The 72,089-nt window shown below is 38.3% G+C and overlaps 5 protein-coding genes across 7 annotated transcripts; all 5 read left to right on the plus strand.

The window, feature by feature from the left end:
* The first annotated feature begins 469 nt into the window (after positions 1 to 469).
* On the plus strand, positions 470 to 7,182 carry pex10 (peroxisomal biogenesis factor 10). Its single transcript, XM_053316855.1, has 6 exons — positions 470 to 931; positions 1,311 to 1,391; positions 2,200 to 2,609; positions 3,998 to 4,170; positions 5,440 to 5,575; positions 6,733 to 7,182. Exons 1-6 carry the CDS (start codon positions 820 to 822, stop codon positions 6,799 to 6,801), a joined length of 981 nt encoding a protein of 326 aa, XP_053172830.1. The 5' UTR covers positions 470 to 819; the 3' UTR covers positions 6,802 to 7,182.
* A 10,162-nt stretch (positions 7,183 to 17,344) lies between these two features.
* On the plus strand, positions 17,345 to 30,923 carry renbp (renin binding protein). The gene is made up of 11 exons (XM_053316851.1): positions 17,345 to 17,522; positions 19,239 to 19,338; positions 19,510 to 19,585; positions 19,674 to 19,749; positions 24,355 to 24,533; positions 26,113 to 26,340; positions 27,579 to 27,660; positions 27,785 to 27,960; positions 28,041 to 28,172; positions 28,448 to 28,535; positions 30,227 to 30,923. The coding sequence occupies exons 2-11, from the start codon at positions 19,244 to 19,246 to the stop codon at positions 30,298 to 30,300; spliced, it is 1,206 nt and encodes a 401-aa protein (XP_053172826.1). The 5' UTR covers positions 17,345 to 17,522; positions 19,239 to 19,243; the 3' UTR covers positions 30,301 to 30,923.
* A 2,588-nt stretch (positions 30,924 to 33,511) lies between these two features.
* On the plus strand, positions 33,512 to 40,085 carry lrif1 (ligand dependent nuclear receptor interacting factor 1). The gene is made up of 5 exons (XM_053317229.1): positions 33,512 to 33,762; positions 35,558 to 37,022; positions 37,084 to 37,220; positions 38,710 to 38,773; positions 38,897 to 40,085. The coding sequence occupies exons 1-5, from the start codon at positions 33,725 to 33,727 to the stop codon at positions 39,872 to 39,874; spliced, it is 2,682 nt and encodes an 893-aa protein (XP_053173204.1). The 5' UTR covers positions 33,512 to 33,724; the 3' UTR covers positions 39,875 to 40,085.
* A 4,342-nt stretch (positions 40,086 to 44,427) lies between these two features.
* Positions 44,428 to 51,847, plus strand: si:dkeyp-110g5.4 (uncharacterized protein LOC561637 homolog). 3 transcript variants are annotated; one of them, XM_053316852.1, is made up of 5 exons: positions 44,428 to 44,539; positions 45,292 to 45,363; positions 48,801 to 49,359; positions 50,421 to 50,558; positions 51,159 to 51,847. In XM_053316852.1, coding segments are annotated over exons 2-5 (1,056 nt in total). In that variant the 5' UTR covers positions 44,428 to 44,539; positions 45,292 to 45,361; the 3' UTR covers positions 51,516 to 51,847. The 3 variants fall into 3 exon arrangements, with proteins under 3 accessions (XP_053172827.1, XP_053172828.1, XP_053172829.1); XM_053316853.1 differs by having other exon boundaries at positions 50,424 to 50,558; XM_053316854.1 differs by lacking the exon at positions 45,292 to 45,363 and having other exon boundaries at positions 44,434 to 44,539.
* A 2,084-nt stretch (positions 51,848 to 53,931) lies between these two features.
* On the plus strand, positions 53,932 to 58,104 carry igf3 (insulin-like growth factor 3). Its single transcript, XM_053317230.1, has 4 exons — positions 53,932 to 53,985; positions 55,712 to 55,856; positions 57,185 to 57,372; positions 57,889 to 58,104. Exons 1-4 carry the CDS (start codon positions 53,941 to 53,943, stop codon positions 58,102 to 58,104), a joined length of 594 nt encoding a protein of 197 aa, XP_053173205.1. The 5' UTR covers positions 53,932 to 53,940.
* Positions 58,105 to 72,089: the final 13,985 nt, after the last annotated feature.

Below are 72,089 nucleotides of genomic sequence, written 5' to 3' on the forward strand. Positions count from 1 at the left end.
AGCACCCCTAAAAATAAATAAATTATATTGTATTTTTTTTAACACTTCATATTCTGATTTTTAACACAATTTTTATTAGACTACCAATGGTTTCATCTTTAACAATTTGTTGTATTTTAAAAGCTTGTTATATTATCCATTGTGTCAAATCTGCATCTGAAAAGTAACTAAAGCTGTCAGATAAATGTAGTGGAGTAGAAAGTACAATATTTCCCTCTGAGATGTAGTGCAGTGGAAACATGGAATGAAGAGTATAGCACAAGTACGTCTAAATTGTACTTAAGTACAGTTACGTAAATGTATTTAGTTACTCTCCACACAGGCTGGGCTTAACCTTGTTTATAAAACTCTGCTCTCATATATTATGTAGCAGAGTGTTGGCTTGTAATGCCTCCACCTGCCAGGAGGTGGCACTGTGTCAGTTCTGACCATAGACTGTACAGTCTGATCACACAACATCAACTTCCATGTTTCCTGGCTGTGGCTCCTGCTGTAGCTCCGTGAAGCTGTCAAACAACTGTCCACTACCAGGAGATATGAGCGTATATTCTTACCGTTCAGGATACAGAGAGTCAGGATAACACCGCGCAGTTACAGTTTCTCTGGTTATGTTTCACAGCATCGCGGCTAATTGAATGCTATCTGACCTAGCATTTAGCGTTAGCACTTTGTATGCTACAAGTCTAATGAGTGTTTTATTGGACTGACATGCTGTTTCGTGGATGCAGACATAAGTGATCGATCTAAACAGCTCTCAGTGGAGATAAACATGTCATCATGAAGTGTGTAACTTGATGTGTTCTCTGATATTAGCTTACAATGCCTCTTGCTCCTGCTAACCAGTCTCAGTTGATTCGGTCCAGTCAGAAGGATGAATATTATCAAACGTATCTGAGGAACAACGCCAACGAAGCTTTCCAGACACTTGCTGGTAAGTTTGTTCAGAATGAACACGCTTGTCTTCTTTAACTTCACTCCAGCATGTAGCTTAGTTTTAGGAGCACTTTCTTAATCTGATATTTACACAACTCATCCCAAATATTAACAATCGGGACCGCCTTCAGCCATCAGCAGAGAATCTGCCTTTTGAAAAAAGGAAAAATCCCTCAGTCATGTTCTATGCTTCATTGTTGTGCGCGTTGTTGCCCCCTGTGGCCAGAGGACAAGCTACACTTTGAAGCAGTAGATGAGTTTTGTTGTTTAAAAAAAGAAGCTCCTTTGTATGTTAAACTGGTAAAAGCAACCGTCTGTGTAGGAAATTCAGCACTTGTTCTATTTAAGTTTGTTGAACTTTTTTTTCTTTCTTGAAGGATCCAAAAGATGGTTGGACTGGAGGAAAGAGATAGAGCTGCTGTCAGACATTGCATACTATGGTTTAACCACATTCTCAGGTAGCTAACTAAACCAACATGAAATTTAACTTAACTTTTCATCTTATTATTAGAACATCTTGATTTATATTTGTACTGTTCTCTGTGTGTGTTATGTGCTTCATGTACGTTATCACAGTTTAACAGTCAGCCAAACTCAGGTATCACACTTGAGACAGGATCAGAGCGTCTTGCTCCCTTTATGTACTTATTTTTAGTAGAAATACCACGAGTGAAACTGCAAATAAAAGACAATACAAAACCTTAGCGACACGCTGTAAAGAAAACTAATAAACAGTAATAATATTTAAAGAATAGCTAAAAAACGACACGGCACAAATGAGCCGTTTACCTTAACAGTAGGCTGATACACATTGTTGCTAAGCAACACTTACTTTACATCAGCTCTCAAATTACTTTTAACACTTCTTATATGACTTCCTAGTTAATAAACATCAAACATTACAATACTAAACTTATCAAAGTAAACATACATATTATATATTACTTCAAATATCAGATTAACAAACTTACAGCCATTGCTTTCGTGAGTATGAGAAAAGACCATTCAGAGTGACCAGCCGTCTTTCTTACTGCTGGTTGCTACGTTACAGCAAGTATAAACTGTTATGTAGCCTTCAAAATAAAATTCCAGATCGCTGTACAACTATAACTGAGCGTGAGTGTGTGTGTGTGTGTGTGTGTGTGTTTCTTATGCAGAATTTCTTACCATAAATTGAATCTAATACATTCATTAAATCAAGTTATTCAAGTACCTTAAATCATAAAAATTATTCTGAGAGCAGAACAATATTGTTGTCCTCCTCAGGTTACCAAACTCTGGGTGAGGAGTATGTCAACATCATCCAGGTAGACCCCAGTCAACGTCATATCCCCTCCGTGGTCAGACGAGGCCTGTTTGTCCTCTGCCATGCCTTCCTGCCTTACCTGCTGGACAAGGTCCTGATCTGTCTGGAAAACGAGCTGGAAGGCGGACAGGAGCACCGCAGCATCAGACGGACACAGGTGGCGTCTGGACCATGGAGTCTGGAGTCTTGGCTGAGGAGGTGGATGCAGAAGGCAGTTGGGTTGTTGTCAGAGTCTCAGAGGAGAGCGTACCTGCCAGCTGTGTTTGTCCTCCAGCACAGCCTGACACTCCTGCACAGACTCCATGTGGCTCTGTTCTACATCAGCGGCTCCTTCTATCACCTTTCCAAGAGGACGGCTGGTATCAGCTATGTAGGTGATATTTACACATTTAAAATACATCTTTCTATCTACATAGTACTATATTAAAGTCATTTTGTGGTTGCAGCTTCTCTTATGTAAAACATGTTTCTTTTTAAATCATTGTAACCTGATTGTTTGGGTTTTGGGCTTTTGCTAGGACTAAACAAAGATAGTTGTTTTTTTGTTTATTTCGATATGAGTTGATTCCTCAGAAAATTGATCATTAATGAAAACAGTAGTTAATTGTTTCTCCAACATACATATGTAACAATAAAGGAGCAAAACATATTATAATGATTCACGTAAATATAACAACATAAAGATATATTTTATAAATAATAATTTAATGTAAATAAATTTAGATTTAATAAATACATCAAACTCAATTTGAATAATCTACAGGAAAGAAAAAACAGTTCATCAATAATGTAATTTCATAAAATATAAACTAACTAGAGCCTAAGCAATACTGGATTTTTTATGACCTGCTCTATATGAGCATGTCCGCAGTGTCAACAGAAACATGTCAGCATGCTCATATTACTGTATTACTGTGTAACTTGAGAATAACTGCAAGTTCAACTTCTCAAATAGAAGCTAAATGTTCCCCTAAATATAAATAGTTATTTTTTGTTTTTCTCAACTGTTACTCGAGCTGTTTCACCATCTATAATGTTTCCACTGCAGCTCCACCCATTTCCTTTGTGCATTGCATTGTGGGGTAGTAGTGAACATCAAGAACACATATTCTTTAGTATACATACTGATTTTATTGAGTATACTGGACTTTCCACTTGGATCAGATTGTATTATGTTGCACATGTATACATGCATACATGACTTGAGAGCCATCACAGAGATAAAGGAAAATATACTATAATGTGTAGAGATGCACCATTAACTGAACAACAATTAGTACACTTCACAAACAGTGTTAGAAAAGCTGTACATCCCTCCAGGTCCCAGCTAATTATATCCTGTTTTTGTTATTTCCATCTTTTTGACATTTTATGACATTCTTCCAGTTACCACCAGGAGGAAGTTAGTTCACCATTTGTTGAACAGGCAGTGTGTGTATGGGATACACAGCAATGATTCACTCTTTAGAAGAGATGTTGCTGCCCATCCTTCACTGTGTCCTTCAGGAATCATTTGATCTTCATGCAATCTCAGAATATATATCTGTGGCCACATCATATTTATGTTTCTGGATTATATCAATCACTGTTGTATTCTACTTACATTCTTATACTTCCAGGCTGCCAGCTCTGTTGCATTTAGTGCAGATGTGTAGATACATCTGATCGCTGTCTTAAGGATTTATTCCAGCAGGGATGTCTACATTGACTTTATACTGGTGTGTGTGTGTGTGTGTGTGTGTGTGTGTGTGTGTGTAGGTGCGTGTGTCGGGGCCGAGGAGTGACGACGGGACCATCAGGGGCAGCTACAGACTGCTGGGAGCCATGTCCCTCCTCCAGCTGATCATCACTGTGTGTCTGCAGCTGAACAACTTCAGACAGAGACAGAGAGCCAGGCAGGAGTGGAAGCACTACAGGAACCTCAGTGTCAGGTACACATCAGCATGAGCACAAACAGCTGACTGACACCTTATCACAACATGCTGCATAGATTATGTATTAATACCAGGTGGGAATGAGATGTTGTTAGTGAAGGAGAAAGTACAATATACAATGACATTATCTAGTCACAGGTATTGTGTGTGTGTGTGTGTGTGTGTAAAGACATCAATGAGTCACACTGTTGTAATGTGGAACATGCTCCTTCATTACTATCAACACACACACAAATACTCATTAGAGCACCACATGTATATTGATCTGCCACTGACAATAGTCTTAAAGCAGTTTTTTTTTAATGAAACTAAAGCTGCAGCTGAAAGCCACAGACAGGGAAGTGAAGTCAGAGTACTGAGAGCCAGTTAAACAAGTGTTAAAGTCTGTGTAAAGTAATAATAAATATGTGTTCTGAGTTTGACCACCCTGCCAAATTTGAATGATTAAAAAAATCGCCAAATATATGAAATTAGGCTTCAAAGTTGTGTAAAACTCAGCCTCTTTCTCTGCTCCCAAACACTGTGGGAGTGCCCACCGAGTTCATTGAAACCCCGCCCCCTACCAAGTGTCACCTGTCAATCAAAGTCACCACCTCTACCAGAAACATGGACGCTATGTCTAAGAGCTTTCTGCTGTTAACTCAGCTGCTTGCTCAGCGGCTAACTGGGCTGCTAACTCAGCTGCTAGCTCGACGGCTAACTCGGTGGCTAACTCGGCAGCTAGCTCAGCTAACTGGCTAATTGTAGACCAGGGGTCTCCAAACTATTCCACAAAGGGCCATGTGGCTGCAGGTTTTAGTTCCAACCAATCAAGAGCACACCATTTGACCAATCAGCTGTCTGAAGACTGAGATCAGCTGATTAAATGAATCAAGTCTGGTGTGCTCCTGCTTGGTTGGAATGAAAACCTGCTGCCACATGGCCGTTTGTGGAATAGTTTGGAGACCCCTGCTGTAGACTAGTAGTAGTAGTGTGTGCTGAATGTATTTATACCTCTACAGCAGCAGGGGCGGGTTTATGTTAATCACATTTTCAGACCCGCCCACTAAATCCTGAACACAGAAATGTTGAAACACAGTTTGTGAAGCCTAGCTCCACAATTCAAATCTAAATGGTTGAAATGCTTTTTACACATTTTTTAGAAATACATTTATGACCTATTTAATGTGTTTAGAAGAAAATGTCTGAATTCACTTTACACTGTCTTTAAGTTTTTATTAAAGCATTGCAGTAAAAGGCCTGTGGTTGAAGTATGTCTGTGTTCAGTCCTCAGCACACTCAGAGCTCAGGATCCAGAGCCAGCCGCTGTATCCTCTGCCTGGAGGAGAGGAGACACTCCACCTCCACTCCCTGTGGACACCTCTTCTGCTGGGAGTGTATCACAGAGTGGTGCAACACTAAGGTCAGGCTCACATCATGACTGACACATGAACCAGTGGCTCTAAAAAGCAGGCTCACTTAGAAAATAAAATCATTCTCATTAAAGGAATCAGGCTTTGAGCATCTCTGTTTCTTAGATGATTGACATGACATTCTGTCCACGTTAAAGCAGTGTATGCCTGTTATTACTCATCTCAGCAAATATATAGTTAAAGGACAGGTTCACTATTTTTCAGTCCTAACATTGAACACTGAAACATGCTAAAAAGACTGTAAATGTGTCAGATATCACTTGATATGACTAACTCACACTGATGAAGCTCAATAGAAGCTGATCATCTACTTTAAATGAGTGTGTGGACACACTGTGGATACAGTCCTCCATCACTGAAAACACATTTGAAGATCTTTTAATAGTCAGTCAGTATGAACAGGAGGAATGAAAACCTCTTTCACTGTTCATATGGAAACCTGGCTGCTGGTTTAACACACACTTTAAACTTGCAAACGTTTTCTTTAAAGGTGTAGGGCCCCCATACTTAAGTAGCGGCCTTTTGTGGCCCTCGAGCTGTTTTGAAAAGTTTTTTTAATTATTAAAAAAAAAAAAAAAATCGTGCTGGGTGCTCTTATTTTGAACCCGCGCGCCGCGATCTGTACCGGAGTCGCCTAACCAACGAGCACGTGCATCAGTGTGTCTCCCAGGCAATCACACCATATCAGCCCAGGTTTGAAGCATTGGCCAAAGAAAGCAGAGGCCAATTCTCCCATTAAAGGGGACATGTGAGAAATGTGAAATAGTTTGGTAAACAAAGCACAAAAATGGGTTGTCTGAAGGCTATTTGTTTTTTTTTGTTTTTTATCTTGAACAGGGTTATGTTTAGTTTTAGTTATTTATTTTAATATATGCCCAAATTAAAATTATATTTTTATTTTAGGAAATATTTTTGTTTTTAATAAAAAGGAAATGTTATGTTATAAAATGTTGTAAATGTTATACATACGTTAATGTTATGATACGTTATCGGACATACACGGTCCCAATAAATGGCCCCTTGAGTCACTGAAAAAAATGTTTGTGGCCCCTCATCATTTCTACTTGAGTACCCCTGGTGTAGGGGTTTGAATGTTCCCACAGTTACTGTAAGATTGTCATGTGTGCTTGTTGTTTACCTCCTGCAGGCAGAGTGTCCTCTGTGTCGGGAGAAGTTCCAGCCTCACAGACTAGTGTACCTGAGGAACTACAGCTGAAACCTCTGCTGGACTGCATCTGAATACAGGTGCAGGCAGGCTGAACATGTGAAGACAAACTATTTTCCAGCAGCCCCACTGAACTGAGCTTCTTTAATATATACACACAACCTTTGTGTGCTTCTGAGCCTTTCTTTAAAATGATTACTCTTTCTGCCTTTTTTAGGGGAAGTTATTAATTTTGTTAATTTATTTTGGATTGTATCAGTCCAATCATCAATACTGCAGCTCTGTTGATTGAATTACAACTTTAACATATGTTTAATAAATAAATGTGAACAAGGACAACAATGCTTCAGTTGTAACATTTACAGATTACTGTGCTTTTCTGTCATGAACAGTCTGTTGTATGAATGGCAGATTGAACTGATGAATGGACTGTAGCTGTTTCTCCTTGTATCCTGTGCATCTACAAGCAGTGGACTGTAGTAAATTCATGTTTTGATGATTGTGTGATTTTTGGGTCAGCTTTTTCATTTAGCTCCACTGATAATAGTTCATTACTAATTAGGAATATTTGGCCAAAAGCACATTTGCCTGCCATAAATTAGGTTACATCATCTTTCTGTATGATTATTTATTTTAGGGTTGTTGTTTTCTTCTTTTTTAAACTTTAGATAGTTAAAGCTACATACTGCTTTTTGAGATATGTGTAGTAGTCTTTTTCTTTTTTCTTTTTTTTTGTTCCAGAGAAATGTCAAAGATGCTGAGAAAAATCCTGTTTTTCAACAGTAATTTTCTAACAGTCAGAGTGCAATTACCTTAAACTTTCCATTTATTATTATTATTTTATTTCTAAAGCATCATCATTCTTTATGGTAAAACAAGTGGCAAAAAGTCAGATTCCCATTGTAAATTTGACCATATATATATATATATATATACATACAATACAATATATGTGTATATATGGTGTGTTTTCATGACAACACTCTTGTTCTCCTATAACTCCACTGCAGTATACTGTGCATCTTATCTTTACTGCCACTGAGCACACAAGAGACACTGTTAATGTTCCTGAGGGCATAAGGAACTTAAATATGCCATGTCCTATTCTACTGTGTACTCTGTCCCGACAAGATAAATTGATGTAAAAAATATAGGCCATGTGAGTCAGTAGAAGCTCCACTCAACAAGGTGAACTAAAGCAGAAGAACAAAGCTGATTGGTCAGATGCAGAAAAAGGTTTAGGAAGCAGAATAATGTCAACATTACATGAGATGCTGGTACATATCAGATAAAACACAGCTGATGATAGCAGCTATTCATCCACCAGGAAGAAGCTTCCTGTTGGATTGAAAGAGCAAAGAGATGGATGACAAGTATTACTGTAGAAATCCTAACAATGTCCTATGTTAGGTTAATGTGCCTTTCATTATTTCCCATGCTTTAATCATATAAATATGTTGTAAACCCAACAAAAAATAAAATGAAAAACACTAGTGGATAAATACACCAGGATACAGTATATCATCTACAAATATAAATCTAATCTGATAATTGTAGTATTGGCACTAGCTCTAACTCAACCTTAATGAGACACTTAAACCTTTAATTAATACCTCAGTAGAAAACAATAATGTCCTAATTAGCTTACTCAAATGAAAGGTTTAGTCCAGTGTTTGCATTCAGTTACCAACATTAAACAATACTTTAGTGTATGGCTGGAATAAGCCATTATTGGGCCCACTAACAACATTTAAGCACACTGCAAACAAAATCATTCAAGTGGTGCAAATTCCCTAAAAAAACAACTTTATGTGACTGCTGTTTGATGTTGAGCAGTTAGTGAACAGTGAGTTTTTTAGAGTTCTTTTCACTGTAATTGAGGCTGAGAACCAAAACAGTAAAGCTATGGACTAAAAAGAAGCTGAAAAGCTCCATAGAGCTGATGATGAGTGTGGGTTCATCTCTACCACCAACACCCATTTCACATTACACACAATCATTTGATTCATTGTTATTTTAATAATATTGATTAATGCGACTTTAATCTAATTACCACAGTGAATTTGGGCTTTTGGGGTCTGTTACCTGCTTTACCCAATTGGCCCTCCAGACTTGCTGTAGCATAATACAGTTTATCATTCCACATCTAATTCATCACATTCATGGACCAAAGCATTCAAATCTATTCCATATGATCAGGTTCTTCTAAATAGAATCATGCAGCAAATGTAGCACTAGATGTTTTTTCTGACCATGTTACTCTAAGTATTTAGACTAAAACCAGTTGAATCAGATCAAAATTCACAGATCTGTGTTGGTAAGCTGCTCAGCACACCCTGAACAATTTCAGTCTTTAACTATCATTGTGTGGTTGATATTTCCTTCACTTTTTCCTTCTTGAAAGAGTCGATCTGAACAGTTTGGCTTAACTGTAGAAGCCATACATTTCATCATGTCTTATCTGTGTATCATCAGTATGTTCTCATCTGTCATGCTACATGACAAGCCCTGAGGTGTTGGCTGAAATCTCCTGGGCCCATAGTCACACTGTCTACACTATTCTTTCTAACTCAAGCGATGCAGAGGCCCAAATTCAACATGATTATATGCAAGTAAATATATGGCTGACATGACTACTTTTATGACACTGTTAAAGGGATATTAAATGTATTTCAAACAAACCCAATGATTTCAGTTTTTTTTAATTGGTTTAAGGTTTAAGAAGATTTTAGCAGTAAACATTCCTTCATCCCTTCCTTCTTCCCTCCTTCCAAAAAAATACTGAAAAAAGTGGTGGAACTTAACTTTTATTTGCCTAAATAATGGCATTCAGTAAACAGTAAACATTCAATATTGGTGTAATTGTAGCTGCATTCACTGTGTTAACCTGTTGAGCAAACATAACAGAAAATACAAAGAAAGGAAATGTGTATGCCTACTGTTGTAATCTAACATTAGGGGCCCTATCTTGCGGTCGGCGCAAAGCGGATGGCGCATGTGTCTTTGTTAGTTTCCCCCGGCGCAGTTGTCATTTTCTCTTCCTGCACCCACGTTGTCTAAATAACAAATGCACTTGCACCAGTCTGTGCGCCTATGGGCATGTTGGTCTCAAAATGAAGTGTGGTCAGGCGCATTGGTGGCGCGTTGCTATTTTGAGGCAGAGGAAAGCGATTGCGCTACTGACAAAGGTCTAAAGTCACTGGTGCATATTTCACTGTTATTTAAGGGAGCATCATCAAGAGTCCAATATGCTCTAGGCGGGTATATAGGCGCGGACACTGTGCCCGTTACCACACGGACACGCAGCAGCACACATGCAAAACATTACAAATAAAAGGACCACAATGAGAATTCGTATTGGATGTACATCAACATATTAAAATGCATTAGTTAGTCATAATATTTATCAGATTTAATTAATTGTAAAATAAATGGAGAGCGCCGCTGCAGACAGTCCTAACAACCTATGCAGGTCTGTAGCCTCTGATGCTGCACAGAGCGCAGTGCCATTACGCACAGTCACTCACTGTTTATTAAATCAGCTGATGACACCAGGCTGCTGCACACCTCTACACTCATCAGACTGGTTGGTTATATGTCCATATTCTTCCTTTATATGAATTAAATGTGAGGTTAGCAACTCATCAGCCAACTTTCCTTTAAGCAAAAGTGGATTTGGATACGCCCCAAAGGCACTTGCGCCACGCTCTTCACGCCATGTGCTATAGATCGTTAAAATAGGGCCCTAGGTGTTACTTTAAAGTCTGTGTAAAGTAAGAATAAATATGTGTTCTGAGTTTGACATACCAGACAAAAGTGTGTTGTTAACCACCCTGCCAAATTTGAATGATTAAAAAAATCGCCAAATATTTGAAATTAGGCTTCAAAGTTGTGTAAAACTCAGCCTCTTTCTCTGCTACCAAACGCTGTGGGCGTGCCCGCCGAGTCCGCTGAAACCCCGCCCCCTAACAAGTGTCACCTGTCAATCAAAGTCACCACCTCTACCACAAACATGGACGCTACATCTGAGAGCTTTCTGCCGCTAACTCAGCTGTTAGCTGTAGACTGTAATAGTAGTGTGTGTGCTGAATGTATTTATACCTTTACAGCAGCAGGGGCGGGTTTATGCTAATCACAATTTTTCCGACCCACCCACTAAATCCTGAACACAGAAATCTTGAAACACAGTTTATGAAGCCTAGCTCCACAATTCAAATCTAAATGTCTAGTCTCTATGTCGAAGAGCTTTCTGCTGCTAACTCAGCCACTAGCTTGGCGGCTAACTGGGCTGCTAACTCAGCTGCTAGCTCGGCGGCTAACTCGGCAGCTAACTTGGTGGCTAACTCGGCAGCTAGCTCAGGTAACTGGCTGACTGTAGACTGTAGTAGTAGTGTAATATAGTGTTATAACCTATTTAATGTGTTTAGAAGAAAATGTCTGAATTCACTTTACACTGTCTTTAATGTCTGACTCACTATAGTTAATGCAGACAATAATAGACACTAGAAACTAGCTTACTTTGAATGCGCCACACTGGCTGCATGTTGCAGAAGGGAGGATTTTATTTCTCCAGTATATCATAATGCAACAGCTATACAACAGGCTGCTTTGTTTGATACATGTGTCTTTGACTGTTTCCTCAGGCAAGCTGTAAATAAAGCTCACACTTGGCACAGTTCTGCTCCAATCTTTAAGGAATGGAAAGAATTGGAAGTAAGTGGCTTTGTTCCAATCTGATGTTGTAGATGCTGAGTGATAGATTGTGATCTGAATACATATCTGGATGAAGAGTCTTTTCTCCTGGCAGCAAAAGACAGTATGTTGTGCTATCAGATTTAGCTCAGGGCTAAAGTCTCATCACTCATCCCATTTTCTAAAGAAGCTTATAAGTAGAAAAAAAATGCTGTGTATGTTAGTACATTTTCTTGGATACTGTGTTGGAGACCTAACCAAACCTTAACCAGAGTGTTGTCACCTCATCAATCGTCAACAGTGATTGGTAACAGTTTTGGAGGGCAAATACAAATGATGTTTTCCTGATATGAGTGTCTGATCCCAAATTGCCTTTATGTGTTATTCAAGAGTGTACAGAACCATGACATCTATTGTCATTTATTTTAAATGACTAGTTTGTTGTTTGGTGTCACAGGTATGAGTGCAAGGTGGTAGGAGGACACAACAGCAGACCCCAAGGCTCAAAAAGGCTTTGAAATCCAAGAAAAAGACAAACAAGTCTTGAGGAAAAAGCAGGCATGAAGTCAAACAGGTCAAAACAGACAAAAGGTCCAATCACAGGTGTAAGGAAATCAGGCAGGGAAAATCAAGAACAGGGGAAAGAGTTTCAGGATCAGGATCTTGTGAACAGGTAACAGAGCAGCAGGACAGCAAATACACAAGAAAGTAACATTAATGAACTGGCAGAGAATGGAGAGCAGACTAGGACTGATAGAGTTATGAGCAACAGATGGAGATAACTGGGGGAGAGGCAATTTAGGTGAGCAGGTGGATGTTAGAGCTAGGCAAGAAAGACTGTGGACATCTAGTGGACAGGTGTAGAATGACAAAACTAAGTGCAGACACTGTGGGGCTGGTAGGCGGGGACAGAGACAGGATGGGCATGGAAACCAAGGCAGGAATTGAGACAGTTCAGCACAATATGTCAACCAAGAATCAGTTCATTGTTGGTTGAGTATACAAAGCTTGTGGCTTTGTCAATGGAGACTGTGATGTGTGTTTCCATGTGGTTATTATTGTAATCATGGTGCTACAATGTATCCAAAACCTAACCTAGTTTTAACTTTAACCATACTCTGGTCAAATCATAAAATAGTTCAACAGTTATTTGTATGTTTTGTAAGGTACAGATCAATGATGTGGTCCTGCTGATAGGGGGGTCTGATCAGAAAACTCATTCTCATTTAATTTGGAGGACTTGGTTGACATCATTATGTATAGATTGATTTCAAGATGTAGTTATTTGTTGGTTGGGCATGTAAAGCTTGTGACTGGGGTGGGTTAGGGTTAGGGGCTTTGTGGTTTTAGTGGACAATAGATGGGTGATCTTTACAAAACCTTAACTCAGCTATTTTTTGAACCATAACCACAGCCTTTCCTTGCAGTTTTAGTTCCCTAAACCTAACCCAACATTAACCACATGGTTATGGTGGTGATAGAACAGAAATGTTTGGTAATATGATTTATTATGGACTACATTGACATATTATGTCATTTAAGCTGGAAAACTTTTTGAACTGCAAATATAAAGTAGTTTTTATTTTCCCTTCCTTGGTTACTTGGCATTTAATAATAATAATCACTATCATCATCATCATCATCATCATCATCATCATCATCATCATCATCATCATCATACATTAATACCTGTACTACACTTTTCATTCACATTGAAAGTGCTGCAGGTTGTATAAACATGAGTGAGCTTGTCCAGAAGAATGGAGGGAGGAGGGTGAGATGGAGTGTGGAATTATTTGGACACCAGGGTCTTTGAGACCAGTGTAAAAATTTAAAAAAATTAAAACAATCAACTATGTTGAAACTTTTTTTTTTTAAACCACTCACTGTACAACAAAAGAACACACAAGACATGAAACTGTGTTAACTTAAAGATGAATCTTAACTAAGATATGATGAGCCAGCTCACTCTACAGATGTTCTTTATCAACACAATAGCAGCAAAACTCAACATATTATTGCCTTCCTCATGGTCCACACCAACTGGCAGCACTCAAACGTGTTTAAATCCAAACATTTAGTCCCAACACACTCTGATAGCATACCCCCCTCTTGCTGACAGCTAGCCAATTCACTTACACTCCTGTCATCTTGGCTAATCAAGTTTTCCCTCCCATGGAGAGTATGGCTGACGGCTGGCAGCAGATGCTGCCAGTCTAGCACTGATCCCTGAGCTCCATTATGTCTATTAGGAACACAGTGATGATGGATGTCTACTGCTTTTCCTCTTCTCTCTTTTCATCATTAACAGCTAGGCAGTTGGCTGTGCAATATGTTCAATTGCAGCTTGAGAAGAATATTCATCTGAAAAGATGAAACTTTTCTTTCTGTTGTAATTGTCTGTTGGGAGGCAACAGAGGAAAGTTTGTTAGATTGAATAGATCTTTGTGTTTTGTAATGCTGCATTTACTGTAGAAAAGTCATTTAATATGTTTAGTATATGTTGATATAAATAACATCTCATTTAACTGATAGAACTGAACTGTTTAAAAATGTAAAACACATAAATTCAATGAATAGATACACTCACTGAGCACTTTATTAGCACTATGATCCTATCCATTTTCAGTTTTTATTGACATTTTGTCAGAAAGTTGATATGATTGTATTGGATTGTATTAGATTACACACTTCCTATTACAGTGCTCAGTGAGTGTGTATATACACATAACTTGAATATCTCAGTGTGAATTAGTCAGTGTAGTGTCCTTAAAAAAACCCATAATTGGACTTCTTTTGAGCTCAAAGTGACCATGACATCAGCTCTTTCTTTCTTTTATTTCCTTTCTTCAGAGCATCTTAACAGTGATTTACTCATCCTGTATGGCTTCTGAATGAGCCTGATGCTTTCTAACTCAAATTTCCCTTCATTAGTCGATAAGAGATTTGTACAAAGTATTTATTGACTTAACTCTGAACAGGACGTGTTACAAGTTCTCATTTCTTTTTATTTATCAAGATTTTTGATTTTTAATTGGCTTAATTTTCTTTTAATCCTGGTTTAACACTTTGTAACTTTGTTTTTTTGTAAATAAAATTAATCATAATTATTATCCCAATGACTATTAGTATTTTTATATGTATGTATGTATGTATACATGTAAGCTGAATACAGCATATCAAATAGGCACAGTTTACATTGTATCTACTTGTGTACTAACTTGAGTATCAACCCTTCAGCTGCACTCTTCTGCTTTATGGACCAAATCTTGCATCACCCATGTTGTTTATTGGATACTCCTCTTGCCTCCCCGCCTGTCTGAGATAATGATTGGCCTGAAGTCACATGACCATACCCAACCTATCATGGTAGATACCCCATTGGCTGATACATGTCTGGATACTGGTTTATTTTTTTTACCTTTTTGATTTGATCTATTTAAATACTGTTAGTAATGTGTTTTGTGATGTGTCAGTATAACAATAAAATCCCCATATTTCCTCATATTTATACAGACTTCATCAAAAATAAAAATAAAAATAAATCCTAATTTTGTATAATTTCTTGGAGATTTGTGAAATTTTTGTTAAGAATGTGGAAACATATGGGCTGGGAGGGGTTTAAAACACATGAATCACATTACTACAGCTACCAGATGTGATTCCATTACAAGTGAAAATATGAGAAGATCACTACCTACCTATAGTGATCTGGGCAAGTGGAAGAGCTGTCACGAGGACAATGTTGAGGCCTAGAGGAAGATGTAGACACTGAATGAATTAAAACATGTTGTTAATACATTGTAAATATAACAGATCACAGTGATCTGATGTCAAAGAGAAGAGTAGACACAGCTAGAAATTCAAATACATATTCATGTGATCGAATGAAGTAAACGTTAAAATTGTCTAACCGTCTGTCTGGTCCTGGTTTTATTGGATTGTTGGCCAACTCGACATGTTCAACGTGTCACTTTTGAAAATAAATTCATTACAACACTTCAATAGTGAACATGTTAGCAAGCATTTTCCTTTATTGAGTCAATAGCATCCTATTACTGCAATACTATTAGGCCTACCTCAACTACAGCAAGCACTACAACAGATGATAATAATAATAATAATAATAGTAATCCATTATCAGGGGGTTAATGGTCACAACCACTGGAGCCCCCATCACTTACTTGAAAAGTTTATGGAAAGATCTACAGATGAGATGAACTATCAGAGTTACCTGACTGTAAACCTGACCATGTACACAGAGACCTAAACTCAGTCCCAAATAAGGCATGATGTAGTTCTTTTTCATTAGACACTATGTTCTTAATCTTAAGAATCAATCATACACAATAAAGATTTTCCAAATCAATGAATCTGCTCATTAGTTTTTCAGGTAATCATTTGGGTTATTTAACACCAAAAACTGTGAAAACACCTGACTATAAATTCCAAGAATGTCATCACATTCAGGTTTTGCCCAACAGTCCTAAACCAGAAGTATTCAGCTTACTATGCACACTCGACATGCCAGAATGCTCAAATGCTTGGCATTTCTGCTTAAAAAATGACATAAACAATTAATCAATTATCAAAATAGTTGCAGATTAATAACTAATATTTGCTGCTTTACCAGGGATGCATGTCCTGTGCACCAAAAGCAAACATATAGTCAGAAACATAACATAACATATACTATAAACTGATCACAGGCAAATTAAATCTGATTACATATAATCAGTTCCTCATCCTAGACCAGTTATTCCACTCTGTGCTGCTATTTTTATAACTTATGGTAATATGTTAGGTTATTCTACACTGTCTTTGCTGAATAAATTCAAGTAAGATTGTAAAGGAGTTTTGGATGCTGTTGTGAACTAGATGTTGCTGCCATCTTCTGGTCACTAACAGGATCTCTCCACATTTCTGCCCATCAGTCACCTGTTCACAAAATATCATCTGATTACATCTTCTCTTCATTTTACTACATTATGATTGCTTATTGTCTATTTCTGGGATTTCTAAAATTTGAAATAAAATATCTTAAATACTTTATAAATTCAGTCAGTCCACTGCTGGTTCTTGTTGTAATACATCTGGCACAAACAAGTACACAACACAATACTACATTACACTACACTACGCTACACAACACAACACTACACAACACTACATTACACTACACTACACAACACTACACAACACAACACTACACTACACTACACTACACAACACTACATTACACTACACTACACTACACTACACTACACTACACAACACAACACAACACTACACAACACTACATTACACTACACAACACTACATTACACTACACAACACTACACTACACTACACTACACTACACAACACTACACTACACTGCACAACACTACATTACACTACACTACACACCACTACATTACACTACACACCACTACATTACACTACACAACACTACACAACACAAACACAACACAACACTACACTACACAACACAACACTACACAACACTACATTACACTACACAACACTACACTACACTACATTACACTACACTACACTACACAACACTACACTACACTGCACAACACTACATTACACTACACTACACACCACTACATTACACTACACACCACTACATTACACTACACAACACAACACAAACACAAACACAACACAACACTACACTACACAACACAACACTACACAACACAGGAATGCTGATAACAAAAACAAAAAAAAACGCAGACTAAAAATATTCAAAATAAGTTAAAAATAATAATAATAATAATATTAACAATAATAATAATAATAGAGAAAGCTATGAGGGCAGTCCATTTGACCTTTTAAACATTATTGCTCAAACTCCTCCCGGTTCACTTTATCACATGACTATGTTCCACTTCCTGATTACTGTGTGTTGTAAATGCTGGATCAGAGGAGCATCTATAAAGTCATCTTCAGTTAGTGCTTCATCAGCACATCAGTGTGAGGAGAGCAGAGCTGTTTCCTGCTGTCTGTCACACTGCTGCTCACATGACAACAGCTGCACAGCTTTTTATTATCTGTCTGCTGGACTGCAGGTAAGAACAAGCTTCATTCTCTTTACACAACACATGCACCGTTACACCGAGCTTTACCAACTATAACACTCTACTATTCTCTTTGTTTGTTTCACGTGACTAAACAGCAAGAACAGAAATCATTGGTCGGATTAGATCCTAACATCCAAAGCTTGCTAATTTGACTATTGTTTTGTGATAAACAGAGATGCGCAAAGCTAACACAAATAAGATCCGGTTTGAGCGTTTAGCTTTCAACATTAAAGTTTAACACATACAAAGAGAACAACTGGTTTGTTTTCACCACTGCTGGAAGAAGTAGTCCCATCCTTTGCTTCAGCTATAGTACTGATAAAGCAATGTCAAAATACTCCATTACTAGTAAACATCCTGCATGAAAAATCCTACTACAGTAAAAGTATTAGCATTATAAGTATTACAGTAAAGCTACATAAGTAGCCTATTATGAGCTTGATATTTAAAGTAGCCTATTGCAGAAGTTTAGAGGGAAAAATCACTATTTGGTGGAGCTGTTAACAACTCATAGACATCTGAAATGTGAGCTGACTACACACTATTTTTTGTAAGAAACCAATGGTTTCATCTTTAACAATGTGTTGTATTTTAAAAGCTTGTTATATTATCCATTGTGTCAAATCTTCATGTGAAAGGTAACTAAAGAGGTAGAAAGTACAATATTTCCCTCTGAGATGTAGTGCAGTGGAAGTATAAAGTAACATCACATTTAAATATTACAGTCTGATATTAAAAACATATAGAACAGCTGACACATGTTGCCAGAGAATAAGAGTATTCTGAGAAATCAACTCAGATTATTGTTTTAGATGAGATGCAACCATAAAAAAAAACAAGTTTACCTTCAGAGTGAATCAATGACAAAGACAAACAGTGAGAACAGTGAGCTGTTATGTTTGTCTTACTCTGTCAGACAGTCAATGTTTAATGAGCAGTAGTAGAATTTCAATGACTTGATATGATACAGTAGCAGCCTTTGTTTTAGGCAGTCAGAATGTATGATGACAAGACATGACCAAGACTATAGTCAATAGTTTGCTCTCTAATCAGCAGAAACACATGACAGGTTCTTCACAAGAAAAGTGACGTGAAACAGCATAGTGTGTGTGGTCAGTTGTTCATGGATCAGACCAGAGGAACATCTGCACTGTTTGTGAAGGGGAAAAGCACATTCTTAGAATTTCTTCAGGGTTTCTGCTGGGTCTTAAAAAGTCTAAAATTTGATCATCTCAATTTTAGGCCTTAAAAAGTCTTAAATACGTCCATATGTTGCATACTAGGTCTTAAATTACATTTAGTTAAGTCTTAAATATGTACGTTCATTTATCACTTCCTCCGTCGCCTTTTTTTTTGACTTGTTTAAACCTGAAGAAACCCTGTACACCTTCCCAAATCTTAGTGCACACATACAGAGTGAAATATATTTTCACAGCTCTCCATGCACATTTGTAAATCATACAGGTAATATTAAACACCCTGAACAAAAAAGAATTTCAGTGATGTGCATTGGTGTGAAACTTCTTCCCTTATTGTTTTACCAAAATACACAGCTGAGGATGACAGTGAGCCTTGTCAACCCATTTTTCCATTTATTCTTTTGAAGAGATCTTTTGGTGTATTTATGCCAAATTAACCAGAGAACGTCTTTCACCACAAACTGATTTCCTTTTTTTTCTTCTCCTTTTTGTTTTCCCCTCAAAGGAACAATGTTGAAGCTGGAGGAGTGTCGACAGGGGATCCGCACAGAGCTGGATAAAGTAGTGGACTTCTGGCTGAAATACTCCCATGACACTGTACATGGGTACTGGAGTTACTTTGCATGCATTCTTTAGAAATGGATGTAATATTGTGTACTCATAGCTACATGAAGTTATAATAAATAGTAATAAATAGTAATGTCTACTTACATGTCCAGTCCATAACTGTTTATTGTGTGCATGTGATGAATGTGAACCTGTGCTTCCTGTTTCAGAGGCTTCTTCACTTGTATTGGGAGGGATGGGAAGGTTTATGATGAGCTGAAGTATGTGTGGTTGCAGGGTAGACAGGTGAGTGTCTGTAATGTGTGTGTGAAGCAGGACATGAGTAATCCACTCTGATATGTTTGTTTCATATGTTGGCCTGCTTCTTTCACAGGTGTGGATGTACTGCCGCCTGTACCGAACCATGGATCGCTTCCACAAGCCTGAAATTCTTGAAGCAGCAAAAGCTGGTATGTGTGAATATACAGCTTCATTCTGCAGGTTTAACTTATTGAGTTAGAGCAAGTCTGTTGTTTGGATGCATCACTTTCACCAAGAGCAAGATTAGTCATTTCCCTGCCAGATGACATTTGCTGTTGAATTTCATAGTCTCTAGAGGACTTTGGAGATGAACCGAAGCATTAGAGTAACATTTTTATTGGAGGATAATAAATGATGACTATGGAAGCTTGTTTGGGAACCATGAATGTCACAGCAAGCGAACATGTTGGAGCAACCACACAGCTATAGCATCTCTACAGCAATGTTTAATGATGGATATTTTGAAAGAAACATGCAGAATCCAGCTTGTCATGCAAATATTATCAAGAATAAAAAAATCAATGAAGTTAAAACAGCAACATCATCACCATTAAACACGTAAAATACAAAGCACTGACAAAATCATTAAGGCACAGAACACAGCAGAACTTTTTTAAGAGTCACCTCTAAGCCATTCCTTCAGGCTGAGCTTGAATTTATTTGCATTTCATATTATTTTCAAGGTGAGTCAACCTGCTGGGAGCCTTAATAAAATCCTGACTAAATCCTGACAGTTTGTTCTTTAAAGCTTCAGGGGAACTGCTAAACCAGGAAGAAACAAAGGTAGTCAAAAAGGCTCTCTACATAACTGCTTGCTCAAGAAATCTGAAGATCCTGTCAAGAAATGTGATTCTATTTTTTTTTTAATTAAAGAGCTTTCTGTGCCATGCTCTCTTCAGACAAGTTATGAAGCACACATCCATGGTAATTCATAGATACCGTCTCTGTAATCACAGTGTCTCCTACACTACTGTAAAACCAGGGGGTTTCCTTAGTATGGTCTTGTTCCCAAAAACAGTTGACTCATTTTTTCTTGATGTAGAGATCACCTTACCAATTAGTGACTTTTTGAAGTTCTGTGCTCAGTGTTTGTTCACCACAAGCAGGGCAGAATCATAAGCATACAAGAAGAGGTCACTGATGTATAGAAGGAAGAAGAGCAGACTCAGAATAGAATCCTGTGGAACACCACAGTCCACTATGCTTGGTTTGGACAGTGCTCCATTTACATCAGCCATCTGCTGTCTGCCTTTAGGATTGGCCCAGATGGGGCTTCAATGATGTAGTCTTTGACAAACAGTGATGTAGTCAGTGGAGTGTGACCTCCTGAAGCATGACTTGAATTCAAACATAAGATTGTGTGAAGAGATATACTTGTCAGTTTGTTTATATATAAATATTATCTAGACCCATTGCTCTGGAGATGTCAAGTTCTTTGAGTCTCTTCAGCACCAAAGTCTCAGTCACCTCATTAAAAGAAAAAGCATCTGCTTGAACTCCTTTTTCTTGACAGACCTGCTTGACTTTTCTCTCTCCTAAACAGCATGTTCCAGTTTGCAACTTATTAACTAAGGTCTTGGCAATACTTGAGAAATATGTGTTCAAGCGGTCAGCAACATCTGCCTTGTCTGCAGAAATATTACCTCCAATACCTCAGCTAAGGTTCATTGTTTTAGTCTTTTATTGTACTCTACCAGAGGTGGACAGAGTACACAACTTCACTACTTGAGTAAACGTACAAATACTCATTGTCAAATATTACTCCAATACAAGTAAAAGTAGCTTAGTCAAAATATTACTTAAGTAAAAGTACTAAAGTATTTGCTTAAAAATCACTTAAGTAAAAGTATTTTTTAAATATCTCAGAAAATACAGGAAAGTAGCTTTATTGTCATTATACAATACACTGATGTGATTCTGCTCCAGACATGTTTATAGCTCAAAAATAAACACATAAAGTCAAGAAGCCTCAGAACACAGTTACATTTCAACACACCTAACCCCTACCTTGGACTCTTTGATATGAATTGTATAAAAAACATGAACAGAAAGTCAACTTAATCATTCAACTGCACTGCAACAGTTGCCATATGTTTAAACCGTTTAAAAATGGCAACTATGATACTACAAGCCCATACACTTATGTTTAAAATGTTCATCTGCAATTTAACGAACATTAAGCTAGCTAACGTTAGTAGCTACTTTACCGCAACATACTTCAGGTTGGAAGACGAGTTTTTGTAGGCTGTGATCAGTTTTTGTGACAACAATCTCAATCATGGGTTTGAGATAAGACCTGCTCGGTGGGAGTTTCTTCATTTCTTTGTATGGCACGACGTAATACAGGTACAGCAATACGACTAAGACAATCCATATGCAAATCAGCAGAACGTTTATTTTTCTCCGAATTTTGCAAAAAAATAATAATAATAATAATCAGCTGATGTAAGCTCAAAAGTAGCAAGTAACGAGAGCATCAATAGAAATGTAGTGGAGTAAAAAGTACAATATTTGTCCTTCAAATGTAATGGAGTGAAAGTAAAAGTATCCCCCAAAAATAATACTCAAGTAAAGTACAGATACTCAAAAACTGTACTTAAGTACAGTACTCAAGTAAATGTACTTTGTTACTGTCCACCACTGTACTCTACCTGCATTAGTGTCTTCTGTAGTTCCTGTGGAGTGTTCCTGCTTTATGGTCATACAGATATAGGAAAACAGAAAGAAAGGATGGATTGACATTAAACTTACTTAGCACATTCATGCTCCTCACAAGTAGAACTCTGTGGTTTTCAGATCATTTTTAGTCCCACTACTGGTGAGCTGCTGGAAGAGCTAAGTCATGACTGTTGTTGGTTTGGTCACCTTTCATTTTGAAATACATTACTCAGGATAAACTAAGGATAGTTTCACAAGTTTTGTCTTATAACAGCAGTCAGGTGTCCATAAGAACTGTTCATACTGACTATTAAAAGATCTCCTTCAAATGTGGTTTCAATGGAAGTGATGGAGGACTGTATCCACAGTGTGTCCACACAGTTACTTAAAAGTAGATGATCAGCTTCTATTGAGCTTCATCAGTGTGAGTTAGTCATATCAAGTGATATCTGACACATTTACAGTCTTTTTACCATCAGATTCCCTCTTAGTGTTTCCTGTTGAGCTGTGGTGGAAGTATAGTAACAAAAAGACTGTAACGTTGAAACATAGAAGATGAAGATTTGACTCATTTGGATGCTGAAGCTTCATATTAGCTTCAGATCAACTTTTAAATCCATGTTTACACAGAAGGAGGACTGTGGATTTAGTCCTCCATCACTTCCATTGTAAGTGCAGGAAACAGCTTTCAATGTTCATATGGACACCTGACTGTTGTTTTATGACAGACTTGAAAAACTGTGCATCTATCCTTAAATATATTCATACATTTATCTCCCACCAGTCATCAGAATGTATCCTTTGAAAAGGCACAGTCAGGGTTAGAGACACAAAGAAGTTCATGCAGTCAAGTGTCAAGTGAATCTTTGCAGCAGATGGTTCAACCTAGTGTTCTTTTCTAGGTGATTAATGACATGATAGTGTTTGCTCTGTACTCTCTGCTAATAATCCTTGAGCTGCACAACATGTTACCACTGCTAGTGGAAAATGTCACCTTTCCAAGAAAAGAAAACAGCAATGCTTTTAGCTTGACCACCGTTTGTTTGTGCTTTAACAGGGTTTTTACAGCACACGCTTAACAACAGTAGGATCTGCATGAGTTCCTTTTTAAATGAAGTCAAAACATGAACTTTACTAAGATTTGGAGATAAATAGTTTCATGTGACAACAACAATATAGTTAAAGACAGTGTAAAGTGAATTCAGACATTTTCTTCTAAACACATTAAATAGGTTATAAATGTATTTCTAAAAAAGGTGTAAAAAGCATTTCAACCATTTACGTAGATTTGAACTGTGGAGCTAGGCTTCACAAACTGTGTTTCAATCACCGCCGCGTTATGCCCCTGTTGCTGTAGGTATAAATACATTCAGCGCACACTACTACTACTACTATGTAGTCTACAGTTAGCCAGTTAGCTGAGTTAGCCGACGAGCTAGCCGCTGAGCTAGTAACTGAGTTAGCAGCTGAGCTAGTAACTGAGTTAGCAGCTGAGCTAGCCGCTGGGCTAGCAGCTGAGTTACAGAAAGCTCTCAAAAGTGTCCATGTTTCTGGTAGAGGTGGTCACTTTGATTGACAGGTGACACTTGGTAGGGGGCGGAGTTTCAGCGAACTCGGCGGGGACGCCCACAGTGTTTTGGAGCAGAGAAAGAGACTGAATTTTACACAACTTTGAAGCCTAATTTCATATATTTGGCGATTTTTTTTTTAAATCATTCAAATTTGGCAGGGTGGTTAACAACACACTTTTCTGTGGTATGTCAAACTCAGAACACATATTTATTCTTACTTTACACGGACTTTAAGAAAAGTTCCCTCATTTAGTGCAACTGTTGGTGAAGTTTGTATTTCTGTTTGCAGTTGGTGATGTTTTTTTGTTTTTTGTTTTTTGAATTCATATTATTACTCTTCCAACTGATAATTGTTCTCCAGCAGCACAAATGTGTCAGCGGCTGTTTCTGTGACCATGAAATCAACATTTATGTTACACATATATCTGAATGACAACTACTGTAAGAGATAGAGGAAGCCTCAGTGTTATGTACTCATGTGTGATAAAGCTTAGCTAACACTCTCTGGTTGTGTTTACGTTTCAGGAGGAGCATTCCTGAGAAAGTTTGCTCGTGTTTCCAACAGCAGTGGCCAATGGAAGTGTGCCTTCTGCTTAACAAGAGACGGTAAAACAGTCAAAATTCAGAGGACCATATTCAGTGAGTGTTTCTACATCATGGCCATGGATGAACTGAGCAGGGTCACTGGTGACAAGGACATGCAGGTATGAACACACTGTATGAAACTTTAGATTGTGTATTATAAAACAGGATAGGTATTGACATTAAGCACTTATGCCCTGCTAGTTTTGGGCAATGTTTGTCAAACATTTAAATAGGAAAATATTCCGACAACTTCCACCCAGATTGCATTGAAATATGATATCAGTGTTGATGACACTCCCGACCTTTGCTCCAGCACCACAGTCAAGCCAACTTTTCCTCTTTCACCAAGATCCACGATAATGTTCTTTGAAAACAAATTGTTGGGTTTCTGTGAAATTCATGATCCCCAGAGGAAGGAAACTAGTGTTATTATTATTATCTAACTGCACCATCAGGCCAAAATAAGGAGAATGGGTTCATTTCCATGAAACTTAATAAGTACATCCTGATCCCAAGACATATTTCTTTACATCATGGGCTTCATGCAAGATCTCTTATTTTTTTCTGAAAGCTTTACTCATAGTGTTCTAAGTAATCAACAAACCCTCTAAACGTATGATAAGGACGGGGTCACATATGACGTTACCATTTTTGACAACCTGTGAATGATTGGACAGATAACTGTGGAACCATTGTGAAGCTTTTCTGCCTACACCGGCAGACAGCAAGGTATTGATAAGAAGTGAGCGCTCCATGGTGTCAAAAGCCTTGGAGAGGTCAATACACAAAGAGACACAGGTGTGCTTCTTGTCAAAAGCCTCTTTGATGTCATCCAAGACTTTCAAAGTGGCTGAAACTGTGCTGTATCCAGAAGGAAAACTGGATTGCATGTCGTTTAGAATGTTGTGGGAGTTCATGTATGATTTCAGTTGGGTGGCAGTGAGACCAATGATTCCAAGATTTTTGAGGATACAAGGTGGATAGAAATAGGACTGTAGCTGTTCATGTCACAGCAGTCGCCAGCTTTGAATAAAGGTGAGACAAAAGCTTCCATTTGGTAGGAACCTGATTAAAACCTATTGACATGTTAAACATTTGTGTGATGGGCTCCACTATGATGGATGTAGCAGTTTTTAGCAGATAAGGATCATGGCCATCAGGGCCTGGTGCTTTTTTGGGGTCTAGTTGAGCACATGCAAAACTTCCGAAGCTTGGACTTCAAAGTGAAATGAAGCCTTCCAAGCTGTGGTGAAAAACCATATGTCCTTCCTGCCTGCTGCTCTACCTGTCTACACCTCTGTGTCACAGCTGCCCAGTGCCCTTCAAAACAAGATAGAAAACAAAACAAACAGCAACAAAAAATACATAAATTAACATTTAATTATTACTTTTACAAAAATAACAAATAGCTCCACCACTGCTGCAAAGCTGTCGTATTAAATTATTTAATTTCAGGTCTTTTACTACTGACCTTCTGCACCAAAATGCATTTAAAAGTTTCATAGTAATTATTATAGTAGTAATTTCAAAGTAAAGCTAATGTGAAGCAGTTCACCAGTATTTAAGTTTATGTCCAGCTGAGTAATGCAGGAAGTTTCATTTGTGAGTAAACCCTTCTTACCTGAACAGGCTTCACTTCACCTCTCTTCACAACACAGTCTCAGTGATAGGCTGACCTCTTTCCTGTTCTATTACCAGCTGGAGGCTGAACAGATGATGGAGCAGCTCATCTACTGGGTGCGGGAGGACTCGTCAGGTTTGGGTCGGCCCCAACTTCCTGGAGACATTCCCACCAATAGCATGGCAGTTCCCATGATGCTGCTGTGTCTGGTGCAACAACTTTCTGAAGGCCGAGGGCAGGAAGTGGTTCACAAGTACAGAGAGCTGGGCAGCTGGTGTGTACAGCAGATTCTACAACATGTCCAGGTATGAACACATACAGTACAACATGGCTGACACTGTGGAACTAAATTTACCAGAGCTCTATTATTACAAGTAGGGTCAATTCTGTTCAGCAAAAGTTGAGATGTGGTAAGGTCACATCATAATGTAATATCAGAATCTGCACAAAAAAATGAAAAAGTACTTACACACTCCAGATTTTTAATTCCACATGAACACAACACAGAAACATTGTGCGAGTACTTCCTTGTTATGTTTTTAGGATAATTACTAACTTATACTGTATGTCTGTCAGGTGCGGTGATTTTAGCATTACCTGGCCTGGTTAGTCATTTTAGTTGAGTCCAGAGTTCAGTCCATTTTCAGCCCCACACCAGTAATACTTACAGCAGAAATGATCTACTGTTTGCTGTGAACTCCGTGCTCCTGCTGTCATTTCAATCCTGTCAGGAGTGTCGTCCTTTTATTTTAAGGTGGATCTTTGAGTTTGATTCAGATTAACTTTTTTATGTTCTACTTTTTTATGCTCAGTGTGAAAATTGACTTTTGAAAAATTGAAACACTTCAACACAAACATAGAGGCCTATATGAAAACGCTATCAGGGGAGTAGGAGCACATTAAAGGTCTCAGCTACAGATGGTGTTCTCTTCAGACACAATATTTGTTTGCATTTTGGCAAATTGACACCACTAATAGCTAAATCAGATATTTCCACTTCCTGTTGGCAGTGCAGTCTTGCTACACACTACTACACAACTATCAATGGATTACTTTGATACTGAAGAAAACAGAAAAACATGATGATTCTCAGGCAGGTTCTGACATCAAAGTGGATTAATGGAGGTTTATTGGTGATCAATTGTCCTGTAGAATGTAAATGTTTATCACAGACCACATTCTGTCATTCCCCCATGATTTAATGTCATCCAGAACCATGAGTCCAGTTACAGAGGAGCACAGAGAATATAAATCCTCCCTGTGATGTTACTCTCGTCTGAATGTAGCTTTAATTGTCAACTAAAATACAGAAGTTCCTGTTTCACTTTGGCCCTCTTTACTGTTATTATTACTGTTATTATTGTTAATAATTGTCCAATTATAGTCAGTCATCATCATTTTATTACAAGATGCTTTTGTGTCAATTTTGAATTTCCCCCTAGGGGTTTCAATAAAGTTTACCAGGACCCTTACCTTACCCTTATGAGTGTGAACTTCCTACTTTGTGAAATATTCTACTTCATTTGTATTTTTCTTGGTACAGAGAGACGGTGCAGCTATCTTAGAGAATGTGTCATTGGGGGGAGCAGAGCTGCCCGGTTGCCAGGGCCGACTGCAGAACCCAGGTAAACACTCCACTGTAACATCATGGAGAAGCACAGCTGCAACTCTTCTCCTGTTCTTAGTTGCCTACCTCAGCATTTTCCATTTGATTTTGTCTTCCCTGCATGATGACCCATGCTGAGTCAGGCCATGCCCTGGAAGCAGGCTGGTTCCTGCTTCAGTACAGTGCAGAGTGGGGGGACAAAGAGCTCCAGGAAACAGCCATACAAAAATTTGTGGAGCTCCCCTATCAGCGTGGCTGGGATACAGAGCATGGTGGCCTCTTCTACTTCCTGGATGTGGATGGTCACTGCCCCACACAGGTCAATCAGTCATCTCAGGCAGTGGATACTGTTGAGTATTGTTTGCATGTGGTTGATCTACAAAGTTTTGTGTGATACAGTTGGAGTGGAGTATGAAACTATGGTGGCCTCACTGTGAAGCTCTCATTGCCTTCCTGATGGCCTACAGCCAAACCAAGAAGCCCGAGCTGCTGGAGAGATTCTCTCAAGTTTATGAATACACCATGAGCAATGTGAGTTTACACTGCTGTGTCAGCAAGGCAGAGTAGAACATTTTTGATGATTAAGTAGTAATTCACCAATTTGTCAAACATACTTTTGCTTTCATTCTGAGCACAGCTAAGTGACTCTATCCAACATTCACATTTACACCTGCCAACTCCTCTGAAGATCATTGATAAATGTGTTGTGTCTCATTTGTATATGTGAATACTCGATGTGGCTAAGATTAGTCAATATACATAATACATATATACTGTATGTATGCTAATATACCAATTCTATCCAGTTTTCTGATGCTGAGAATGGAGAGTGGTTTGGCTATTTGACACAAGAAGGAAGAGTGTCCCTGGACTTTAAGGGAGGCCCTTTTAAAGGTATGAACACAGCTGAGACATAGAATTGACTGTATGCTAAAAAACAGTCAAACCTGTTAAATGGCCTTAATGAAATGCTGGTGGAATACAGCCTACCATAAAGAACAAGTTCACAATTTTTCAACTGTGTCTTCAAACAGCAGTCAGGTGTCCATATGAACGGTAAAGAGATTTTCCTCTCTGTAATCATTCCTTCTTTTCATACGGACTATAAAAAGATCTTCAAATGTTCTTTCAATGTTCAGTGATGGTCCACACAGTTATTTAAAAGTAGATGATCAGCTTCTATTGAGCTTCATCAGTGTGAGTTAGTCATATCAAGTGATATCTGACTCATTTACAGTCTTTTTAGCATCAAATTCCCTCTTAGTGTTTCCTGTTGAGCTGTGGTGGAAGTATAGTAACAAAAAGACTTTGCTACTAAAAACACTGTAACGCTGAAACATAGAAGATTAAGATTTGACTCATTTGGACGCTGAAGATTCATATTAGCTTCAGATCAACTTTTAAATCCATGTTAGAGATCTCGTGCAGCGAGATGTAACGATATTTCTCGTTGAGGCGAATGTTGTCTCGCGAAGCAGTGGGCATGCACCAAAATGTCACGTCGCACCAAATTTTATAATGTTACGTGTGGATGATTAGCCTTGGCCCAGCTTCTACCTGCTGAGAAGATCTCACAGTAGTATGAGATAAGGAGGAGCAGGGTTAGGTTGACCTCAGGTCTACACTGAGAGCCTGAAGTAGGAGCAGCAGAGAAATCTAGCTGAGCTATGGAAGCCTAATAATGCAAAAAGTCACACGACCAAATTATAACACAATTTATATGTTGTTCTACTTGTGTATGTGTGTGATGTAGGATTTGTGCAATTTACGTTTATTTCTGTTTTTTGCTAGTAATATGTTATAATTTGTGATCATTTGATTCTTTATTTCATTTGTATTTATATTCTAGGATTGTTTCTATTCTTTATAATTCACATTTTGGTATTTGTGATCATTTTGGTATTTATGGTTATTTCCATAAATACCAAAATGATCTATCTATAAAATATCTATCTATATGGGCAAACTTTTTACAGTGCTTGCATATTGCATGCTGCGTATGATAATTCATACTTAGAAAGTAGAACTAGTGACATTCATTACAAGATGATTAATTAAAACATTTCAAAATGCACCTGCATTATTTTGTGAATTTCAAATAAAAGACCGGTCATATATTTCCTCATTTAAGTTTTCTTTAAAATAGTGTTAAAATCTCGTCTTGTCTTGATCTTGTGAAGCTAATATTGTATCTCGTCTCGTCTTGAGAACTGAGTGTATCATCACTCCCCTAATGTTTACATAGAAGGAGGACTGTGGATTTAGTCCTCCATCACTTCCATTGTACAGTAAGTTTATTATGAAGGGATCTTCTGATGGTCAGTATGAACAGGAGGAATCATTACAGCAAGAAAACCTTTAAAACAGATGTGCGCTGTAGTTTTTTTAATTTGCATTTCTTGACCAACAGCTGAGCTACAGTGAAGTCTTGTACTCTGTAAAGATTTGAACTTAGTTTATATAGTGTTTCAGTGGTGCATACAGTATCACCAAATCTTCAGGGTCACTGAAGATCTTGGCAGATCTCGGTAGAGTGTCCTGTTCTTCTCAGGCTACAATGATTCTGTTTCTCTTCTCTTCTTCAGGGTTCTTCCATGTGCCTCGCTGCCTGTATATGTGTGAGCGTATCCTGGATGATCTGCTGGCAAACAAGGACTGAGTGCTCAGACATGACTTGTGAAGTCTGTTGGCCTAATCAAACTGTAATCAGGTTATAAATCAAAATGACACTCATCTTGAATGTGCATTGCTACAATGTCATTTGCTCCACCTCATCACAAGTCCAGTTACTTAGCGGTTCACATGATTAGTTGGGAAGCAATATTAGAGCACTACTACTACGTAAGATAGTAGTGTTCTTTATACATCGTCCAGCTCCAGTGGCTTTTGTTGAGGTAACCTTTCTTGCTCAGATAAATCATGTTTTTTGTCACATTTAAGAAACAATTCCCCCTGCAGGACTGTTCCAACTCAGGACCTTTCTTGCTGTAATGCGACATTGTTAGCCACTGAGGCACTGTACCGCCCCCTCCTCAAAAAGTGCCTTCTACATTTACACTGACCTTTTAAAGAGTATCTATCTTTACATTATTTTCATTCCAGTTTATATTATATTATAATGTTTTTTTCCAAGCATACCAATTGCTTTTTCAACATACCGATGAATCATAATGTATGTCAGAAAAAACATTAAAGCTGCAGTAGTTTAGTGATTGTAACATGCTTGGCATCTGTGGGCTTTCTGGACAGTAAATGGATTTCACATTGAAATATTAAATGATGATTAAATATATATGTGATATCATTTTATTGAATTCATTTGTAATGAGACAGTTAAAGATGTTGAAGTTACAGATATGAAAGGTGAGTGAAGTGTGTTTTGAAGCCAATGGTCATAGAACGTGAAATGTGACTATAAGGAGCCAATCTACCACATTATACAGTATAATTCAGTGAGTGATGAGTCATTATTATTATTACTAATGAGAAAAAAATTTAATTGCATCTGATGCTTATGTCCACCATTCTTCACCAACTCCAGAGAAAAATATCTGCCTATTTAGCTGCTAAATTCTACATTACGTTCACCAGCCAGTCTTTAACTTTGTCTGCTGTTTAGTGCTGGGCAGGTACTGTACAGTGGGTTTATCATTAAAATAAGCAGTGCCTGCTGCTGTTAATACCGCTGATGAGTGATGAAACTGAACCATTTTGGGCTGTCAAACTAAAACTATGAGCTGAAACCACTACAAAACTGTGTAGAGCTGATGTTTACTTTTACATCACACATAATCATTTTAACCATTGTACACATTTGTTGCATTTTTAAATCTATGCATATATCAATGGACTCTGGTAAATGATTTCTTTTTCCTGATGTTACACTATGTACTTTCAATACATACAGAAATGTAAATAATAAGCCTAACAGAAGAGCTTTTGGAGTGCTAATAATCATACATATGTTTCACAGTGAAATATATTTGCAAATAATGCGTGCTGTATCATTGATGTTATTTCATCCTTGATGAAAACATGTCTAATTCATTCAGTGTTAATATACTGTAGTGCTTCACACCATATTCAAGCACTGATGGGTCAGTTCACTCACAGTAACTATATCAATATCACTGCATGGTGTTAATACTAGGGACAAATGACAATACAATGCTTTTTATTCAATCAATCAATCTTTATTTATATAGCAGCTTTTATACAAGTTAATGTGTAGTTCAAAGTGCTTCACAGTTAGTGATCGCAATCCCATTAGCCATTTAGTAAAGTTAGTGCAATTTATAATGAATTGATTTCTTCAATCCAAATGAAGAATGTGTAAAATGAGTACTTTGTTAAAATGTCAGGGCAAGATTAGTATTTTCAACACCAGACAAAGTGCTTTACATAAAATAACTACATAACAAACATAAAAGACAAAACTATACAATCTATAAAGATCATTTAAAACACCTAAACTATTAAATTGTCTGCTTCCACTGGGCTGAAAACTACGACGGAGAATTAGGGCCAGGCAAAAAAAAAAGAAGTCCGGCACAAGAAAAAAAGAAGAAGTCTGGTACAAGAAAAAAAAAAGAAGTCTGGTACAAGAAAAAAAAAAAGAAGTCTGGTACAAGAAAAAAAAAAAGAAGTCTGGTACAAGGAAAAAAAAGAAGTCCGGCACAAGAAAAAAAAAAGAAGTCTGGTACAAGGAAAAAAAAAGAAGTCTGGTACAAGAAAAAATTAGAATGAATAGGCTTTACGTTATTGATATGATACATTCATCAGTTACGAATACAGTTGCACCAAGGAAGGTACTCTTGACCACTTCAGAAAATCACCTTCACACTCCAAAGCAGTGTTGCCAACTCCTCAGTAAGGAAAGTAGCTATTGGCTGTCCTAAAAGTCGCTAGAAGTCGCTAAATGACGTCATCGTCTAATTTGCATAATTATCATGTGCATGTTATTGTAATGGACGATGTAGGAGAGAGGAATAACGTCTTGGGAGAGACAAAAAGTGAGTTAAAAAACCATAAATATGTTAAAAACTACAATTGAGCTTTCTTATTTTGATTCTTGGTTTGTTTGTTTTTTAAAATGTAAATACATTTTGATATTTATTATTAAATGTTAGAATATCAAATTGAATCAAAAGACTGTTATGCAGGGTGGATGTGGAGTGGTGTGGGTCTCCTCTCTGCTCTGACTGCAGCTGTGTGAGGCTACTGTGAACCTGACCGCCTGTGAGTGCTTTGGGACAGGGGAGGGGCTCAGGGCAGCACCCACTACTCGTTGAGGACAGTAACGATACATGCTTTCACTTCAAAGTCTCCAATAACACCAGAAAAAGTCGCTAGATTTGTCGCTAGTCGCTTTTGAGGAAAAAAGTCGCTATGAGGGTTTGGAAAGTCGCCAGATTTAGCGAGAAAGTCGCCAAGTTGGCAACACTGCTCCAAAGACGTTCACACTCCAGCTGCTGTCAGTCAGTCGCTCTACTAACCTGGTTTGATCCTGCGGTACTGTGGTCAAGCCTCCGCAGTGAGTTGATTTCATTCTCTTTTTCTTTTTTTTTCTTTTTTTGGCCTGTTTTTCTTTTCTTTTTTCTTGTGCCTGACTCTTTTTTTTTTTTTTTTTTTGCCTGGCTCTAATACTCCGTCGTAAAAAACAGACATTCGTCAAAACACATTATCTATTTTTCCACTTCAAATATGTGGTTAAAACTGTTAGTGAAGTTTACACATTAAATAAATGTGGAATAGTTGATTCTGCATTAAATGTCTTCAGCCTAACAGACCGGAAGTTTGATGCAACAAACGGTGAACAGAAACGGAAGCCGAGAGGGGAAGCAAACATGAAGGCAGATGTGGAGTAAACATGTTAATAGTAGGAATAACAGCGTTGTGTCTGCTCTGTAACCAGCCTCAGTTTATAGTCTGAGGATGGAAGGAAGGAAGAAATGACATAGTAAACATTAACGTTACAGGCTTAAAATGGACGTGACTCGTCTGGAAACACAATCATCCTGAATCACAGACGCTAAAAGACCGACTGGAATATTCTAATCCTGGTTCCACGTGTTTAATCCGTCATGTATCCTGCAAAGAGAGAAGCGGACAGCGTGCATAGGTACAGTAATGATCAGTTAATTACATGTGACATATTCCAGCAAACGGTGACACATTGAATGATGTTGTGTCATCATATCATGATTCATGATGTCCTGTTATAGTTCAGAACATTACCTGGACACCAGCAGGACGTCTTCCTGTGCATCCCTGCACACAACATATTGTTATCATCATCATCATCATCATCATCATCATCATCATCGACAGGCAAATTGGAACTATTTGACTTAAATTGGTGTATGGAGTCTTCTACTGTACAGCCTGCATGTCTACATGAACTACTGAATATGACTGCATGTCACTTTCATGTGTGGTGTTGTTGTTTTGGTGTGGAGGCATGGTTACCATCCCAACAATGCTGGGATCATACAGACATATGATAATATCACATTAGCATACAAGAAAATTGTTCAACCTTCTAAGTCCTCAGTGGTTCTAAAAGCACGTCAGTATAATAACTGTCATGCTCAGCTATCATGATACAACTGAGTAATATTAACTATCATGACCAGGTTAAACTGCTCTGGGGACACAGAACAGTGAGGGACTAAAACCTGTGGCACCAGCTGACTAGCTTTGAGGACTGTTTATGAATATGCAGCAAAACATAAAGCTCCTTCACTACAAGTCTGTGTTCTTATTTATCTGCTGCAAGTGGAAAGTTTCTCTGAGCTCACTGAGAATGTGATTTTAAGGAGAAGGCTTATGAGCAGGAAATGTGGAAACTTGAAGCTTTCCTCAGAATATACACTGAGAATGGACTTTATACTGAAGTAGAGACATTTAGAGATCATCAAACTATTATCACAAAATATAGTTTTTTTACGTGTCATTTCAAAGATTTTAACAAGGTTTTTTGTGAAAGAACACATCTTGTGTCCAGCACCTCAACTTTCAAAATGAACAATTATTAACCTGCATATTATCTGCCTGATATCAGACAGAGTTTTCAGTCAGCTTGACTTGGTGGAGACGATGGACCTAGACAACCATACTCATTGATTCTAGATTTACATACACAACAATGTTGATATATCAGTGTTACACTTAATTATACTTATGCCATATGTTTACAATAAAATCTGTTTTATGTGCTAAGTATTATTAGCTGCTGAATCATAGCTTAGAATAAAGGATTGAGTTTTTGTAATGAATTAAATTAATTTATAAATGGAAATAACAGTTTGACATTCTGGGAAATACATTCATTGTTTATTCAAGCTGGAGCTAGGACATGGTTAGCTTATCTTAGCAGGCTAGCGGTTTCCCCTTACTTCCAGTCTCCATAGTAACCTAAGCTAACCACATCCTGACTGACACAGGGCCAGAAGACAGCTTCTTCCACTGTAGACATGTTGTAGCAGGAAAGACAATCAGCAAGCAAGAAAACATGAAGCGCCACAGGAAGCTGTGACAGTAAGCTAGCATGTACAATAGCAGGACTCTGGAACTGAAGCCACTTTAAATAACTCAGCTCATGTTCATTTTATAATTTACACCTGAGCTTTTAGAAATGTCAAAATGTCCTATTCCTTTAAGGACTTGTATTGTCCAGTATTGCAAAGATCTTGGCCTGTATTTTGTGGGAAGGTAACCATTTTACATAATAACAGACATGATTTAAATATGGAATATGTATGTCTTTATTGTCATTGTACAAATACAACAAAATTGAAATGCAGTCCTTACAAGTACAAGAAAAACAATGATAAATAAATAATTCCTTCTAAAAAGAAAATTGAAGTCTAATCTTTACTGTCACTAACAGGTGTTTCTGTGCTGTTTTTTCTCAGTGGGACTGGTGTGTTCTACCAGGCAATGCCTGCTGTTGGAGCTGATGGAAAGAACATTATGAAACTGATTCCTGTACAAATGGTTAACGGGAAGTTTGTCCAAACTCAAATAAGCCAACCCAAAATGGACCCTAAACCACAGAATGCCATAACCATAAAGGATACCTGTGAGCATCGTCACATGGGGAAAACGGCTGCTTTAAATTCTTCAGCCACACAGCCAATCATCAGGAAGCCGGTTTACCTTGTGGATGCCTCGTCTAATCAAGTAGGTGTAACAGAACAATGTTTGGCTCTTAGTAATTCATTAAATAAGTATCCACTACAACAACAGACTCTTAACTTAATGGCAAAAAAATCTTTGATGGCAACACTTGGCACAAACTGTGAGAAGTCAACAAGACTCCCAGTCACTATAAAATCTCCAGCACTCCCAAGAGGACAGTACCTTCAGATTCCCTCCAATGCACAAGTCCAAACAGTCCCAGCGTCTGAACTCCCGCCAGGTATCAAGAAACAGATTTTTACTTCATCAGCCAACTCTTCTTCCAGTGCGGTCTATGTGTCACCTGTGACAACCGTAAATCAATGCACCACTCCACCAAGCAATTCAGCACCTGGGACACTTTCAAATACATCAAATATGACCTCACCTTCAAACAGGCCACATTTGAAATTAATTCCAAAGGTTTCACAAAGGCCCAACAGCCCCATAAAGTGGGTGATCGAAGAAGAAGAAGACAGCTTCAGAGGGTCAACTCTTGACCCTCTTATTTCTCCTTCCATTACTTCAGAGATTCTTCGACCTGTTGCAGCGAGAGATGTTATCAACAAGCATTGTGAAATAACAAACGAGAAGCCCGTTTTTCCATTGAGTCTGGCCAAAAGTGAAAAACGACATGAAAACGCCTTGGTCGTGTGCAATGGGAAGGTGTTTTTTGTGGCTAAAAAGTGTAGGCAACCATTTAAATTAAACAGCAAGGGAGCTGATCCCCCCAAAGCAGCAACAAAAAGTTACCAAATCAAGAAAACCAGCATACCGCCATCCCAAAATTCACTCAGACAAGACTTCAGGATTATTATTCCTGATGAATCAGATGATGTCATTGACCTTTGCAATGACGATTGTCCAGATGACTCATCTCAAGAAGAATCATCAGGTTGTATGTCGACCATGACTCACGTGGATGAGGACAATGTAATATTTGTATCGTATATTCCACCCAAATCTGACTCTGGGCCAACACAAACTGTGATACAAAACACACTTGAGAAGGAAACTGACCAGGCAAGCACACGGAATGTACACTGTGTGAAGGAACAAAAGAGCCTGACGGACCCAACTAGTTCAGTCAGTGAACTCTTGACTGACGGTGGAACTCTCGTGGATCATCTAGCAACAAATGACAAAGATGGAAGAGCCTTTTTGAAACAGGGAAAACCTGGACAGAGTGAAGTCAAAAATGTAACACATGTCTGTGATACAGCAGTGGTGACAACAAATAACAGTAACACCTTAAACATGAACACTCTGCAGAGCAACTACAACCAACACCTGGAGAGCATGGAAGTGGATCCAGAAACAGAGAGTTCAGCAGATACCAGCACTCCTGACAGCAGCATTGGAATATGTTCTCAAAAGGAGGACACCTTCGAAATGGAGGTGAGGAGACTACTATTGAGTTGGGAAGTGGGACAGGCTACTGGTTTAGGAAGTTTTTTTCTCCGTTGTGTATTTCCAACCCAAAATAATCATCAGCAATATCAGTTAAGTGTAACTGAACAAAGGAATAAGGGACTCTCCCTGAAAATGTAACAATCTTAGAAGTTCATGTTATGGAGGTTAGCAGCACATGTGGCAGAACATTGAGATCTATGATTGGATGTTTCTTGCTTCAGTTTTTATGTCCATAGTCTTGTACCTGAAGTTCCAGATGTTTTCTAACACATTTATCTTTAGTTCTGAAAGTTTCATGTTGATCCAAGCCATAGAAACTGTGAGTAACATAACAAAGAAGGATATGTTAAATTTCAGAACCAGTGGCACCCGAAATATTAACTCCTTCTTAATAAGAAGAACTTCATTACTTTGGAATACTCAATAGTGTTGTTGATGGAAATGTTTAGGAGCAGGAAACTATGTGAGAACAGGATATTGACAGTGCATTTAACGGAATGGTTATTGTGGAGCAAGCAGAGGCATTTGGTTGTTTCTCGTGTATCTCACCACAGAAGGATGTTGTGGATGTACATTTTTACATGCTAAATTGTGATATCTTAAAAAGTAAACATCTGGTGAATCTTATTATTAAAAATGTGACTGGTGGTTCCATGCCATGTAAGCCCTGCCTAATTTGTTGATTACAGACTCCAATATTGGTGCGTGGAAGTGTTTATGCTTGACTACCTGCAGTTATAGTCATCATGTGTAGTCACATCTCCCTACTGGTTTGAATATGGAAACTAAACAATTGAAATATCTGCCTGTTTAGCTACTTAAAGTTGAAGTATGTAACTCTGACACCAAGCGTTTAGAAATGGTACTGTGGCCCACGTTCAAAACACTGGAGAGAGCTGTTACTCCTCGCCCCCTCCCTGCCAGAGTCTACTTCACGCGGGTTGCCAGTTGTTGGACGTGATCCTGCATATCCTCCTCCGATCAGCGGGTGCAGCTGAGTGCTGTATGACGCTGTAACCGTCTCCATGTTTCAAAGGCATCTCCTATACATACCCTGGTTTTGTTTCTCAAATTGTCACAACGTATTTGAGAGTCATAATGAGGTTTTTTTGGTTTTGTAACATCAGACATTATCTGCAGTGTTCCTAGCTGCAGCTCAGTGGCAACTGGCAACCTGGCTGCTGAAACGCTACTGACTTGGTGATTGGTAGATAGGTGGTGGGTGGCGTATCAGGCCAAAACACAGAATGACAACATAAACATTACTTGAGGGCTGCAACTGAGCTTTTCAAATGTGAATATTCTGGCTGGACTACTACTGTCAGTGATATCAGTGTTTGAAATTAACATGATTCCTTAATGTCTGGTGATATTTAGGGCTATTTTATGATTACTTGGAATATATTTGTTACATACAGCTACTTTAATGGATAGTTTCACAATTTTTACAAGTCTGTCTTTGCATAATCCTCAGATTCCCATTGGATATTGAAACTGTTTTTGCTTGCTGTCATCATTCCTCCTGTTCATACCGGCCAGTAAGAGATCACTTTCTAATGTACCTCCAATGAAAGTGATCAGCGACAAACTCCACAATCCTCATTTTGTGCAAAAAATAACAATTTTAGCCACTTCAAACTGTTATTTTGTCTTCCTTGCAGAGCTCTACAGATGAGACATTTTCACCGGCACCAAAACCATTTCACATGACCGATGACCAGCTGAGGCAAATATTTGGGATTACAGCTGCTGTGAACATTTGCCTGAAGAGGATTGACGAATGTTCAACTGGGGCTGTACCTGAAGCGGCTCTGGAGAACAAGTCCATGAGCAAACAGTCAGCAGATGACATTCAGACAACAAACAGATTAAAAGAGAAAGCGCTCTTCTTACAAGACCTTTATGATCCACAAGAAACTGAAAGTGACAGTGGTTTTATCAGTGTGAAAAGAGTGAACCTACTGACTGACCAGGAGTTTTCAGAAGACATCATCACATCAGGCCTTCACACAGATATCAGACCAATCAAATGTTCTCTTTTCAAACAGACAACAAAAGCTGCCACTGCTTTGAAGAGTAAATACACTTCAGGTCAAAGTTTAGACAAGGACCTGTTGTGTGATGTTGAAACTGAGCCAGTGATTGACTACGTGGAACCAATAGATGATGATCTCCCCAGCGCAGATGAAAACAACATCCTCAACTCAACTGCTCATTCACAGATTCAGACTTGTGTTAATCCAAATGCAAACAGGAGAAGAATGGGTCGGGCAAGAAAGCGCACAATGTGTCCATGTTGCATTCCTGGTGCTCTGGATCCTGCAGTGAAGTCCAGCGTGAGGTTAGAAGAACTAGAGAGATGGTCATGGACAACAGAGCAGTCGAGTAAAAAAGGAAGGCGAAGGCCGACAAAGGCTCCAAAACAAGATGGGAAAACACCTAGAAGGATCAATTGCATTATGGCCAAGAACAAGCAGAACTGTAAAGCTTACAAGGTTCCAGACAGTGACAGCTTATCTGCAACATCCATGGTCTCTGATGAGCTAAAACGACACAAACAAATCAGAAGACTCAAAGAGCTTCTGAAAGAAAACGAGGCCACTTTAGAAATAATGAGAAACAGCTCGATTTCAGACTAGAAAGCCAACATCTCAAACTCTAATGATCTAATGGTTGTGATAATGTGATTCATGTTTCATATATAGGTTATTGCTATTATTTCCTGTTGTTGGAATTAACAAAGAAACTAATACAACAAACCTTTTTTGATATTATTACAGTATATCACCCATAATGATCCACAGGTCAAAACGTGTTTGAGTGACTCTACTGGTGTCTGCTTGAGTTGAAACGATACAGAAAGAGATTTGACTGCCTGTAGGGAGTTAGCCAGGGACACATAGACTGAATTTAACAATGGGGGTCTTGATAAATGTGTGACAGGATCTCCTCGTTTTAGTCAGATTGAGACTTTAGTGGAAAAACAGTAAAAGCATCAAGTTTTAAGAGGGTTAGGGTTAGGGTTAGACTAAATACTTGTGGATTGATCCTTGTCACCAACAAGTGTGTTATGTTCTATTTTAACATCTGTATGTTTTATGCTTATATGTATTTATTTAATGAAAATGTTCTGATATTCAGAGATACACTTTCATGTTAGTCATGCTTATTAAATACTAATCTAATATTTTCTAATATTTTATTAGGGTTCACTGGTTAAAATGATTGTTATGAGCACATCTTTTATGAGCTGTAAACAGCAAAACAGATTGAGTTCCATTATGCCAACACATTCACCTGACATTTAAAATGTCTGTTTTCTGTCATAGTGGACACTACTGACCAGCGCATCATTACATCCACACTCAGTCTTAATGCTTGGCAAGATGTTATTTTATTCAAATGAACAACCTGACATGTATCAAAACAAGATAAGGTATTTGAGGGTCCTTCATGGTTAATAGAGAATATAGCTTTACAAATTGCACTATCAGACTTTTAATATGAAGATCAGGCTCTTCCTGTGAGGTTTTTTTGCACATTTGTGCAATGTTTTGTTGTCATAAATGCAGACTCACTGTTCAGTGGTTCCAATAGACTGTATTTGTTCGTTTGAAGATAAACAGGCCTGGAATTTTGATAGAGGTCCTGCGCAATTTTGCTATATCACCGTTGTACTGTATGGGCAAATGTGAGGGCTCGTGTTTCTAATGTTATTGACTGTCTGAATGATATTGTTTGTATGAAGTTCAGGCCTGTGCATGCAATTTTTTGTCACTTGATTTGTTAAATGATGCTGATTGTGTTGACAAAGTGAAAATGCCAAAAAAACAAAAGTGACTACCAGAAAAGCAGATGTGACTACCAGAAAAGCAGAATACATACATATATATTTTTCATTGAAGACATTTGAATAAAGTTGAGAACATAAGACCAGACGTCCCCAGTGTGGATGGAAGAGCAATGCCTAGATGTTGAACATTTTAAAATCAAATAGACCTTCTTCCTACATACAGAATCAAGAAACATTTTTATAATGTATTCATATGTATATCTAGAGAGGGTGCTGCATACATAAGCCTAGAAAGGTGTTTGGCTTTTGGGAACAGAATGATGCCCTCTCTCTCTTTGTAGACATGAAATGAACTTCTCTTTAGTTTTATAAATGATAGGAGTAACTAACATCAGAGGGAGATCCTGGATTACAATCTTTGGTTATGACTTTTTAGTGGAGATCAGTTTTCTGTATCACCATGAGGCAATTGTGTTTAAAATGGATTTTTGTTTTTTGATGCAAACTGGCAACACCTGCTGGACATCTCTTGCTATTACATGTATGTGTGTGTATGTATCTATAAATGTGAGAATGGGATGTAGTGCTTTTACACACAGACACATTTTACTTCATCACTTCATCACTGCAGGCAAAAACTTTCAGAGCGACTCAAGACATAATTTAAAGAAGAAGCAGATCATCAGTGACAGCAGGGCTAAGCCCATTATTATTGTATACATGTCATTAAGATAACATTATCTATATGTACGTTAAACTAACTCAGCAGGGGCCACATAGGCAATAGGCACATAGGCAATCAGTATTTACTGACAAGTGTATTTGTATGCAGCTTTTGGAAATACACATGTTCTCTATTCTCTGTATTTTCCTCTCTTTGTTCACCAGTGATGTGTCTGGATTTTCAATGTTCTGAAGTAGTCAGTTTTCCAACAGCCACCAAACTTCATGTGCTATCTCAGGTCATGCCAACTTGCCTTTTTGTCTGGAGGACTGGGAGGACTTTGTCTGGGCTGGAGGTATCAATATTGGGGCCTCAAATCTAAATCTATGGCAGACATATTTGTGTTGTAAAAATCCTGTCAGCAGCAGACACACAGAGCTGCAGCCAATTCAATTCAAATTTCAATTCAGTATGTTTTATTGGCATGAATGTGTCAAAGGTAATACAAGTAAAATATATGAATAAATAAAAAGAACAAGAAAATGGCAGAAAACATTGAACGTGTTTTGTGTGTGTACTTTGTTTGTGTACTTTGTTTGTGTGTGATTGTGAGAGATTGTTGTATGACTGAAGATTGGCTAGGCTGATCTAACTTCCTGATAAGTGACCAGTGTGTGTCTAATATGGGAGGCTATGGGAGGCCGTTTAGGGTGAAAACATTGAAATATGTGCACATACACATTGAAAACGTGCACACACATTGAAAACGTGCACACACGCACATTGACAATGTGCACACACATTGAAAACGTGCACACACACATTGACATGATGTGCAGACACGAACTGAAAATTTCCACTCTCTACCACCTTCTCACACAGCGGGATATAGGCTACTTGTGTGTGTGTGTGTGTGTGTGTATCTGAGTGTGCGTGTAAAATGTCAGTGCGCCCGGAAGTTGTTTCAATGTAACAGGAAGGCACCGCCATCTTTTCAAAATAAAATCAGGGCGAATGATCAATAAGGTTTATGAGCAGGTGATGTGCCTTGTGTGTGTGTGTGTGTTAGTGTGTGTGTGTGTGTGTGTGTGTGTGTGTGTGTGTGTGTGTGTGTGTGTAAAATGTCAGTGCGCCCGGAAGTTGTTTCAATATAACCAGAAGGCACGGCCATCTTGGACAGCTACTTCTGGTTTTGCCACGGTGTCTAAATACACATAAATCATTGCATATTGTAGATTATAAAGCAAAGTATAGAAGGTTTCATGTGACATGTGCAATAAATATCTCTCTCCACAGGTTTAGGGATGTCGAACTAAATATTATTAAGTGTGCATATGGTTGCCTAGATCACAATCACACAATCTGTCACTACAAGGCACATCACCTGCTCATATTTCTTATTAATCATTCGCCCTGATCTTATTTTGAAAGGATGGCGTGATAAGTAGCCTATATCCCGCTGTGTGAGAAGGTGGTAGAGTGTGGAAATTTTCAGTGCGTGTCTGCACATCATGTCAATATGTGTGCATGTTTTCAATGTGTGTGTGCACGTTTTCAATGTGTGTGCACATTGTCAATGTGTGTGTGTGTGCACGTTTTCAATGTGTGTGCACGTTTTCAATGTGTGTGCACGTTTTCAATGTGTGTGTGCACGTTTTCAATGCGTATGTGCACATATTTCAATGTTTTCACCCTAAACGGCCTCCCATAGTAAAGCTGGAAATTAGTGCCACGGGGTGCCAGCTACGAGGCATCTTTTATTCTTCTCCATACTTATTATTTTACTTCTTCCGCCATATTGCGTAACTCCTCGACAGCCAGGGTGTGCATTTATAGCGGAGGAGACACGGGTAAATTCAAATGTCGTCTCCTCAATATTGAGAAAAAACATCCCTAGTCTGCCTAATTTTATTTTGATCAGCATGGTAGATATATTAAACAATAAAAACTTGTTAAACTAGAAAAAAATATATTCTTAGACACCTAAGAGGCCTACCAAATCAATAAGAGACATACAAAGGTTAAGTAATAAATTGTGTTTAATCGTTTCATAAAAATATGTACAAAAAAAAATCTAGGGCTTTCCATTTAACAGTGAACTCCCAGTGGGGAAAAACTGCTAGTAACATGTGCCACAACTCCCTCTGCCAGGGTGTACAGACATTTACATTTGTTCATTTATTTTTTGTGATTTTGGAGCACTTCTAGGGCCTTACGTCTAGCAGCATTTATTTGCTTAGCTGCATGTCTCTGCTGTGCTTCCTTCTCCTCTTCCTGTGCAGTCCTCTTGCTTTCTTGTGCACTTGCACAGGTTTTCTTGCAGCCATACTCCACCTGGAATTCAAATATTACATGATGATATTACATGATATTGACATGACTAGGCTATACAAGCAAAGTGCTGTAGTGCATGTTGCTACTTCCTTGTGCTCTGTGTGCTAATCTCTGCTTACATCTACTGTTACACTTGATACTGACCAGTAAGATGTACTTAATACTGCCACAGTAAAAGTTACTTAGTGTTATATGATCAGGGTGTCTTTTGAACACTGGAAATAAATCGCGTACTCGTCCCGGCAGTAGCCATACTCAAACTTTCCCTGGAATTTTCTAGTTATTATCATCATACCAGACACACGCAGCGCCGCGCGTATGACGTCACAACACCGCGGTCGGAGTGATCACGTGATTAGTGTGTGTGAGAGAGAGAGAGAGAGAGAGAGAGAGAGAGAGAGAGAGTGTAGTGAGCGGAGCATGTGTGTTTTTACCCTCAGCTCTGTACTATCTACTGAAACTACATACAACGACGGGAAGGGATTTAAAGTTGACGTCTGATAATTGACTGAGGTATGAACGGTAGTATAGTTAGAGTGTTCATCATTGTTATTAAACATTTTAATGAAGTGTTTAGGTATTACGGTAACCTAAGATTCGTTTTACGGAAATCGAAACCTTAGTGTAGAGTTGTGTTGTTGGCTTCAGGTCAGTGTGTTAATTCACACGCTACCCGTTAATGACTGTTTTGATAGAGAATGTGAAAAGACACGAATTAATTTAGTTACTTTCAGTCTAGTCTTCCTAGCTATTGGTTGCATTCATGTTACCGTAAAGCTAAAATGAGTGACGATAATAAAGCTAACATTAGCAGTACATTGAACAAAAATATTAGAATTTGCTCCGACAATATCAAATTATTATTTAATATTCGTCAAGTCATCAATATCAGGGCTCAAGCGGGGCAACATGAAGCAATATGAGGCTTTATATTAAACACAAACAATAAAAGTTAGATGGTGAGCAGACGAGTGTCATTCAGGTAGAAAACGTGTTCTTCCGCCACAGAAATGTATCCAAAAGATGTTCTAGAATATAGGCCCTCTCACAGCAGAGACTGGGACTGGAAATGCAAGGAAAAGTAATATTTGTTTTAAAAGGTTTAGCCAGCTAATGCAGTAGGAGAGTATAAGAAATACAGATGCTCTGGTTGCATGTGGGTGAATGTCTGGATGTGATAATACTGGTTGTTGATGAAGTACTTAAACTACATTTTATACTGTTTCCAGTGTCAAAACAATAACAACTTTTCTGTTTTTATGCAGCACATATCTGAAAGTAACTCTCAGAAAACTTGAGCTCTGCTTCAACTCTGTTTAAAACTACAAGACTTTAATGTAAGTGTGCTTCCACACAGTAGATCTCCAGAGGCCTGTACTACGAAGCTGGATTTTCTCTTATCGAGGTAACTTCAGGGTTAACCCTGGGTTTTCCGTACTACGAAGCTGGTTCACTTCTTACCGGGGTAAATCACCATGGTAACTTATGCTGAACGGCTAACCTGCTCCGGAGCAGGTTAATGTTCTGGATAAGAGATCAGCGAGTACAAAAGCACCACCTCCTGACCAATCAGCTCTCTTAGAAAATGACCTGCCCATTCTTAAAAGATCCTGGCTGTCAACATTGGTGCGCGGATCGCGAGAGGAGCGCTTAGGAGAGAATGAGCTTTTAGGGATAGATGCAATTTTTTAATTGGCCAAAATATATATTTAAAAAATAATCATTGAGGCACGTGGGGGATATTATTCTGTATGTTATACAGTTGGTTTGAAATCATTCACTCAAATGGTTGAAGCGCATAATAGGTTTGTATTTTGAATGTTGAATATTAAACTAACTTAATGTCTCTTATGAAAGGAAGGGCACTGAGGAAGCGCTCTGCCCCAAACGTCTGTGCCGTAATAAAGTGGCATTGTGTGATCAGAGTGCTGTCCGTTTATATTGTCTGATAAATTAATATTGTATGATCTCATGAATTTACACATTAACAGAGTCGGCAATTTTCTGCCAGCATTCCTTCCTGGCTTTTGCTGCAGCAACAGTGTTGCTTTTGGCCTGGATGATGTTTGAATTCTTCATATTTATGAAGAATAATTGTCTGCTCCTCCATGGTAAAGTAGGCTGCTTTGCAGGGTTTCTGCATGTTTGTGATTGGTCAGACGCTGCAAACACCTCCCCTTTATGTGAACGCGCAGAGATCCAGATGGGAAAACCCTGGGTTGACTTACCGAGTTGATAACCAGCTTCGTAGTACCGCTTATCCTGGACTGCGAAGATCTGGTTAAGTCAATCCAGGTAACGGAGAGAGATCCTGGATAGGTTAATCCAGCTTCGTAGTACAGGCCTCTGGAGTGGGGCTCATCACCACTGCTCTGCATGTTTTAGGTATCTCCACCACTCTAACACACCTGGGGCCTGTTTCAGGAAGCAGGTTTAACTAACTCTGAGCTAAAACCTTAACTCTAGGTTGACCAACTCTGAGCTGTCAAACTCAGAGTTTTGGGTTTCAGAACAAGTGTTAACAGTTAGTTCAATCAACTCTGAGTCAAAGTAACTCTGAGTGAAGCTTCTGCATGAGGAGATACCAAGCCCTCATCAATGGAGCACAGATAACATGATTCACCATGACAACAGGAGAAACAAAGGGCTCAGTCCTCCCACTTCTCCCCAAAGGATTTAGAAATATTAATGAATACATGCAGATGATGAGTATATTTAAGAAAAGTATTAATGAAAAAAAGAGAAACATTTTGTCTCGAGTGGTCGACTTATTCAACATTTATATTCTGTGTATGTGTGTGTGTGTGTGGCACATTTAACATTCATGCAGACCCCAACAGGTACAAAACATAGGCCTACTTGGCAGCAACTGAATATGAAATATAAAAATATAGCTCAAACAAGTAAGGTATTGATTACAAACATTTGTGGTGTTGTTTAGCCTGCCCTCATTAAACAGCATTTAAATGCTACATTCAACATGTTATATATATTTCAGTAGTTGATGAAATCTTCTAAGGAAAGAAGAAAGTCAATTTTTCAGCCATCCCAACACTGCCAGTATTTAATATTGTCTATTTGAAAGCAACACCTACATGCCTTTATACATACAACACTAAAAAAGTAAACGTTTAAGTGTAATTGTCAAATTTAGTTTTATGTTTGGGCACTTGCACCATAATTTAACAGTAGCTGGTATGGAGAGAGAAAGTTCGTCACTGGTAGCGAACCAGCGACATTGCCACTGTGAAGCATGAGCAGTAACCACTTGGCTATCAATCACCTTCAAATATTGCCTTTGTGACAGCCCGACAGACGGTTGCCTTGGAAACATGAACTTGAACAGAGAACATATTCTGAACTGAGAGCATGTCCATGTGGTGTCGTACAGACGATACGAGGGCTGAGAATATTGTTCAGATAAATTATTGATTGTACAAAAAAATGGAAACACTCAAACAGAACATCATCAGAGAATGATAAAACATTCTAGCAGGGTTTGATCACCCTGACGGAGATTTATGCTTCGTATTTGTGCTTCAATATTAACTCTTTAAGAAAAGGACACACCATGTCTGACATCTCCTTCAGTCTGCGGGCTTCAACTAAAAAGGAGGAGAAACTCAGGGTTAGTTGAAGAAAACCTGCCAGCGAGCAGGTTAGGTTCACGGAGTAAGTTGCCAGAGTAACTGACTCAGAGTTAAGCTGAACTGGCTTTGTGAAACCGAAAAACCAGAGTTTCCCTCATCTCAGGGTTAACTAACTCAGAGTTCTCACTAAACCTGCTTTCTGAAACGGGCCCCTGATGCTAATTATTAACTTGTTATCAAACCCCTAGACAAGCTTCATCAACCTAAAACATGCAGGGCAGTAGCTTTCCATAAATGAACTAATTCACCATACAAGCACAGCCAGCTTGTTTTATATTTTAACCGATGAGGAGCCAGAGTTTACTGCAGTTATTATGGGTCCTAGTTTAATGCGCTGCAATTAAACCATAGAGCTGCTTATCTGTAGAAAATTAAAATACTGCAGAATAAAAAGTAAAAGCAGAGTAGGGCCCAACCCATGCTGGATTTTAGGGGCAAATGACTGAAATTAAGGAGCAAAAAAAAAAAATCCTATATCGATATATGGGCCTATAATGTTATGTACACAATATATACATAAACACACTTTTCTTTTCTTTTTTCTTTGCTGTGATCCCTCAAATGTGGTTATAAATCACTCTTGACAAATATATACATTGGATATTAATGTATTGCCCTGAAACAGTAAAAACACAGCTGGCAATTTAACAATAATATTTAGCTAAGAATGGTTTAAAAACAGTCAACAAAAAACATGCATGTATTAAACTTGAATTAAGAAAAAATATCAAATGTACATAAAATGCTGCTTATATAACTTCAACAAATTAAAAACAACATACTCGGACAACATACTCACTAATACTGATATATCTGTGATAGGCCGATATTAGTCATTAATATCGACTGACCGTTATATCGGTGGGGCTCCAGTGTAGAGTGTTCACACTGTTCTCACACAACACGATACGCAAGGGGAACAGAGGAGCAGCTTGCGATTAATACAGTTCAGACTAATTGTAGATGATGGTCAGTTAACTTAAAATATGATTCAATCTTATGTTAAATGAGATGTTTTAAAGTCAATATTGTTAATATTTGTCATGGTGTATGGACTGTCTGGCTTTAAAGACACCTGTGATGAAGCCAGCAGTCTAACTAGTGAAGTCTTTATGTGTCCACAGGAATATACACACCATGGATCTTCTTCAACTTGAGCTCTACATCCCAGAGGAGGCTGAGGTGAAAAACATCCCCATTCAGAGCTTACCAAACTCAGTGCTCAGAAGAATGGGCCTGCCCCCGCTTACATCTGAGGACTCCAACGCTCCTGCAGACTCTCAAGAAGTCATATGGATTTGTCCAACAGTCATACGGAAGAAAGACCAGACCCCAGCCACCCAAACAGGAAACAGTGAGACAGAAAACATGTCATTAAAAGTCTCCAGAGAGTTTCGGGATGCACAGGGTCCTCTCCAAATGTCTGTTGTTTCTTCCAACTGCACAGCTTATAAGCTGCTGCAGAACATGATGCCTGGAAAGAAGGTCTCCAAACGCGCCTCTAATACACCCCTCCTAAGTCAAGGCCCACCGATCAAAATCCAACAAGATGTTATTGTCATCTACCACAAACGCATTTACCTGATTGTCAAGAACCCCAAACGACAGAGATGTGAACCACAGTCCGAGGCCCGGTCCTCCCGCTATTCAGCATCAGCTGTGTCATGTGACAGCCAGGAGAAGGTACTGATGATTACTGTAGCATCACTCTGTAAGTGTGTGGGGACTGAGCTCAGTTGGATTTCTGTTAAAGCGATGGTTCGGCGTAATTTCAACCTAGCATCATATGCACCATTACGTCTATCTAAACACCGCCTCAGACCTGTTTTAAAATTTTGGACGCCGAATCTCTTAGTATAGGCGCTAACGGGACCACCAGTGTATCTGGTAAATTACCCCACTAATAATGCCTGGATTGTTATCAAACTTCTACAGTAGTACAAATAAATCGATGCATTGGAAAGCTTGTAAGTACATCAGGAGTTTAGTAAAATAAACACTTACCTGATGACTTTTACTCTGCTGCTCCTGCTAAAGCTGTAAACATTGTCGAAATCTCGCGTGATGACTGAAATACTGTGTAGTCGCGCGAGATCCCAAACAGAGCACCTTCGAAATTGAGCCACTCATCTTCACGCTCGATGTGCATCATTACGTCTATCTGAAGCAGTGTTTAGATAGACGCAATGGTGCATATGACGCTAGGTCGAAATTATGCCGAACCATCGCTTTAAGTATCCAGCCTCACAGTGATTTCATATAGTTGACCAACCAGCATTACTATGCACACACACACGTTGAGCCAAGCCACTGGCATAGTAATGTTGGTCTCTGTCCGCAGACGGGATATTAAAGGGACTGAAGACCTCTTTAGCTTTGCTTTTTGAAAACAGTAACCATGGCTAAAAACCCACTTTTTTTAGGATGGCTTTTAACACCTAGTAGTATGACACTTTTATTTTATCTTATTTTATTTTATTTTATCTTATTCTATCTTATTCAATTTTGTTGTATTTTATTGCTTTCACTGTTATTTTATTGTTTTTAATTGTTTTTATTTTTCTCTTTATTTATTTATTACCTACTGTAAAGCACTTTGGTACACCGCAAGGACTGTTATAAAGGGCTGTATAAATAAACTACATTACATTACATTTACATTACATGTTAAACTTTTAAATCCGATGTTTAACAGTTCCTCTTTCAGTAACAACGTCTCTGTGCCTGTTCTCTTCTTGCATCAGCAGGCTTCTCTTGAACCTGAAGACAAAGAACTACAAAGGAAGAGAATGCGTGTCACTTCTCCCAAAGCATCCCCAAAACACGATCTACTCACCAAACCAGAAAAGCCCTCCACCAATAAGAGGCTGCACACTGATCAGGTGAATATTGTAATACTAGTTTTATAATCTAGCTACCAAAACTAAGAAAACGAGAGACTGTTATAACATGACACATTGAAAAGTAAAATGAGTAGCGCATGCTATTGGGTCCAGGAAGTCTAGATTAAAAAGTGTGTTTGTAGCTGACATTTAGAGGAAATACAGAAGCAGTGCAGATAATCACCACTGACCTCTCCATTCCATTTCAACTCATACAGTCCAGAATCAATTGGATTTCAATAAAATTATTGATTAAGTTACATCAGATAAATAATAACATTGCACAAAGCTTTCTTCTACTTGATTCCCACACATCCTGTTAGCATGTCCTGCACTCTAGTGGTCAGAGAGGTGCACAACACCCAGAACTAGAAAACTCCAAATAGTCCTTACTTTATAAAAGTACCTGGGTCAAACACTGGAAGCTCCCAGCACTTAGCTCTCTGCTTTAATTAACCTTTGCTTTGGTTCACTGGCAATAATGTGTCTACTGGATTTCGGATTTATCATGTAGCATCAGTATGAATCCCACATGATCTGTGAGTCTTGTTTATTTGAGGACTCTGGTTTGTGACACAGTGTCCTTTATATTTCCTTCAGGAGCTGCTAAATGACAACAAGTCAAACAATAGGCGTGCTAGAAGAAGGCAGACTATTGGCTTGCCTACTCCAGTGGACCAGGAGGAGGAGGCCAACAATGTCATTGATGAATGTGAGACACAAGCCCTGCACAGTCCACAAGCTGATGCATCCTCTTCCCTAAACTACCGTATGGACAAAAAAAAGCAAAGAGAATATCAGAATGACAACTACAGGGTTCCTCAGAGTGCATCTGTTGACTGGTCATCACAACATCAGTCATGTGACTTCACAGAGCTGGCACAGAGAGAGAAGATTGCCAAACTGAAAGCCAAACTCAGACAATCTGACCCGCATAACAAGCAGTCGACTAAATGATACAATCAGAGTGAATTAAAAAAAATGATGCTTCAGTTGAGGAAAAGAAAACTTAAATTCAGTTTGTTAATTATTATTTTGACTTGTTCATGAGGCCAGAGGATCATTTTTCATCATGTTGGTTTGTAGGTTAATCTGTCAGTTCTTTTCTTCAGTGTTTCTTGGTGTAATCTGGTGTTACGTGGTGTGTTGTAACAACTAGAATGTTTGAACCAAATCAAGTCAGACAGAAGATGTTGTATAATCTGTACAGATACTAAAGCCTGCTGAGATCAGTCATTATCAAGGACAGAGATTATTTTTGTTTGTTATGTAAGACGGTCAAAAATACATTTACGTCAGCACAATTACTCTCGTTTCTCTTTCATATGCATACACACACACACACACACACACACACCTGTCAGTGGGTCTACTGTTTTAGCTGATACATACATAAAATATACCTGCACTCAATCCTCTTATGGAAAGGGGGGATGGCCCAGTACTCACTCTCCTGACCAAATTCCTGCAAAACTAATAACATTCACATCAGCTTCAGCAGTATTTTTTGTACAGTGATGCTAGCATGCTAAAACACCAAACTTTTGATGGTGAATAAGGTGAACATTAAACCTGCTGAATACCAGAATGTTAGCAATGTTACTGTAAGCGTGTTAGTATCAGCGGTAAGTAAGTATTTCTCTTTAATGCTACTTTATATTTCCACTGCACTACATCTCAGAGGGAAATACTGCACCACATTTATCTGACAGTTTTAGTTACTTTTCAGATCAAGATTTGACACAATGGATATATATATATATATATATATATAACAAGCTTTTAAAATAAAACACGTTAAAGATTCACGATTGAATTTTATTGTCATTTGAGAAAAACTCTCACACGTGCACATAAATAAGTAATATTGCACATTTTCATAATAGCTTTCTGATTACAGATGAGAGAGCAAAGCACAGTCAGAGCCAAAATAGACATTTCAGAAGTCTATGGCCTGTTTTATCTCCTGGCATTAACATATATCTCATGATTTGATCACAAGTGTGAAGACAACCAAGAGGCATTGTGCTCTGATAACTCACACTACTTACTGAGGTGGTCTGCGACTCATTTGACCACATATCTATTGTTGTGCAAACACTGATCAGTGCAGGATGCAGCAGCACGGATGTACATGGTTGGAGTAATATGAACAGTTAGAATATCTCCTAGATGTATATTAGATCTTGAAACAATTGTATTAGCTCTTTAGCCCTCACTGAAACCACACCTTGTGCTTGTCTGACTGATGTAATAACTGTGTGTTCTTGTAGGAGTGATGTAGGCAGCAACACAATCTGGACACTAGTGGTAAGATCGAGACAGATAGACAGACAGAGAGAGGTGTCAACAGCATTGTGTCTCAGCTGTCCTCTTGTGATCAGATCACCTGAGACACATGTTAATGCCAGGTGTAAACTGTTAAAACTATGAGTTGTTAACAGCTCCACCAAATACTGATCAATCTGATTAGAGTCTTAGAATCAATGATTAGAGAAAAAGTCAAAAAACTGAAAACACATTTGTGTATCAGAACCATTAATCATCTCACCAGCCCTCACATTTATCTGCTGACCCTTTGGAGGGCATACAGGGCTTTTACTTGTAATGTAATGGTATTTTACATCTCTGTGTTGGTACTTTTAGGATCTGAATACTTCTTTCACTGAGAAAGAACACCATCTTTCTGTTTAAAGATACAAACAAAAAACAGAACAATCTTTCTGGTTAACTCATTGCTGCATCAGTTCCTCTTTATCAGTTTTTCAGCCAATGACTTACGAGCTTACATTATGAGGCTTTAGTTTTTATCTCTCCTCATTGGTCATCTCACCTGCATTCCACCCAAAATGAAGTTTATTCATCTGGTCATTTTGGAGGCGAGAGATTGTGGTGCTGTTCAATTGTGTCTTTATTCTGTCCTCATTCATATTAATGGGGTGGACAAAATATTAGAAACACCATTCAGTATGACCAATATAGCTCAACAGTGGCGCAAACTACAGCCTCTGAAGTATAAAGTAGAATCAACACCTCTCTGAAACAGCTTCAACACAAACCATCAAAATTTCATGAAGGTAGCATTTCATGCAGCACTGTTAGATCAGACTGTTAGTTTTAATAAACTAGTGAGTGTTTGTTTATGCCCATGATGAATATCATGTGACAAACATGGTAAGAACACATCAGAACAAGTTCACCCCTCTGATGACATGTGGAATCATCTGATACAAGTGAGATCTGAGCAAGAAAGAGTGCGAAGAGTGGAGGGAGGAATCTGCTGTTCAGCCCCCCCCCCCCCCCCCCCTTTCTGCAGCCACCAGCCCACACTGCCTAACTATATAAGACTGCAGGTCCGTTGAAGTCTGTCCGCACAGACAGGATGCACTCCTCACGCTGCCCTTCTGCAAGACCATTGACACTGAAGGTAAGACTAAGCCTGGCAGGGTTTACTGTAGCTGAACTGACTTCACTGGACAAAATGATGATGGTTTTGCATGTTGGGAATAATTTGAATAGATCAGACAATGATTTGCTTCACTGAGCAGTGGTGCAGTGCAGGCAGCTACACACAATATAGCTATTCTGCCAATAGTTTCCTTTAACTTTCCAGACAGGAGCTGATTTGTAAATGCGAATTCAAAGAAAGAATTCAGGAGATGATCATATAATTTGAAATATAATAAATCACATACAAAACATACAATTCAACATGTATAGTGAATGGAATTTCCAACAATGACTGAGTAATGAATCAGTGTTGCTTAGGTTTAAATGAAGCTGTTCATTCAGGGAAATTCGTCTGGTAATCAAAAAGAAAACTCAACTCAACTCACTAAAGTCCAGTCTCAGAACTTTGTCTCTAGAATGCTGATAATTAGTATCAAATAACTGTCAAGAAACCTTTTATGAAAGAAGTTATTATTATGGTGGTGTCATAGAATAAAGCATTTGAACGGTTGACAAAACAAGGGAATGTATGATTGACTGATGTACTATATATTAATGTATATGATATGTTTCTGTTTCTTTCAAGTTGCTCACTTACATTTCATACCCATCATTACACTTTTTTAAATTGTATATCATTATTACATTTACAACATGGCAACAAGCTTATTGTTGGGGTCATGATAGCTTTTGCACCTAAAGACACAGTGATGTACAGTTTATCTACTTTGGTATATGGACTGTACTTATATAGCCTAGTGCTTTTCTAGTCTTTTTGACCACTCAAAGCTCTTTTACACTACATATCACATTCACCCATTCACACACGTTCAACCACTGATGACAGGAGCGACCACACAGGGTGTTAACCTGCTCATCAGGAGGAAACTAAGCATTCATACACATTCATACACTGTTGGTGCAGCAATATGGGGTTCAGTATTTTGCCCTAGGACAGATAAACATGTGGACTGGAGGAGCCGGGAATCTCTTGAGTCAAAGCATCCCCCGAATAAGATATCCAGAAAAATATATTCATAGTGTACCTGTTTGTTAAGTTAGCACTATAACACAGACTTCATTGTATGGATTTTGCACAGAATTTTAAAAAGTCACCACTGATCATTGCTCCAGTTTGAAAGAGCAGGGTCATAGCTCCAATACAACCTCATGCAAAGAAATGTTTGACTCGCTATAATTTCTTTTTCTAAATAATATTTTACAAAATCATTATCTCCCTCCACAAAGTGCTGTTTTAAATTTGTTGTTTTTGCTCTATTTTTTTGGCTTAAAAACTTCAAAACTAAAGAGTTTGACTTTGTTGAGTGTGTCTCACCTCTCAGGATGATCTTTTTTTAATCTACCAATTTCATGTGTTATCAGAAACGTTTTGAAATACATTTGTATAATCTTATTAATGTGTCTCTCAGTCAGGATTAAAAAACTCACCATGTGTAATTTGTGTTGTTAAAACCCCAAAAGGGGAGGACATGACCTCAGTGGCACGTGGACCCCTGATTGAGATGCCATACTAAACAAAAGCCCTCTAATAAAACCTTGGCCAGTATATAGTATGTTGACATAATAATAATACCAATAGTGATGTCAAGTTTTTGAGGTTGCATTAATGAGAGTGTGTCTGTCTTTGACGGGCATGTTACAAGTCTTGTGTTTAAATTAAGAGTTTCTCCTCTTGTCTTTAGGTGTTGTGTGCTCGGATGTGTATGTTGTACTCTACCATGAGCCTGCTGGGCTGGCCTCTCGCCTCAGATGCAGCCAGACTCCGCTGTGGCTCCGACCTGCTCAGTGACCTTATATTTGTATGTGGTGATCGTGGAATCTATTTAGGTAAGTCTGTCCTCATCTTATCCATATCTAATGACATCTAAGAACCTGTCAAGGAGATTTACTATATTCATGTATACAAGTGGACATTTTGGCTTACTGGAGGCAAAAAGGTAATCAGCATAATTTTGGTTTAACCTCTGGGTAGGATTAGGGTTAGGGTTGGGGTTAGGGATGTAACTGATATTGAATGTCTGTGTCTATTTCAAAATTCAAAATTGATAGATTTCTTTTTATGAGATGCAGTTGATTGTGTTTTCTACCTCAAATTTGAACAATACAAATTTCTGATATTGTTCCCTATAGCCAAATGTTTTCAAGGTGATTTGACCCTGTGTGTTACATAATTACACATGCACAGATGTATAACACAGATACAGTCATGGCCATCATGTCAGGTGGAAACACTGCAGTACCTCTCTGTAAGTTATCGACTCAACAACAACAGAATATGTCCTGTTCAATTATTTACATGAAGACTAGCCACAACACTCCTCTGCTCTACAGTGAGTCACAGCAGCAAGTCAGATAAACTTAGCTTCTAATGCAAAATAATATCATTGTTTTGTTTTTTTTCATATAAGATTTCACAGTTTTTCACATTAGTGGTTTATCTTTAGGATATCCAAATCTTTGACATATAAATCAACTATTTCTTGTAGACCATATACTGTAAAACACATTGCAGCATTTTAATTTTAGAAGTTTATTTTTATAGAAATATAATATCTCGCACTTTTCACACAGGGAATCATCAGGGCCCTTTCACCTGATTACCTTTCCCCTGTTCTAACCAAGGCCACCTTCTGCATCTGGTATCAGAGTGGTAGCAATCCACCAAAATGGCAGTGTGCTCAGAACACTGTGCCTTAGTATGTGATAGCTTTATTGTTAAAACACTTGTTATCTGAGACCAGCTCAGCCTTCTGCTAATAACAAAGACAGATCTTGGAAAAGAGAAACAATTCACAGTTTACTTTGCACTGCAGTGGTGGAAGAAGTAGTCTTTTACTGCTACCATTAGGAACACAATATCTCCTGAACCATGACAATGTAGTATCATGAAATATGATGGCTGATTTCTCATAAAATGTGTTAAGCACAGTTCTATCCAATGTTCTCTCCTGTACAAAACCATCAGGATATTTTTCATTTGTCCAATTTGTATTGTGAAGTGTAATTAATACTGAAAAGGGCAGAGGGGATTGACTTTTTCATACACTTTTCCAGTATATATTCATTTGTCTGTTATCTATCTCATGTTTTGGCCTAAGTAATGTTTTGTACACTATGGAAGATTCCTAGGCTTAAAATGTTTGCTCACTCTGCAGGTAAAGGTATGTGGTCCGGTTACGGTGCTCGGCCCAGAGGGAAGGGAATAGTGGACAAATGCTGCCGGTCAGTCGGCTGTGAACTACATCATCTAGAGATGTATTGTGCTAAACCTAAGAGCCAGCAGCACACTACAGCTTACCCAACCACAACCACTGCACAGCATACCAGCACACAAACAGACATGGTAAGAGCTGACAAAACAGTCTTAACTCTCCTTTCTTCTCCTTTCTCTCTCTCCTCTTTATCCCCTGGAAAAATGGAGTTTTTTCTTGCTACTGTCACCATGTGCTTCTCATGTGGGAATGTTGGGTGTCTTTAAATGAAATGAAAGAGTACACTTATGTTGTGATTTGCTGCTATATATAACTTACTAGCTTTAATGGGAGTGTTGAAGTACATTTCACAGTCTTCATCAGCACACTGTTTGCCCAGTTATCAGAGATTTGTTTGGGTGTTATTGAATACATATTAGTAAAGGTAAAGAATAGTTCAGTAGTTTGACGTTATGAAAATATTCATTTTCTTGCAGAGAATTAGATGAGAAGATTGATATCATACAAAAACACTCGCACCATAACAAAGCTGATGTCGGTGTTTAATCAAAGCTAATCAGTGCAGTTCTTACACAGGGCCAAGGCTAGCTGCTGCAGCCAAACTACAAGTCCTTGAATCACCTCTTTTTATTGTGTTTGTCTTGCAGGCACAGCTGTTCCAAGAAGTATTTCATAAGAGACTTTTTGAGCACCTTGGAGCACCCAGCAGTCCAAAAAGGGCATCTTATAGAACAAAAACACAGCCTTCACGCCAACAGAAAAGCAGAGATTCATCATCACGCAGGAAGATGAACTCACAGCACACGACCAGCAGGCCTTCTTCCACCTTCAGGAGTCTCCCTCAGAGAACAAACAACTTCTAATCATGACATTTGACCTCCTGAAAAGCTGAATATTTATATTAACTGGACCCAGCACGTTTTGAAGGCTGCTGCTGATTCTTGTGATATGAAATTCTCTACTAAGTAGGGGCCCTATTCACAGAGCCCTGATAATCACATCGAAGCACCAGGAGATGAGCAGATCTGGAGGGAGTCAAAGGGTTTCCAGGTGACTCAATGGAAAAAAAGTGGCAGCCACATTGGATGTTCTCAGCTTTAGACAACAATAGAGACATCACCACTGGGTTTGTGTGGAATGGTGTTTGTTTATTTAATATTTAGCAGCCTGTAAGAATGATATTGCATTGGGTTTTTTTTTTTACCATCCCTGTCTAGAAGAGTCAATCCTGTGACACTGATACTGTGGAGCAAGGCTAAGGCTTGGATTTGAGTAAATTAGACTTGTTATTGTAATATTATTTTTCTTACTTTTGGCACAGAACTATGAAGTTTAAGTTTCACTTTGGCAATATTTTAGATCATAACTCATAAACTCTATAATCTAGAGTTAAATAAAAAATAAACTTATGTTTTCAGAACCATCTAAGCCTTTGGCATTATAGGTTCTTCTTTGTGTTTCTACTATATTTAAAGCATCATTGAGTTATGTGATGAATATTGCAGCAAACAGCTGCTTATTTACACATTCAGCACACATACAGTATAGCAATATTAGTATTTATTTTGACTTTATTTTTGTCCACCTGATGAATGTAATTCACTCTCCTTTTAGCTCTGTTTTGGTCCCTCCTCATCCTGAGAAAAACATTGGGATTTTTTAGAAATGCTCCACTATATTCACCAGCTATCCAAAAAGCTGTGTCTGCCCCACTATTTAGGCCAGGGAGTGTACAATGGGCGATGGAGTTCCTTGGTGTAACCATTTCTCAACAACATATGATGCTAAAAATACTGTAAATGTGTCAGATATCACTTGATATGACTAACTCACACTGCTGAAGCTCACTAGAAGCTGATCATCTACTTTTAAATAACTGTGTGGACACACTGTGGATACAGTCCTCCATCACTGAACATTGAAGATCTTTTAATAGTCAGTATGAACAGAAAGTATGATTACAGAGAAGAAACCTCTATCACTGTTCATATGGACTGTTTTAAAAAATAAATAGATCTGAAACAGTATGAATCTACCCTTTACAGTGAAAAGGGGCTACATGGGTTAGATGAACTAACAATGTGTCTATTTAGACATGATTTATTTCTAACAATAGTAATGACTTCTATCTAATTAACATATAAAGTATTTTTATATAATTTTCTGAAACTCTTGAGTTGGTTTAGTGCAAAATATAGTACACTGTACTTAATACTTCCATATTACTGTTGACAGTATTATGTAGCTTTATTGTGTGTTTTGGAGACAGACATTGGCAGGTCAGAATGTAGGCTATTGAAGAATTGTATGCACTTATTGACTTATTTTTGTATGTTAGTGTATGTTATCACACCTTTGTTCTTCATAGCCTTATTATTTATTATCATAATTGTTATTCAGTATGTTTTTTGCAATCTTTCTACTCCTTCATACTTTCACTGAAAGACACCATTCAAACATCAAAATGTTCAGTTCTTTAAGGACATTTATGCTATGACTTTTCTTAGTTCTAGCATAATCCAGTGATTTACATAATTTTTTTAAATATTAAAATTTAAAATGGAAAGTCTATGGGATGAATGTTTGAATGTTGGTATCTCAAAAATTACAAGTGAAAGTCTTCATACTTCATGGACAGGTATCCAGTGAGGAAATGTGTAACATATTAAAAACTGGAACCAACAGCGCTACCATGTGGTCAGTTATTTTGTGTTTCACGTTTTGGCTAATAACTCATGAACCACAAGACATATCAGAACAATATTTGCACAGCGTTATCCTTGGATGATGCCTAGAAGACTGATATGGGCCATACCCATTGCTGCCAATTCCATTTTGTATTTTTGATAAACTGTTGGCATGAATTTCATCTAGTCTTCACCTAACTTGCATATATCATATTTTGATGAACAAAATGTATTAGTTTGTTTTTGGACATCAATTACCATTTGTCTGTAATTGGAAACCAAACTTTTGAAGACATGGCTTGATTCACTTAACAGGTCTTCAATTTCAACCAAATTTGGTAATCATGCATATTAAGTCACATTACTCAAGTGTGTAACATGTCATACAATTCTACAAAAAGGGGGAACTAACATAAAATTATAATATGATATGTCTGTAATTCTATTGTCTTTAATGAAATGAAACTTGGCACACAAGGTCTCCATGAGAATCTGCACAACATACTGAATCATGGCACCAATAGTCCCACCTCGTGGTCATTACTGCTATCCCCTTTATGTTATTTGTTAAACAGACAAGGATGCTTGCTTTTGTTTTGACATTCCACATCAGTGCAATGATAATGAGTGAACTCATTTTACTTTGATATGGGGGGGAGGGAGGGGTCAGCACCTTGGAGAGTGCTGCAGTGGGCAGTCCTAACAACTGTATGAGGGTTTATAACATAATTAAAACTGTTTATGAACAATATTTAAGTATTCTTGAGATAACAATGATCAATGATAACTAAAATTGTAATTAAAAGATAAATACATTAAAACAAAGCACCATGATGTCTGTGTGGTGCAGCTGCATGCACAGTGACCTGACGAGAGGAGATGTGAAAACATGCAGCACAGAGTGAGTTGTTGGTGTTTTTGTGCTTCTGGAGGAAAGCTGCTCCGCTGCCACAATACATCTGTATTAATCTGTTAATGAATGTGATTCTTACAGAGTCTGTTATCAACAGCTGTTTATACTGTAGGACTGATGTGTTGATAAGTCTGCAGCCTCTGAGATGCTGCACAGAGCACAGTGTCATTACACACAGCCTTACTGTTTATTAAATCAGCTGATGACACCAGACTGCTCCAGTATAACCACACACGCCTCTACACTCATCACACTGGTCAGTTATAACTCTATATTCTTTCTTTTTATGAATTAAATGTGAGGTTAGCAGATCATCAGCCAACTTTCTTTTTAGCAAAAGTAACTTGTGTTTTATTCTTGAAACACATTGCCTGACAAATGCGCTGTTATAATATTAATCCGCCAAAGTCAATCAATCAATCAATCAATCTTTATTTGTATAGCGCCAAATCACAACAAAGTTATCTCACTTATATCACTTTACACATAGAGCAGGTTCTAAACCGAACTCTTCAGGTTTTAACTTTAAAGAGACCCAACATTCCCACATGAGCAACAGTGGCGAGACAAAACTCCCTTTTAACAGGAAGAAACCTCAGGCAGAACCAGACTCAGAAGTGGGCGGACATCTGCCTCGACCAGTTGGGGTTGAGAGGAGAGAAAGGAAGGATAGGGGAGAGAGGCACAATGAAAATCAACAATAGAGCCAGATGGTCCGGGACTGGAATCCGTCATCCGGACGTCTACAGGCCCAGATTACCTGTAAGACCAGAAAGCAGAGCCAGAAACCAGAAACCAGAAAGTCAACTCCGGGGAAGAAGTTTAGGTTATTGAATGCATTAATAGAACATAAGTGTTAATGGATATAGATGGATAGATAGAGAGAGAGGGAGGGAGGAGGAGAGAGAGGCCCAGTGCATCATGGGGGTGGGGGTCCCCCGGCAATCTAAGCCTATGGCAGCATAAGTTAAGAGCTCAAAGAGCCCTAACTATAAGTAACAGCGCTCCTGACTTTTAAAGGGAATGGGAGATCACACTCATTGGTTTACTGTTTGTTACGCCCAAACACACCTATGATCAATGAGGGCCCAACCCTTTTAGACCATGCGTCTGGCACAGTCACTGTTTTTCAGCTATTACAATAGCAAAAGTGGATTTGGACATACCCCAAAGCCACTTGCGCCACACACTAACCCGAAACTTCCTTGGGACAATAAAGTGTATCTGGTGTTTTAAAACAAAAAGTACCTTGTTAAATCCTTAAAATGGCATCTAGAACAGACAGATAGACAGGTAGACATATAGACAGACTGCCTGTACAGACTGCAAGCTACAGCTAAAAGAGGGGCGATGCTTATATCTGTATGTGTAAAATGAACCTTATTGAAACTTAAGTTTAAATTAGTCCTTAGTAGTTTACCTCACTAAGGTACTTATAACATGGGGCATTTTTAATATGAGCCCCACATTTTTTACTAATAGTTAAACTTTTTCATTTGGATCTGGTGACAATCATAATTAGTCTTAATCTGGATTTAGGAAAAGTTTAAATTTGATCAGGGCCTTTTGAATTACCAAAGAATCAAGAAAACACTCAACGGGAGGCAGGTATTAGGGAGAGAGTGAGACGACTGCGGGTCAGTGCCATGCCCATGCTGCTTTGAATGAAAGCGCCTCTGCCAAAAGTAAGCTGCCTCCCGTTGAGTCGAGACAACCTAGAGTGCCCTGTAGGTTTGGGGCACTTCCGTTGTAGTGAGTGGTTATGCAGCATTTCTCTTAATGCAGGCGTTTTCTTGATTTGCATCGTTTCCTAATTTGCAGCGCGTTTGACGTTTGTGCATTTGTTTTTGTTTCTTGCAGCGTGTTTTTTATTTGCAGTGTGATTTTGTAGTTGCCTTAGTTTTGACTTTTGTTAGTGTTTTGGAGTTTGCATCGTTTCCGTACTTGCTGCTGTTTTCCCCCAAATGAAGCGGTTGGCCCCAGTCAGCCACCGTAGTTTTGTGTGTCTTTGGTTCTGCATCGTTTATGTATTTGCAGTGTTATGCCATTGCTGCGCGTTTTCCCTGGTCAGCCACCATAAAGACAGCTGTGAAACCTGTTACATGCATTTGATCTGAGTCTATACAAAAGAAGAGTATGATCAGCTGTGTCAAACGCTTTGGACAAATCAATGAACAGGGCAACATCCAGATTACATCATTTAGCACCTAGCATGCTGCTGTCAAAGTGTTACATCCAGGTCTAAAACCAGAGTGATGGGAATTTAAAATGCAATGCTCCGATACAAAGCCATGCAATTGATTATTGATGAGTTTTCCTAAGATTTTTAGCTAAATATGACAGTTTGACATTGGGCAGTAGTTATTTGGATTAGTCATGCCAACGCCTGTATGCAGAGACAGTACAGTGCTGCTTTCCACACTTTAGGAATATTCCTGGATACAAGAGTTGCATTAAAGATATGTATTAAAGAATAAGCTATAATAGGTGCAGCCAGTACTAAGAGACGTTTTGGGTCAATTGAGGCCAGATCATCAAAAACCTTCTCAACAGGAAACTGTCTAAGGGAAAATCTTTCCCCGAAGGGGGTATTATTATTACAACTGAGCCTGTCTTTGACAAAGGCAATTATAGATAGATTTGGATTTTCAAGCAAGTGGCCAAAAGAAATAAAATGACTATTAAAAATAACCACAGAGATGCTGAACTGTTTCTACCTGTCAGGAAAACATCAAATAGCTCAAAAATCTTTGCTGAAAGGTCTGGTGAGAGCAGATACCCCACAGTCCCAGCTGGAATGTAATTGCACTGCCTGCCAGTGGACTAAAGCCTTCCAGAGCTGTGCAGGTACAGAGCAGATTGAGGACAGGATATTGGTTGGATTTTAGGAGACATTGCTTGTACTGCACAGCTGACTCCTCCTGCTGCACCATAAAATGCCAGACATGATGAGTGATTCCAAATACCTTCTTTTACACAAAGCTAAGAGCATACATATTATTTGCTGTACTCTCAAAGACATTGCTTTTATATTTGTGTGGTGGATATTATCAGATCAGTCTCTACTGACGGTGCTGCTGCTGCTGCTGCTAGAGACCAGGTTGATGGGAATGAACCAAAACTGTAAATTGGCAGGTCATACGACCAAACAACAGGCAGACATTTCTTCGTCTTTGATATAAGTCTTTACAAACTGTTATTTGTAAAGCATTTTGTAGCATTTATAAAAGGATGACTCAGCAAATTGAGATGACCAATTTTATCATACAGTGTTATTTAGATAAATGAACCATCCAGCAGTAGGTAGCCTACACCTTTGGGTATAATCTGGTTCAAACTAGACACAAGCTCTTCAAATAACCTCCTCTCAGGCAGGAAGGTGTTTCTGGCCTTTTGACTCCACAACATAGTAACAGCTGTTCAAAGTTGCTTTGATAAGGGATAAGGGGAAAGCTTTCTCCCCGTGGCTGCTTTGCGTCACAGCTAGATAGTGTTACTCACTCCCATCTCTTCCCACACAGACATATTCTAATAACCCCCCTCCACATATTTGATTCTCATGGCCATGAGTTATTGTCCGACAAAAGTATAATTGTTAGACTGGTAACAGTGACAATCAAAGCCTTTAGCTTTGATATTATAAAGTCAGATTGGCTCTCTGTTAGCATGGTGATGATTTTATAAAAAGTCTCTGTGCTGTTGTGTTGTTTTCAGACTGAAGTGGTCCACCTGCCTCTCACAATCTTCACTTAGCTGCATCCAATCTCTCTGTTAGGCCTGCTGAAGGATCTGCAGCTGTAGAAAATGTGACAAGCTGCCAAGCTGCCAAGCTAACAGCCAGCATCAATCCTGGACCAGAATCTGCATACAGTGCTGAAAGTTTGTGAACAATAAAACATTTCTGGTAACTGTTTATTATCCCTGCACATCAGCTTGGGAGAATTTTAGTCCATTCCTCCTCACAGAACAGATGTTGGGCTTGTTGGCATTATCTGCCTGCTTCAGGTTCTTCCACAGTATTTCTGTAGAATTAAAGTCAGGACTTTGACATAACTATTCCAAAACATTAACTTTATTTTGCTCTAACCATCCTTTGGTAGAACAACTTGTGTGTTTGTTGTCATCTTTTTTCATGACTCACTTTCTGTTAAACATCAGGTCAGAAACATATACCTTGATGTTTTCCTGTAGAAACTCATAGCTCCATCAATGTTAGCAAGCTGTTCTGATCCAGAGGCAGCAAAGCAGACCCAAAACATGATACTGTCACCATAATGTTTCACAGATGGAATGAGGTTCTTATGTTGGAATGCAGTGCTGCCGCACAAAACGCTTCTCATTCAAGCCAGAGAGTTTGATTTTGGTTCCATCCATCCTCAAAACATTTTTCCAAAAGGCCTCTGGATTATCCACATGGTCTTGAGCAAACTGTAGACATCAGTGATGTTCTTTTGGAAAATAGTGGCTTTCTCTTTGCAACTCTGTTACACACACCATTACCGTTCAATGTATTCTCGATTGTGGACTCATGAACATTGACTGTAGCCACTGCAATAAAGGCCTTTAGTTTCCTACATGTTAGCCTGGAGTCCCTTGTGAAACAATACAGCTGAACTTTTCAAAGACCTGGGACCTGCAATGCTGAATATTGTTAATTTATCACTAACAACTGGCATTGTCACCAGAAGATTAGTAAAACCTCTTCTTAAGAAACCTCACTTTGTTACAGGGTCTCTTAATAGCTATCAACCAGTCTCTAATCTTCCACTTTTTTCTAAAGTACCAGAAAGAGTTGTTTCTCAGGAAATTTCAACTTATAAAACAGTGATCTATATGAACCTTTTCAATGGGCTTTACTTAAACTTCTCTAAACAGAGTGGTAAATTATTCAGCTTCAGCTTCTGTGTTTCTATTACTAGATCTGAGTGCAGCCAACCACTGATCACTGTGAGATATTCAGTTGCACCCCTGGTCTCTCTATCTCTCCTGTGTCATGATGTCCTTACATTTCTCTAATTTGGCTTTCTTTGTCTACTCTGTACTCTTTACTCTTTTTTCTGTTAAAGGTCTAAGGACAGGTTGTAAAGCACTGTAAAGCAGATTTGTGATCTTGGGCCATACAAATAAAATGTATTTGACATGCAGCTGGATGTATCCTTTGTGAAGAAAGAGATCAACTACTGCTTTTTGACAGGCAGCTTGAGATAACAGAGGAAAGGTTAGAATGCCTTTAAACTTGTTATTGGTTCTTTTTTCTGTTAAGACTGCTTGCTGGTGGAAGCAAATTCACAGATCAAACTTCACCAAAATTGATCTTGATGTAAAAAATGATTTGTGGTGTGACGAACAGATAACAGCAAGGGGCATCAGCATATTTGGACTATATTATCAGGGTCTAAAATAAAAGCCAAATATGTCTCTAGAGTACAACACTGGAATCTACAGTGAAGTTAACTGAAATTTTGATTAGATTTAATTTTGCATTTTGTTAAGGTTTCAGTGAAATCTTAACAAAATGTCTCTTTCAAACAGTGGACGGTGGTCCTCATATGGACAGACACTGTAGTATTGATCAAATCTAATGTAATATACAGTCAGACGGCATCGTATTTTTCATGTCAGATTCCATATTTAATAAAAGAACACCAGCATACCATAACTACACTGCACAGTGATAACAGCTCAAACAAACAAAGCCAGTTTGATCTTGTTCCACACTTTGTTCCTCAACACTTGGTCCTGTGCTGTTATGTCTGTGGTGCTGGACTGAGATTCCTTATCTGCAATGTTCATGTTTGATTCAGTCAGTGGGAAAAACTGGCCTCCAACCACCTGTTCATTAAACCTGCACCAGTGTAAACAGACCACTGTATCTGGCTGCCTGCAATAGATGTTTCATGCGTTCATTTGGGTTTACACTGAACTGGAAATGATGTCACAACATATCCTCTCCCCTAAATTTCCAATGCACCTTTTTCAGTGTGCCAGGTTGGAGACAGACATGGTGACAAGCCAGATAGATTTTTGATATTAAGAGATAACTGTCTGCTCTAGCTATGGTGGTTGATTTTTGTTGTTGTTGTCAGATGACCGCTAGATACAAACACACACATTCAGCAAAATGTTGGATTTTTGATTTTATATGTATTTGGTCATTTGCACAAAACATAACTTGCATCACATGGATCTTTATGTATTTAAATTCCATTTCAAATTAAAATACTTAAAAAATGTTTTAAAGTAAACGTGATAAACTTTTGCAATAACACATATAACATATTCCCACTTCCAGTGTAAACAGGAATGCCAGAATGAAAGAGAAGGTTCACAATAGCTGATTTACTTGGACATGCTCTCCCTGCCTTGACATATATTATGGTGTTCAGTTTTATTTCCTGTCCACACATTCCATGCATTGATGTCACCTATTGACAGACTTTATATTGCCTTTAATTATCTTATATTTTCCATAAAGAAATATGTACTTAAACCTGTGTGCTCCTCTCCTCTTTGTCCTTCTCTGGATCCAAGCTGTGAAAGTTAGCATAACTTGTGTGAGTGTGTAAGTTTTTGACTTGAGTAAATCCTCCAAAGATCACAGGTGTCAATATATTAGAAATGTACAGTGGCCATGAGGTCAGTCTCCTCTAACAATTCAATTCACTTTAATGACCACCCAGCTGAGAAGCCTCAAGTCCTGTTGCAGTGGGGGAAAATGGGTTCTAGAAAAGGTTTGTCTTGGTTGGCAGTGATCTACAGTACCTCCTGCAGGGGAAAGGCTAGAACACAGTGAGCTGGAAGAGTGGAGCTCTTTCTACTGTTTGTTTTTGGAGTAGGGATGTTATTGGTGGAAGTAGGGTGCTGAAAATTAACAATGAAATTAACAACTTGATGGAGAATTTTGTGAGTGTTGAATGTTTAATGTTAATAAATGTTGTACCAGACTGTTATGAATGATCTGACAATACTTTTTATTACTGTTGTATAGAAGAGGAGGCTGTCTCACTCTGTGCTGACGTAGAAAGGAAGTTTGCTTATCAAGCTGTTCATTGTCCTCTGATCCTTTTATGTCATGTATTAGATTGAACAAGACAATGAAACAAGTGTACAGTAGATAGTGATAAAGTTTTCTCTACCCAGAGATGATTACCAGGAGACAGTGTATCTCTTGAGCTACTATTGACCTTTCTTTTACATGATCCTGTCATAACTTGTGCCAGATAAAATAAAATGAAAGATACTCTTTACATAATTATAGCTTTTAATCTTTACTGAGCTGAACTAACAATGCTCAAACACATCGTTGTTTACACTCTTCAATATCATACAGGAACATCATTAACTTAATATGAATATGTTGTTAAAGTTTATTCATATCTAAATTTCAGCAGTTCAGAAGTAACAAACATGAGTCTTCTGACTGAAACTTAATTTTAACTCTCAGTAAGCATTTATTACGCTCATCAGTTTAACCCTTTCATACAGTTTATATTCTGACACATTTTCACAATTCATGAGAGAACTGAACTAATGATTCATCTTATTTTCAATTAACTCAAAGAATGGACACTTTTTGGGTTTTATGTTGATCCAGTCTAAAATGTTTTAGTGTACTTACTGAAAATGTGTTAATATTAAGACAATGTGACATATAGAAAATATTTCACAACATAGCTCAAGCTATCTACAGTGATGATAACAGTACAAAAAAGAGTGAAAACTGCACCAACACAGAAGCTGTGTAACTATGTGATCTTATGTTGGAACTTTGACATGCACACAGATTTATGTTTTTTCACTGTGTGTGGCTCTAATGCTCTGTCATACTTTTGAAGAAGAGACAAGACGAAGCACTTGCATGTGGGACAAGGACTTTCTGATTAGATGTGTGTGAGCTGTGACCCATTTCTCTAAAGAATCCTGACTGTGTTCTTCTGAGTGACATACTGATCCAGTCTGTTCATTATCACATTTGACAGACGAAGTGAGTGACAGAAAGGAACAAAACAGTCTGAACATATGATTAGATTTATTTCATAATAACTGAATGAATCACCAATGAAAAAAAACCTGGAAATTATTAAAAGTTATTTGAAATGAAAGCAAAATGCTAAAGATGCCTATTTAAGTCTATAGTGTTTGTCACTACTAAGCTAGCTTGTACATTGAAGTTCTTAATGAAGTGTTCCTGTTCAGTCAGTATGTCCACTATAATTAATCAAGGTCTAGCAAACAGCTGTGTGTAGTAGAACTTTTTGTAGGCATGAATATTTAAAGTCCTCTTCCACTTAAAAATGTTTTTCTTTTTGTTCACTATGATGTTCTCTTATTTGTACAGTTGTACAGTGCTGCTTGAAAGTTTGTGAAGCCTTTAGAATTTATTCTATTTCTGCATAAATAGGACCAAAAATATGATCGGGTTTCCATGCAAGTCGTAGAACTACATAAAAAGAAATCAAATGAGAGAAATTGTTTATGGAGGAAAATGATTGAATGTTATATATTTGTGTTTGGCAAAAGTATGTAATCTCTAAGATTATCAAATCATTTGAAGGGGAAATTAGTTGGGTATTTCAATCAATGGGATGACAATCAAGTATGGGTCTGAGAGGCCCGGCTTTATTTAAAGAGGAGAACTTCTGAGGACCTTAGAAGAAAAGTTTCTGATACTCATCAGGCTGGAAAGGGTCACAAAACCATTTCTAAAGAGTTTGGACTCCACCAGTTATCTATAAGGCAGATTGTGTAAAATGGAAGACATTCAACACCATTGTTGGACAACAAAGATCACACCAAGATCACACCAAGAGCAGGTGTGTGATGAGGCCTTTCATACAGTGACTACAGTCACTATCCGGAGAGCTCTGAACACAACTGGTGTGCTTGGCAGAGTTCTAAGGAAAAAAAGCCACTTCTCTAGAATATTGCTGCCATCTACAGTTTGCTCAAGACCACATGGATAATCCAGAGGGTGACTGGAAAAACGTTCAATAGATGATGAGTTCAAAATCAATATTTTTGGCTTGAATGAGAAGCATTTTGTGTAGCAAACACAAAATGCAAACACATTCCAACATAAGAACTTCATTCCATCTATGAAACATGGTGGTGACAGTATTATGGTTTGAACCTGGTTGCCAAGACAGCTTCCAATTGTTGGTGGAGTTATGAGTTCTGATTTGTGCAGGCAAATTCTACAGGAAAAGGTCAAGGTATCTCTCTGTGACCTGAAGTAAAACAATGCCACTAAACATACAAATCATTATACCGAAGAATGTTTGAAGCTGTTAGAAGAAGTTAAAGTTTTGAGCGTCAAAGAGTCCCCTTCCTTAACGAGACAGGCAGATAACTTCTCCACACACTGTAGTTAATTTTATGATGGATTTATTGTGCACCACCGCTTCCATTGACAGTATGAGAATAGAGTCAAACTGAAATGAAGAAAGAAAAGATTAATACAAAAAACATGGCTGAACCTAGCCATCCACACCAAATATACATATAAACACAAATATAAGCATCTGATTAAGAGCGTATGCCATATATGCAGCAGACCCCGGTTCGAGCCTTTCTGCATGTCACACCTCCCTCTCTCCTGTAATTTCCTGTCTCTCTATTGTCAAATGAAGGCATCTATGAAAGAAAAAATCTTGATGGAGCTGCGCGCACAGAAGCTGTGAGAGAAGGGGAAGGGGAGTGCACTTATTGTTCAATAAGTTTGTTTTATGTATTGATATATTAATCAACCTTAGCTACCCGGCTCAGTCATAAGTACATTTATTACAGTGTAATTTCATTGATTTAACTCTATGACACGACTCAAGTCGTACTACTTACAAGTAGTTGTAGTTCAGGAGTAGTTTAACATAGGCTCTCCTTAGAGCTATAAGAAGTGTGACAGTTTGTTTGTGCGCATCCTGTTTGGGGGGATGCTTCTGCTAAAGTTCAGGTGGGTGGGTGGATGGGTGGGAGGGAGGGGAAATGTATGTGTGTGTTTTTATGCAATTGTTTCTGTTTTTCTTTCTTTTTGTTTCACATCAATCACGTTTTTACTTCCAGTTTTGCTTCAGATCATCACTTTTACATAATGCTTACCTAGCTATGACCTCATCCAATATAACATCACTCAGTGGGTGTGCCATTAGATTTACAAGTTTCAACTGTAAAGGGCTCAATAATCCGATAAAACGAAGTAAGATACTGCACCATCTTTACCATCTTGGTGCCCATGTAATTTTTTTGCAAGAGACCCACCTCAAAGTCTCAGACCACTCTAAATTGCAGAGGGGACAGTCAGATAGGTCTGATTAGGTCAGATTTATCATTCCTCATTTCAAGGCAAATCTCGGGGTGCAGTTATCATGTTACATAAATCTGTTCCCTTTGTGCATTCAAGTACTATCTCTGACCCTAATGGTAGATTTGTCATAGTCACTGGCCAGATTCATAACACCAGGGTGGTCTTGGCTAATATTTATGCTCCCAATTTTGACGATGATGGTTTCTTTAAACGCCTTTTTATAACTCTCCCTGATTTGTCGTCACACCACTTAATATTAGGTGGAGACTTTAATTGCTGGCTTGACCCTCAGCTGGACCGTTCCTCCCCCAGAGCTTGCGCTCCATCCAAGTTGGCTAAGGTAATTCAGTCGTTTATGGAGGAATTTGCTGTCACGGACATCTGGCGTTTCTTGAACCCGTCTAAGAGGGAATATTCATTCTTTTCTCATGTCCATCACACTTTCACCCGCATTGACTATTTTTTGGTTGATAATAGACTGCTCCCATTGGTATCTACTTGTAAATATGATGCTATTGTTATCTCTGATCACGCCCCTATTTCAATGAATATATGCTTTAAGAACTTTAATTCCACGCGTGTGCCATGGCGCCTTAACACACGCCTACTTTTGAATGATAATTTTGTTAACTTTGTCTCTCAACAAATTGATTTCTTTGTGAGCTTAAATAAAACACCCGATGTGTCTGCCTCAGTACTATGGGAGGCCTTAAAGGCATACATCAGGGGGGAGATAATCTCCTACACAGGATATGAGAAGAAACTTAGAAAGGAGAAATTAACTAAGCTGACACAACGCATATCTGTACTTGACAGGTTGTATTCTACTCACAAAACTACAGAGCTATATAAAGAGCGCCTCTGTCTACAGGCAGAATTTGATGTTCTGACGACACAACGTACTACTGAACTGCTCCTACAAACAAGGTCCCAGTTCTATGAACAAGG

This window comes from Scomber japonicus, chromosome 4 (genome assembly GCF_027409825.1).
Source record: "Scomber japonicus isolate fScoJap1 chromosome 4, fScoJap1.pri, whole genome shotgun sequence".
Taxonomy (NCBI): domain Eukaryota; kingdom Metazoa; phylum Chordata; class Actinopteri; order Scombriformes; family Scombridae; genus Scomber; species Scomber japonicus.

Coding starts and splice junctions, on each gene's coding strand:
- pex10 (XM_053316855.1), top strand. CDS start 820: ATGCCTCTTGCTCCTGCTAACCAGTCTCAGTTGATTCGGTCCAGTCAG. Junction 2,610..3,997: donor GGACGGCTGGTATCAGCTAT/GTAGGTGATATT, acceptor GTGTGTGTGTAG/GTGCGTGTGTCGGGGCCGAG. Junction 4,171..5,439: donor TACAGGAACCTCAGTGTCAG/GTACACATCAGC, acceptor GTCTGTGTTCAG/TCCTCAGCACACTCAGAGCT.
- renbp (XM_053316851.1), top strand. CDS start 19,244: ATGTTGAAGCTGGAGGAGTGTCGACAGGGGATCCGCACAGAGCTGGAT. Junction 19,586..19,673: donor TGTGGTTGCAGGGTAGACAG/GTGAGTGTCTGT, acceptor CTTCTTTCACAG/GTGTGGATGTACTGCCGCCT. Junction 28,536..30,226: donor TAAGGGAGGCCCTTTTAAAG/GTATGAACACAG, acceptor TCTCTTCTTCAG/GGTTCTTCCATGTGCCTCGC.
- lrif1 (XM_053317229.1), top strand. CDS start 33,725: ATGTATCCTGCAAAGAGAGAAGCGGACAGCGTGCATAG. Junction 33,763..35,557: donor GAAGCGGACAGCGTGCATAG/GTACAGTAATGA, acceptor GTTTTTTCTCAG/TGGGACTGGTGTGTTCTACC. Junction 37,023..37,083: donor GACAGAGTGAAGTCAAAAAT/GTAACACATGTC, acceptor CCTTAAACATGA/ACACTCTGCAGAGCAACTAC.
- si:dkeyp-110g5.4 (XM_053316852.1), top strand. Junction 49,360..50,420: donor CATGTGACAGCCAGGAGAAG/GTACTGATGATT, acceptor TTCTTGCATCAG/CAGGCTTCTCTTGAACCTGA. Junction 50,559..51,158: donor AGAGGCTGCACACTGATCAG/GTGAATATTGTA, acceptor TATTTCCTTCAG/GAGCTGCTAAATGACAACAA.
- igf3 (XM_053317230.1), top strand. CDS start 53,941: ATGCACTCCTCACGCTGCCCTTCTGCAAGACCATTGACACTGAAG. Junction 53,986..55,711: donor CAAGACCATTGACACTGAAG/GTAAGACTAAGC, acceptor TCTTGTCTTTAG/GTGTTGTGTGCTCGGATGTG. Junction 57,373..57,888: donor CCAGCACACAAACAGACATG/GTAAGAGCTGAC, acceptor TTTGTCTTGCAG/GCACAGCTGTTCCAAGAAGT.